This window comes from Sciurus carolinensis, chromosome 17, assembly GCF_902686445.1.
Source record: "Sciurus carolinensis chromosome 17, mSciCar1.2, whole genome shotgun sequence".
NCBI lineage: Eukaryota > Metazoa > Chordata > Mammalia > Rodentia > Sciuridae > Sciurus > Sciurus carolinensis.
The window spans coordinates 665984-734789 of NC_062229.1; the positions used below are offsets into that span (position 1 = coordinate 665984).

A 68806-nucleotide genomic window follows, 5' to 3' on the forward strand; every position below is an offset into this window, starting at 1 on the left:
GCGCGCGCGGTTGGACCCCGGCCCGCCGCCGCCCGCTGCCCCGGGGCGGCCCCGAGCGCCTGCCGGTTACGCGCGGCGCCGGACACGGCCCGACGGGAGGAGGCTCGCCAGGACCGCACTGGGAAGGGCGCCCCTGGAACCCCGTTCGCCGGGACGCGGGCCACGCGCCCTGCCTCCCTGAACTCCAGACGGCCCGGCCTCGGTTGTTGCCTGGAGGCCCCGGCGGGAGTCCTCGCAGGTTTTGGTTTGTGAGCGCTGGCGACCCCTCCTTCCGGCAGAGGGAGGCCTGGCTCCTTGCTTGGAGTCTCGGGGCCTCCCAGCCGAGACCGGCAGGTGCTCCTCGTCAGCTCCTGGCGTTGCGTCCCTGCCTCCAGTGACCTCCCAGACCCCGCCCGGCCAGAGGGCTCGAAAACCCCCAGCTTGCAGCCCCACCTCGGGCACGCACCCCGCCAGAAGAGGAGGAGCACCCCGGACGCTGCCGCTCCCGGAGCCTTCTCTTCCATCCGCACGCCCAGCACCTGGACAGAACGGCTAGAAAGGCCGGCGGAGCACCCGGGCTCCTCGCCTCTGGGGCCCAGCGTCGCAAGCGGGCCTGGTGGTTTGGCACCGACGCCGTGGTTTGCTTGCTCTGCTTTGGCGGCCGGGGTCCTGCGGCTCTCCAGCGGCTGCAGGTTCTCTCCTGCCGCTGTCCCAGGACACCCGAGCGTAGGCGCCGCCTTAATGTGGACAGTGTTGCTAGATCTTACCACTTGCCCTGGGGTGTTGGGTGTTTGGGTTTAGGAAGCACTTGACTAAGACCGTGTCCGCTGGTGGAGATTAAAAGAGTCGGGTGCAGACGCCGACATGAGGCCTGTTAAGGGAGGGGATGCTGGCGGGGGGCAGCAGTTCTTGAAGGCCTCATCGCTCCACCTGCCCCTGCTAAACGATAGTGACCCCAGAGGACCCCGGGCCACGTCTGGTGTCCCGGCATGAAGTGAGTGCTCACGGGGAGAACAATCCAGCAGGGGACACGCCGCCATCCTAGTATTTTTCATCTGCAACCCGGAATGCTCTCCAGCAAACCGGTCCCAGCTCCCAGCGCGGCGGAGGGGCGGGACTCTTTGAGCCACCCTGCCGCTCCTGGCGCCACCTAGTCCCTCTTAGAGGGCAGCGTGGTTCCTAATGACTGGCCCCTGGGGGTCACCCCTTCCAAGGGGTTGAGTCAAGTTCAGCAGTGACTTGCACCGACAGCATGAGCTCCAGGGAGCAGTGGAAGGTCGAGGAGACACCACAGGGCCCACCTCCTTGAGCAGCCTTGCCCATCGTTTGTATGGTCTGGTTCTGAAGAAGTTGTAAACGCCCCTCTCTGGAGCTTAGAGTCGATGTCGTTGGCAATAGGGAGCCATGGGAGGTTTCAGAGAGGAAATGGCAAAGTCCACCTTTGACTCCTGTACTGGTGATTGAACCTAGAGACTCACACGTGCTAGTCAAGCACTCTCTTGAGCCACATCCCCAGCCTGTTATTTTGAGAAGGGGTCTCGTTAAAAGTTGCTGATCTCGAATTTTCAATCCTCCTGCCACAGCCTCCTGGGTAGCTGGGATCGAAGGCATGTGCTACCATGCCTGGAGCATGCCCACCCTCAGCGGCAGGGCAGAGCAGGGCTCCCCTGAGAAGCCGGCTACAGCCACACCAGGCGACAGGAGCTGTGCAGCCCCTTTATCAGCCCAGCCCCTCTGCAGAGCCAGCACCCTGGGAGTCAGCCCCGTCCAGATCTCCTTTGAAGTGCAGGTTCCCTCTCCCCCTGCAGAGCTTTGGATGCAGCTGTTCCTAGGGGGAGGACCAGTGGCATACAAGCTACTGTCCCCTGCAGTGGACATCAGGGGCACCAAGGGTTCAAGGCCACCCCTCCTGACCCTTTCTCCTATCAGCACATCATGCTGGACAGACAGGATGGGCAACATCAGAGGTGTTATGAACAGGACAGGCTCAAAATCTGATTCCAAGAGGATCCTTTAAAAATCCCAAATAATCCAGCTGGCAGAGTCAACATGTTAAAAACAACAACAAAACAAAACTGTTCGTGGTATGGGGCCCGGGCAAATGCTCTGCCACTGAACTGCATCCCCAGCGTGTTTTGATTTATTTTAACTTTTCAAGTTTGAAACAGGGTCTTGCTAAGTTGCCCAGGCTGACCTCAAACATGGGACCTTCCTGCCTCAGTCTCCAGAGTAGCTGGGATGCCAGGGATATGCCATGCCTCGCTATAAATTTTTTCCCAAAAAATTTTTGTTAAGGGGGCTGGAGTGGTAGATAGCTCAGTGGTAGAGCACTTGCCTAGCACTTATGAGGCACTGGGTTCAATCCTTGGCACCTGATAAAAATAAGACAGAATATTGTGTCCATCTGCAACTAAAAAAAATACTTAAAAAAGTTAAGCTGTTTTTCTGACAGGCACGGTGGTGCACACCTACCATCCCAGCAGCTTGGGAGGCTGAAGCAGGAGGAAGCCAGTTCAAAACCAGCCTCAGCAACTTAGCAAGACCCTGTCTAAAAACAAGTGGAAAGGGATGTGACTCAGTGGTTGATGGCACCTGGGTTCAATACCTGGTACAGAAAAACATACAAACCCCCCCCCAAACACAAACTCCAGTTGTCCCGAGGCTCTGATCTGTAGCAGAGGCACTCCCCTCCCATCGAGAGGCTTCCTCTCATGTTGAGCTCATCTCAGCTCATAAATTACATGATACACAGCTCAGTCCTCAGGGCCTTGGGGTGCAGAGACTCCTCAGCCACTGCCCACTGGACCTACGGGTAGGACTAGATGACAAGAATGAAGCAGGCTGGCTTCCCAAGAGGTGGCCCACCAGCCTGGCAAGTCACCTTGGTGGATAGGGCGGATCCCAGTGAAGTCAGGCCACTGGATCTTCCCGGTGCCCTTGCTTTCCTGACCTTCCAGGGGCCCAGTTTGGGGAACTCCAAGCAGCCCTGCTACCCCAGGGGAGAGCACAACCGAGGGGAGGGACCCAGGATGCTGATAGGGAGCAGCAGACAACTTGGGAGGGTAGTAAGGCAGCTCCCCCAGGGCTGGACGAGTGACCATCCCCCACGTCTGGGACTATAGGGGTCCTGTGACATGAGATGCTGTTTCAGACCCAGGATAGTCCTGAGCTAGGCAGGACCGACTGGTTCCCCCTCCTGACATTAGACTAGGAATGGACACCGTGAGCCCGGCTGAGACCAGGATGCAGGTGAGGCCCTCACTGGCCTCTCTTGGGCACAGGGGCCCTCCTGCACCTTGCCACACAGCCTTGGATTGAGGGCAGCTGCTGCAGCCCTGGCACACTCCTGGTTAAGCTCTGGCCATCTGTCCACACCTGGGTGGTCACTTGTCAGGTGGTGAAGTGCCAGAGTGGGAGGGTGTGTCCTGTTGTACACTCCCTGGCAGCCGCTCTCCTAGTCCAGAGAACAAGCTGTGGCCCCCACTCGAGGCGTCACTAGTCCCAAGAGCCCCCGGGGAGAGCAGCCTGGAGGGCCTTGGGCTGAGCTCTGTGGTGGGGGAGGTACCCAGGACACTGTGGAAGCACCTTGGCCTCCTGTCCCTTCCCAAGGGCTGCCTGGGAAGACCCAGGCTGGCAGGTTCTGAGGGGGACATGGAGGGCGCTGCTGGAGCGGGTGAGGGGCTGCAGGGCGACGCTGGTCCTGATGCGACTTCAGTCGTCTGGGTGGTTATGAAAGGCACTGCTCACTTCTAGAAACAGGGACACAAGACTTTTATACAAAAAAAACCTTGTTGCTTACAAAACATATGCAAAAGAGAGCTTAAAAAAAAAGACACGGAAGGCATCCTCCTTGCTAATTTTCTTCTACATTAAAAAAATCTCATAACTAACGCTCTTTTTATTTTCCTTAAAAAAAATATTATGCTTAGGCACGATTTGCTGGTGGCTTTCGAAGAACAAGCCAGTTTTGCACAGCATCACCCTCGACCGAGTGAAGTTTCAGTTCTTCCATGTTTTATATCGTTAAGGCATTATCTTCTTTTCTGACAAAGTGTGTATTTGTTGCTTGCTTTCTGGGTTTGCTCACCCCCCAGCCCAGCCCAGTCAGTGGGGCCACATGGATTCCAGGATCTGCAGGAGAGGTGGCCAGACGGGATGCAGCAGGTCGCTCTTGGTTGAAGGGTGGTGAGGCTGCTCCATCACCCAAACCCAGCGTGGGGAGTAAGCTGGTCCCTCGTCCAGCAGGGCCATCCTCACATGTGCCCGGTGGGGTTGTGGGCCTCGCTCAGGCCCGGGTGGGAGCCTGACAGCACCATCGGGGGGTCTCCAACCACGCCTGACACCTTCTCCTCCTCTCGCCGCTTCAGGCAGGCTGCTTTGGGGTTCAGGTTCCGTTCTGGGGGAAGGGGAGAGTGTTGTGGGAAGAGGGTCCCCAGAGGGCCTGCGAGGGGCCGCAGGGTGGGGCGGGGGCCCCCGCACGCCTGTCTCCTCGCTGGAGAGAGCTGTCAGGGCCAGGGGGCTGTTGAGAGCAGGAATCCAGGGTGCCAGGGGACGTCGGGGGTCCTAAGGCAGCTACAGGAGAGCCCCACAGAGCACCGCGGGGCGGCAGGCTCAGGGCTGCTGAGGACGCCTGCACGGGAATGGGAGGGTCCAGCCTGGGAGCCTACCTCGCACCTGCTGCTCCAGGCCCAGGATGACCTGCACGGCCTGCTGCAGGATGAGCAGCTTGGTCTGCGCCTTGTCCGACTTGAGGTGCATCTGGCACATGCGCCCCAGCTCCCGGAAGGCCTCGTTAATGTCCCGCACACGCACCCGCTCCCGAGCGTTATTGGCCATGCGCCTCTCCCGGTCCCTCAGGTCCTTCTCCTCCAAGGACAGCACCTCTTCTGTACTGCTGGGTCACAGCACCAGGGCCTCTGTTAGTGCCAAGCCCAGGCAGGTGGGGCAGGGCCAGTGTGCAGAGGGTTCAGCTGGCTCTTGTGTTGTGCCTGACAGGCCAGTGCTGGTGTGGTGCAGTTGCCATCTGGTGTTGGCACAGGGGCAGGTGATGGCCAGTGGTGCACAGCCGTGAGGATGTGGGTGTAGGTGTGGGTGAGGACGAGGGTGCTGGTGTGGGTGAGGGTGTAGGTGCAGGTATAGCTAAGGGTGCTGGTGTGGGTGAGGGTTTGGGTGTAGGTGTGGGTGAGGGTGTAGCTGAGGATGAGGGTGCTGGTGAGAGTGTAGGTGAGGGTGAGGGTGTAGGTGAATGTGAAGGTGCTGGTGTGGGTGCAGGTGAGGGTGCTGGTGTGGGTGTAGGTGAGGGTGAGGGTGCTGGTGTGGGTGTAGGTGTGGGTGTAGGTGAGGGTGAGGGTGTAGGTGTGGGTGTAGGTGAGGGTGAGGGTGTAGGTGTGGGTACTGGTGTGGGTGAGGGTGTAGGTGCGGGTAAGGGTGCAGGTGTGGGTACTAATGTGGGTGAGGGTGTAGGTGCGGGTGAGGGTGTAGGTGAGGGTGTGGGTGAGGGTGTAGGTGTGGGTGCGAGTGAGGGTGCTGGTGTGGGTGTAGGTGAGGGTGTGGGTGTAGGTGAGGGTGTAGGTGCGGGTACTGGTGTGGGTGAGGGTGCTGGTGTGGGTACTAATGTGGGTGAGGGTGTAGGTGCGGGTGCTGGTGTGGGTGAGGGTACAGGTGTGGGTACTAATGTGGGTGAGGGTGTAGGTGCGGGTGCTGGTGTGGGTGGGGGTGCTGGTGTGGGTGTGGGTGAGGGTGTAGGTGTGGGTGAGGGTGTGAGGGTGTAGGTGTGGGTGCTGGTGAGGGTGAGGGTGCTGGTGAGGGTGAGGGTGTAGGTGTGGGTGCTGGTGAGGGTGAGGGTGTAGGTTGGGTGAGGGTGTGAGGGTGCTGGTGAGGGTGAGGGTGTAGGTATGGGTGCTGGTGAGGGTGAGGGTGCCGTGTGGGGACAGCTGGTGGGTGAGGTGGTGGACTGTTCACACCCACAGAGGCGTGCTCATCTGTGTGCAGAAACGTGACCACCAAGGCTTGCGGCCGTGCCCCTCAGACCCAGCTAGGGTCCAGGCTGTGTGTGCGGTCACGCGGAGAAGGACCCAGGCCAGACTGTCCCAACCACTGGTGATGGAGGCCCTGGCTTCCCAGCTGAAGACCCTGGAGCTGGTCTTCCAGGTCCCTGGCTCACTCCGCCAGCCCCGGCCAGCCCGTCCCTCTTGCTGCTGCCCCCGACGACGACGACCTTCCCCGTCAGAGCAGCTGCCCGCTGGGTGACCGTGCACTAGCCTGGCCAGCCTGCCCTGGGCAGGAGGCTCTCCACAAACCCAGGAGAGTCAGGCCCATGAGGAGTCCCCCAGCTCACACCCTGAGATCCCCAAGCTCCAAGCGCTTCTGACGGAAGGCACGCGCTCCAGGCTGCTCCAGGCTGCCCCTGGCTGCCCCACGCTGGGCCTGCAGGGGCCTCGGCTCTGAGCCCCACAACGGAGCTCCTCTAGGTGGAGCAGCGGCTCCCAGTCCCCGAGTCAGGGCACGGGCTCAGCACTGAGCCGCTGCACGCCACAGCCTGGAGCAGCGCCGCCCAGGCCCTCCTAGCGGTGGCTCTGGACCTGGGACCGCACTCCCCACACTTTGGTGTCCTTCTTGGTAGAGTGGGTGCCAATCACCCATGAACTCTGCAGCTCTGACTCACAGATGGAGGCCCCGCCTGGTGCGATCACAAGCAAGGTGCCTGAACCTGACCAGGCCTCCTCTGGAGCCCTGTCCTGCTCCTGGGGGAGGGCTGCCCTCCCCCACTTCCTGCCCTCCCTGCCTCCTAGGGCCTGGGTGGACCCCTTGGGAGGCAGCGCCCTGGGGCCCAGGACAAGCGCGCAGACCAAACTGAACCAGAGGCTGGTGAGCCCAGGTCCCTTCCTTCCCTCAAGGCCTGGTGGGCTTTGGGAGAGGAAAGGCCCCAAGGCTACAGCCACGGCCATCCTGGGGTCGGGCAGCAAGTGCGAGGTGAGGAGGGGCCACCATGGGGAGCAGAGGACGCAAGGCTGGGGCGGATGGGGAGAGCGAGAGGCAGAGAACAGAGAGGCGGGCTGGGGCACATGGGGTGGGACGGCACCACTGCTGGGGAGATGCGGAAACCTCAGAGCTGAGGGGACAGCGGCCGGGCTGGGACTAGCTCCGGTCCAAGCGACAGTGCTGCAGGAGAGAAAGGGTTAACAGGGCCAGGCAGGAGCAGGAGGTTAGGGAGGCGGCTGCCAGCAGGAGCGGGGCACTGGGCCACTGGGGCCAGGATGGGGCCTCTGCCTTCCACTTTCACCCGGCCCTGGGAACAGGGGGGAGGGACAATCCCACCTGCAGACGGGGAACCTCGGTCAGAGGGGGATGGGCTCAGGGGCTCTCCTGGGCATCTGCTCAAGCCCAAGGGCCCAGAGTGGTCTAGATGCCCGCCTGGCCTCTGGGCTCCAGGGCATGCCAGCCTGGGAGCTAGGCTCTAGGCTTCCCGAGGTGGGGCCGGGGGGACAGCCCTAGGCATACCCAGGTCTGCAGGACTCCCACCCAGGCCTGGTCACTGGGTTCAGAGGAAGGTCCTGGCAGGGGGCAGGGGCGGGCGGCAGGGGCGGCTCCGGGAAGCGAGGGTGAACCAGGACGTGGCTCCGGGGGGAGCGAGCGGGGCTGCGCCCCACTGACCTCGCACTTGCTGCTCCAGGTGCAGGATGACCGACACGGCCTGGTGCAGGATGAGCAGTTTGGTCTGGGGCTTCTCGCTGCTGAGGTGCAGCTGGCACATGCGCCCCAGCTCCTTAAAGGCCTCATTGATGTCCCGGACCCGCAGCCGCTCGCGGGCATTATTGGCCACCCGACGCTCCTTCTCCCGCTCGGCCTTCTGCTCTGGGGGGAGAAGGTCGTCCTCGTCCTCGTCTGGGCTATGGGGGGAGGGGGCCGGGGGCCAGAGGGAGACAGTGAGGAGGGGCGGGCACGGCCCGGCCCTCAGGGGTGTGTGGTGCGCTGTGGAGTGCCTGCGCTGCGGCCGCGGGGTGGCGAGGGCGGGCGGCGGGCACCTGGTCCGAGCGCGGGAGCCCTTCAGCTCCTTCCTCTCCTCCTCGGAGTTGTCCGCCACCGAGGCGTTCTCCTCGTCCTCCTTCTCCTCCCGCTTGATCTCGCCAGCGGCCACCGCAGCTCCCGCTCGCCCGAGTCCTGCAACAGGCCTGGCATCAGGCGGTGTGGCCTGGACAGCAGTGGCCTCCAAGGTACCTGACCAGCCCCCGTGACTCTCCTGGGACAGGCAGGTCTTGGATTGCAAGGAAAAAAAAACAGGCAAAACGAACCGAAATGCCCAGGACTGGGCCACCATGCCCACCGCACAGGGTCCGATTCTAGGGAAAGGGCCGCTCCGTGCGGAGCGCTGCCCGGCACGCTCACAGCCAAAGCCAACAGAAGGAGCCGTTCCTTCTTCTGGAGGACACCATGCTCCATGAAGAACCGGCACTGCACAGCCCTCACGCCACCCTGGCACACAGGCCACTGGAAGCACCCGCGATGCCAACACGAACGCCAGAGGAGCGACTCCCACAGCAGCCGCCGGGCAGGGCGGCTGGAGGCCAGCCTCAGCACCCCAGGACACGGCCGTGCACCCCGGCTCCACCCAGCGCGGCGGAAACCAGCCACTCCACACTGGAGACCTGGCCTGTGCGCACCTCCCTGCCCCGCAGCGGGGCACGTCAGGACAGCAGGGCGACGGGCACACGGCCCGCGTGACCTGAACGAGCCACCAAGGGTGCAGAGTGCGCAGGTCCACACCAGCACTCGTCAAGAGGAGACGGCACGGCCCAGGTGGGAGCTCCACACACGGAGCCTCCTTCACCATTGAGAAACACCCTTCACCCCCGAGGCTGGAGACGGAGGCTGGCACCACCACTCTGGAAAACCCTGGCACCGACTTGAAGGGGTGGGTGCATGTTTGCCCCAGAAGCCCTGGCAGGCATGCCAGGAGGCGCCTGAGCGCATGGGTGGCAGGAGGGCATGCGTGCAACCAGGTGAAGACCCTGTCCGCGGGAAGCCACAGCTATCATGTCCAAGAACAGGGAGCACAGTGCCTGATCTGGACCTCCACCCTGGACTCTCCCTGAGACGCTGCATTCTAAACGGCAGCTGTGAAAAAGGGCCAGATCCCGAGGGAGGGACAGGATGGGGCCCTGGAGGGGTGGACTAAGGCCAGGCTTGCTCGGCACTGTAGGCACATCCTGGGTCGTTCTTGGGGTGTCGTCCCTAGCCTCCACCTCTCCGGGCCAGGATACCCAAGTCTGATGGGTACACACATACAGACACGGCCACCAGAGGGCCCCCTGAGTCCCAAGCAGGCCCAGCCCTGCGCAGCTGTCCAGGTCCTCCCTCCCTGGGCTCCAGCAGCCCAGCCAGCACTGCCTGAGCACCAGCCTCCTCTCACAACCTGGCCCCCGCCTTGGGGTGCAGGCCCACCGGGTCTGCTCTGCCAGTCTCACCCTCAGGGCCTACGACAGTGCCAGCCCTGCTTCCCCCATGATGCCCCCAGCTGCCCAGGGCTCGCAGGACTCCACCTGAGAGCGGCGAACCCCGCCCTGCCCTGCTAGGGCCCTGGCTCAAGCCCTCTGCCTCAGCTTCCCGAGGAGCACCGGGGCCCAGGCCTGAGCCCACGTGCACCCTGCACACGGTAGGGAGTGCGTGTGGCCCCGTGGGCAGCATGGTCCCTGGGAAACCAGGGCTGTGTAGCGCGTTGCAGAGTGACATGGGATGGACAAGTGGCTTAGTAGCTGGGACTCACCGCTATAGGAGTCAGGTGGCCGCGAAAGGTCAGGCAGAGTGCCAGGTTGGCTGGGCAGGGCAGTGTGGTTGTGCAAGAGGCTGGCGCTGCCCGCAAGGCCGTCCTCAGGGTGGCCACTCCCAACCTGCAGTCGGGGCAGGGGTCACATCAGGGTGGCTGGCCCCGGCCCCACCCCCCACCACCCTGTCCGAGGCTCACCAGGCCGGTGTGCCGACCGCCAAGCGGCAAGGGGCCCACAAAGCTGGAGGCCAGCACTCCGGGGCCAGGCAGCAGCCCGTGCACGTCGCCTGCTGTGCCCACAGCATGGCTGCGAAGCACGTGGATGGCCTCGTCCAGGTGGTCTTCCATCTTGCTCTGTGGGGCACAGGGTGGGGTGAGGGGCCTGGCTGGGGCGCGCCCCTCCCCGTGGGCTCAACCCGGTGCCGGGCTTGGCCAGGCATGTCTGTCACACCGCGAGCCTGCTGCCATGGGCGACGTGACAGACACCAGCCCACCCCACGTGGCAGCAGGAAAACTCACCAGGCCAGGGAGACCCCCATCGTAGCTGGGCGATAAGGCACCGGGAGCCCCTGCTCGGGGCCACTGTGATGTCCCTGGAGAGGCGGAGGTGTGTGAACAGGCAGACCCAGGACAGGTGAGCCGCTGCGGGAGGGTGTTCCCAGGCGGCTGGGCGTCCTCCGAGGCTTGGGGTGGCCACTTCAGGGATGTCCTACACCAGCAAAGCTGCTCTTGGCCCCACCGGGCCCTAGTGTCTGGCCTCACAGCCCGGGGACCCCTGTCAGCAGGTCAGTCACGTCCACCCAGATTCCAAGAGCAATCGGTGCCTTGGAGAGTGGCTTCTCCCCATCCTGCCCCACATGCTCTGGGTTCCAGCAGCAGTCTGGAAAGTGGTTAGCTCCAGTAGAGACTGGACAGGCCCAGGGAAAGCCTGGGTTCCTGAGCTTCCCCACAGGGCAGAGTGGAGGATGGGGTTATTGTCACCACCACTGGCCAGGCCAACCAGAGCCTCTGGCTCCCACTTCCTCCCGTGCTCAGCAGATGCCAGGCACGATGGAGCAAGGACAGGGGCCTGCCCCCTGGCTGGCGCGACGCGGCGCGGGCACACAGCAGGCGCCCCTCAGCCTCCTCAGGAGGGAATGGCAGCAGGCTCCCTGTTCCTGCACTGTGAACTGCCAGGTGTCACCTCTGGGGACCTCACCCACGTGCAGACCTGACCTGGATGCTGACTCTTACTGCCTGGTCACGGACCAAGGCTTGAGGACACCTGTGGGCCACCTCGAGGGAGCCCTCCTGGTTTGCCCAGAGCACGACTCACTACAAGCTGTGCCCCCACCAGTCCCCATGCTGTGAGGCTGCAGGACCCCTCGGGTGAGCTGACCCCCACACCACCCATGTGGCCCCAGGCCCCTCACATACCCGGCAGGCCCTGAGGGGAGCCCACAGGGGTCGAGGGGCTGGGTGAGAAGTTGCTGCTGGAGTGATCTGGAGAGTAGATCTGTGCAGCAGAGGGGCAGGTGGTCAGAGGCTGGCCGTGCGGCGTCCCCAGCCCGCCTCCCCGGGCCCACGCCTCACCGAGGCCAGAGCCTTCCCAAGGGCGTCCCCAGAGCTGCCAGCCGTGGTCCCACGGGAGCCTGTGGGTGGAAAGAGGTGAGGATCAGCCTTGAGGTCAGATGTCCCATGTGACAAGTCCCCACGACACCTGCTGGGTTGAGGGTGAGCCCTGGGGACTACAGCGGGGCTACAGCAGGAAACGCACGACCCCAGGACCTTCCTGACTTCCTGTGGGGGTGACCCCAACAGAAGTGACAATGACTGGGGAACCGGCTCCGATCCCGTGGTGGCCGGCTGGCCCAGCGCTGTCCTGGGAGGGCGTACCGAGGAGGCCCTCAGCCCCACTGACGGGCGGGGTGTGGCTGGAGACGCTGCCGTAAGGAGCTCCAGGGGCTGAGGAGAAGGTGGACACGGCCGGAAGCCCGCCATTGACCTCCGCTCCATGCAGCTGGTAGCCCTGGTGCAGAGCAGAGGGGGTCAGGCGGTGCGGTCCAGGCCGGCTGGCTGGCTGGTCTGCCCACCTGCCCACCCAGGCCTACCACGCGCTCGTGCTGGTGCAGGCCGCTGAAGGTGCTGCTGCTCACAGGACCACCGCTGCCCGGTGTGAGGGGCAAGGGGGAGGAGCCGCCCCCCAGCATGGGCCCGAAGCCCGCCTGGCCAGGGCTGCTCCAGAGCTCCGCCGCGGGGTGCAGGCTGCTGTCTGTGGGGAGCAGGGGGTGAGGCGGGGTGGAGGACCCAGCCCCCCCGGGGCGAGCCCCACACACCTGCCATGTAGAAGGGGCTGGGGTAGGTGCTGCTGGGGGTCTTGGCAGAGGGGTAGGCGGCTGTGTCCCTGCCAAAGTCGTCCCCCGAGCTGGGCGGGTACACCTGCAGGCGTGAGGACAGAGGAGCCAGTCACCCCAGCATCGCTCCCCACAGGCCGGAACCGCCCGCCCGCCCGCCCAGGTATGCCTGGGTCCGCGGGTGAGGGTGCCCTGTGGCTGGCCGCAGACGCCTGCTCCTGTTGACCCTGGCCAAACCCTCGCTCTCCTCCTCACCTGCCAGGCTCCTCCAGCCCACGCCTGACCCGCCAGGTCCCAGAGGAGCGTGTGGCATGGCCACCCAAGGGCAGCTATGGTAAGGGGGCCCCCCCATCAGCACCAACTGTGACGCTGACCACTCGGCGCTACTGGAAGCCAGGCCCAGCAGGGGAGTGGACACCAGGACAGTGTGGTGTGACTGAAGCAGGGCCCCAGGGTCACAGTCTCATCACCTGCATGCCTGCCACCTTCCTCCTTGTGTCCCCAGAGCTGGTCCCCACCCCCATGTCGTAGGAAGTGGGTATGAGGCCTGATGAGGAAGGCGGGCCCTGTGGCAGGGGAGCAGGCGCCCACCCCAATTCACGCTGACCAGGACGGGGACGCGGCCACACAAGGCGCGTGCCTGCCCATGGCCAGGGCTCCCGGCAGCAGCGGCGGTGCCAGCAGGGGAGTCCAGCACAGCACCCCTGCTCCCAGCCGCACACACCGCAGGAGCACGGCAGCGCGGGTGCGGACGGCCCCACCATCTGCTATGTCTGGCCATCAGCCAACCACCGGGCAGCAGGATGGGGACGCAGGGCAGGTGGGGGACAGGCCCTGGAAAGGGCCCCAGGAGGGCCTGCCTGCCTGGCTCCTGGACCCCACGCGTGCCCCAGGGGCCTCCTCCTAGGGCAGGCGAGGCCCAGGCTGCAACGGAGACCTCGAGACTGTCGCCCCGGGAGGGCCTGTCAGAGCTGGGCCTTAGGGTGGCTTTAGGCTCGGAGCCCACCCAGCGCTGGCCACACATGCTCGGGGTGGCAGAGGCACGCACAGCTCAGTACCCTCACAAGCCCTGTGGCCCTGACAGGGAGGGCCACCTAAGCCCTGGGTAGGAGATGTGGCCCTGACAGGGAGGGCCACCTAAGCCCTGGGGGCAGGAGAGGCGCTCCTCAAGTGTGGTTTCTGCCATGGCACCACTCACCGAGGAAGGAAGACCAGGCGGAACCTTCCGGACCTTCTTGGGCTGTGTGTCTGTTGAGAGAGAGAAATGAGGGATGCCCCTCAGTGACTGTCCCCACCCCTTGGACACCCGGTCACTGGTGGGGACTGGTCATGGAGCAGCTCCTGCCCTGCACTCTGGAGAAGAGATCTTCACCGGGTGGGTAACATTAAACATCTTGGCTGGGCATGGTGGTCATGCCTGTCACCCCAGCAACTCAGGAGGCTGTGGCAGAAAGATGGCAAATTCGAGAACAGTCTGGCTGAAGCTCTGTCCCAACATAAAGCAGCGAGGCTGGGGTGCAGCTCAGTGGCATGGTACCCTGGGTTCAAGTCTCAGTACTGCCAAAAAGAAGAACGAAACCTCAAGTCCACCTACGTGAGCTTGAAAATGCAAAAAACCCCAGGGTGGGTGGACAGGAATCTGGGAAGCGGCGTCAACAGACACTGAGTGGAGCTGGCTGAGGGGCCAGGCCTGCTCCTTCCACTGATCCACGGCACGTGCCTGAACTCACCCACCCCACAGACTTTGTAGCCCGCACCTGACATTCCAGACACTTTCTCCACCCTTCAGGTACATGCAGGCAGCGAAGGCCAGAGCCACCTCTGTGCACCCTGCAGCTGTGCCGGCCACCTGTGCTGCTCACAAGGGACCCAGGTCCTCGCTGGCCCCAAGAGCTCCTGGTCTGGCTGGCTGATAGGGCCCCAGGCAGTGCACACCCACCAACTGGGAAAGGCCGAGGCAGAGGTAAGCCACAGTGCCCATGCAGGGCTGGAGGATGGAGGCACTCGGGCTGGGTTTCTCAGATAAATCAACAAGGGGCATCTCAAGAGAAATACACAAAAACAGGTCCCATAATGACCAGCAGTTTGGAGGCTCATGGAAACCCGGCCCTAGGTCTCTCTGGGGAGTGACAGCTCTGTGCCTGTGGATTTTGGGCACTGTGACGAAGGTGGAAGTGCCCGCTCTGGGTCAGCTCATGCCTGCGCATCCCACCCCCATGTGCCTAGCAACCAGCCAGGACCTGGCATCCCCTGGCCACTGCCTGCCAACGCCCTGGCTAAGAGGAAGACAAGCCATCCTACTCACCCAGGCCACTGTCTGCAGCTCTCCGCCGAGGGTTGCTGGGGTACGAGGAGTAATACTGGGAGCTGCCCTTGATGCCAGAGGGGGAGAGCGGCCCGGGGCTGCTGAGGGCCAGTTCGCCAGGCAGGAAGCCAGCCTGCAGGGGACAGCAGGAGGCACAGGGTCACTGTCCAGGCCAACTCCAGTAAACACCCATCAACTGAAAAAGGTCGAACCCAGACACGTCTGGGGTGACCCTGGCCCTCGGGGTGGGGGCCTCTTCTGCTGGATTGGGACCTCACTTTGGTGACGCAGGCGCTACTCTCCAACCTAAGGCGTTAGGGACGGCAAGGCAGCCTGGCCGGCACCTGGCGACCGACCGCTCTGGCTGCTTGGGTGGGTGCCGCTGGGCCTGGGTCCTTCCTACTGTCCTGTCCTTTCTACCCCAAGTGTCCCTGTGCACACGCTGGCTCGAGACGGGCTTCCGCCCCTCGAGTATCAGGGCACCCGAGCAGGCTCCTGTGCTTCCTCTGCAGGGCCTGCTGGGGTGGGCAGCCTCCCCTCACTGGCCCTGGTGCCAGGCTCTGCTTCTCCCAAGTGGCACCGCAGGCTGCCCTGCCACTCAGGGCCCCGTGAGGCCTAGCAGGCCTGCAAGTGTGGCCCCCACCCATGGCTGGTGTCCAGCAGTTTGGGGGAGCCAGCTCAGACAGGCCAGACTGCACCTGGGACTGGGGAGTCTGGTGGGAACAAGGAAGAAATCCTTGGGGGTGTGGGGACGGGGCTCTGAGGGGACCCAGGGACAGGAGGCCAGGCTGGAACCACTGGCCATTAGGCCATGTTGGCCTCACAGATGGGAACTGTGTGGTGAGACTTTCACCTGGGCTGGGGCAACCCCTGGGTGGTGCACCTATGCACAGTATAGGCCTGGCTTGGTGGGGGAGCCAGAGGGCAAGTGGTCGTGGCCACCCTTGTGATGCCCACCCTAACCAGCAGCCCCACAAGGCCCAGCAACAGAGGACTTCTGAGCAATCTGTTTAAAATGGAAAATCAAAACAAGGGGGTGGGAGGCCACAGGCTGGGCACAGGCTCTGAACACTGGCACCCTCTGCCTGCCCCCTGGCCCCGCTGCTGGCCGCTCTGCGGCCCTCACCTGAGTCAAGCTGCCAACGCCAGTATCTCTCCCGAAGGTGGCACAGGCGCCCCGCTCACCGCCCTTGCCTGGAGGGGAAGGAGGGTCACTGGGGCAGACTCCCAGACAGACTCCACGCTCACACTGCCTGCGACACAGTGCGGTGCCTGGGCTGCAGCGGGCTGGGTCCACCTGTTCCTGGAGCTGGGCTCCAGCCCACCCTGCGCCCTGAGCCTGGCTTGGGGCCCTTCGTTTCAAGGCTGTGGTGACAACTTCTGGGGGTGCCAGTGGCAGGTCTACCACGGGGCCTGTGCTACGTGCACATAACACCCACTAGGCCCAGCATCCAGGCCTGGGGCTCCCACAAACAGCTTGTGGTCTGCCCAAAGGGCAGCCCAGCCTGCTGGTCAATGGTCACTTTGTAAACCAGCACATAAGCCACACTTAACTACAGGCACCCATCTGGATGCTGCTTCAAGCCTCTTGGGAAGAAGAGGCATGCAAGGCCCAGGGCTCCCTGGGGACTGTCTGAGAGCAATGCCCAGCAGTCAGACTCCTGCAGTGCACAGATGCCTAGATCCAGCCTTGCCTGAAGCAGTATCCCCAGAGTACTCAGCACCTGAGCCACCTAAGTCCCCCTTGGACTTAAACTGGGCACAGAACCTGCCTGACTGGAGGGGAGGGGCAGGGGCGAGACAGAGAAGATGCTTCTCCTGGGCAAGCAGTCAGAGTGCTTGGTCCACTGATGTGGACTACTCTCAAACTAGGAAAAAGCCCAAACCCCTCAGCTTTAAAAGAAGGTCCACCAGACTTGTGGAAAGAGGCTGCTGGAGTGCAGCGCTGCCCCTCCCACTTCACCCGGTGACCCGCGGCAGTGGGGTTGGAGCGGGTGCTCAGAGGTGCCAGGAACCCTGCGACCCTACCCCACTTGCTGCCGGCTCCTGCGAGTGTACAGCCCCCAGAGGCATGTGGGCAGGGGAGGCAGGCCCAGGTGAGGACCCAGCTGGGCTCTGGGCACTGCAGCCGCTTGGAAGCTACCGCCAGCCCTGCTTACCCCGGGGCCAGCAGGAAGCTGAGGAGGCTGAGAGAAGGCACAGCAAGATGGGAACCCGGCATCCCCGCAGGTGTAGGGCCACCCTGGGTCATGTAGCAGGCCGGGCCTCGCAGCCCTTGGGTAGGACAAGGCGTGGGGTGCCCTGCTGCACCCCCTCGCCACTCGGCTTCCTGCTTGTCCATCAACACTGGCAGGAGAGGACTGCCCCTTAAGGTATCCTCAGTCCATGAGGCCAAGGGGTCACAGAGCTCATGCCAGCAGTCACCACTGGAAGATGGTGACACTCCCGAGGCCTTGACTTGTCACCAGACTGCTCCCCACCATGGGACAGCCTGCCAGCTGCAGCCTAAGGACCCCCAGGTGACGAGGGCTTGGTCAGCACCTGGCTGACCACAGACCTTGGACACTCATATTTGGTTCCCTCTGGCTGCTAGGGCCAGCCCACCTTCCTGAGTTGCCAGTGGACACCTAGCCAGCCACCACAGGCCCCTGCCCCACAGCAGCCTGCATGAGGCAGGTCCAAGCCATGCCTGAGTGCGCGGGCAGTCCACCCAGACGGGCTCCAGTGCCCTGGCCAGGCCTGAGAATGGATGCCCACTCACCTCCAAGTCCAGGTCCCAGGAATGTGGACGAAGAAAGGCTGCCGTGGGCCTCACTGAAGTGGGCACCATCACTGTAGGCCTAGGGAGATGGGCTGGAATGAGGGCCCAGGCCCACAGCACAGTGGACACTGGGCATGCCAGGGCCAGCCCTGGGACTCCAACCTGCACCCTGGAGCCCAGCCCCAGCGTAAGGGAGTTGACGGACGTCCCTCCCACCCAGCCTGTCTCCTCACCCGCCCCTCGCCCCTGGGCAGGGAAACCCATGTCTTGGGTCACAGAGGATCCTCACCCGGCTGGGGTCGAAGGAGGAATTGTTCTGGTCACCAGTGCCCCAGGAACCCGAGCTGGGCCGGTCCTCGAGGCCTGCGGGGCAAGAGGGAGTCGAGCCACCTCAGATCTGCCGGCTCTGGCCTTCAGTGCCCACTGCCTCTGGAGAGGCCCGCACAGACCCAGAGGCCTCCTGGAGCCTCACAGCCGACGTCCTGGAATCCTGGGGGCTCGGCAGACGCCCGCCAGCTGTGTCTCCTGGCAAACTCCTGCCCACCCACCAACACCCCAGCCCCACCCTGGGCCGGGCCTTCACTCCTATGCCGAGCTTCCTACCCAGCCCAGGACTCTCCGTCAATCCTAACTGCCCACAAAGAGGCATCCATGTCACGTGGGATGGGACAAAGGCTCACCAGGGCAGGAACGAACGTGAGCTCTGATCCTGGGAGGTGGGAGCCTTCCACTGGCTGTGGCCCGGGGGGAAGGCTGAGAAGCAATGGCAGCATGGCCTACCCACCAGGCACGGGCCGAGGCCTTGGATGGGAGCCCGGAGGCACTACACGGCTGGGGTGGCCTGCAGCACGGCAGGAGTTAACCCGCTGAGCCCCAAGAACCTTGTCCCAGGGGTGGGGCGAGGCAGGGTGGGGTCCTTATCTCCCCCACACTGCAGACAACAGCCCTGGACTGGCCATAGGCTGCCTGGCTCCTTCCCCCTCGTGGGGGGCACAGAGAGTAGCCCAGGACCCCCGCCTGGCTGCGGCAGGACCGGGATGCTCCTGGCCAACTCCAGCCCTCCAGCTCCCTGCCTCTGCTACCATCCCACCGGAGAGCTCCTGCTTAACTGCTGTCTAATTTACATGATTACGCATCTTAATCAGCCAAACTAATGAATATTCACGTCTCATTAGATCAGATGGAGACGGGGCTGCGGCACTACCAGGGCGGGGGGCCAGGCAGGGCCCGCGCTGACCGTGTTCGTCACCAGGCTTGGGGTGTCTCCCGGGTCCTGGCCTGGGCTTCTGGGAAGGAGCGGTGGGCTGGCTGAGGGAGCTTGGGTCAAGGGGCCTTGGTGGCACTGTACACTCACCTGCCCACTGCCCCTCCCTGCTGGCCACCACCCCATGAAAACAAGCCCCCTCCCTGAGGGCACCTCCCTGAGGGTTCCTGGACCCCTGGAGTAGGAGAAGGGTCAGATTCCTTCCCAAAACTGCAGCTGGGTTGAGCCTGGTGAGGGCTGGACCTGCACCCACAGCTCCCACTCAGAGCCTGGCGACAGTGGGGGCTTTCCTGGGGTCCCCACGCAGGCCAGACCAGCCCCCGGCAGGGGTGACGGGCTCTGCTCCACATTTCCTGGAATGCAGACTGGCCCTCGTCCAATGCCAAAAAAACAGGGAACCCCTCCCCCACCCACATTAATAGTTATTAACACCCCCGATTAATTATGCATTCCAGTGACGCGTCGGGAATATGCACAGCCCAGTCCTCCGTGGTATGCTGAGGGGACCTTGACAGAACAGGGCATTGCTGGTGAGTTCAGATCCTCCTCTAAGGCTGGCAGTGAAGTGCCAAGGGCAAGTGCCAGGGAAGGGGTCTGAGTGGGCAGGGTGGGGCACTGGGGCCGGGCTCGGGTGAAGGCCAGACTATCCTGACATAGTTACCCCCCATTCCAGAATACGAGCTGGCTGCCCACGCCCTGCCCAGCTCTGCTCTTCGTCCCCCATCCACTTCCTTTTCCCCTCCGGAGGCTGACCTGCCTGCCCCTCCCAACCCCAGGCTTCTGCATCCCCACCACTGCCTGGTCCAGAGCTGGGTCCCCAAGTACCCATCTTCCACTTGTCCAATCCACTCTGAGTAGCAGGCGCAGCTGACCCTTCCCTCCTGTGCTGTCCCATGCAGCAGCCACCTGAGCAACTAACAGCTTCAGCTTCACACACAATCAGCGGGGTCAGAAACAAGGTCCAATCACAAGTAATACTTTTTTTCGGTATTCTGGATGGAACCCAAGGCTTCAAGCATGCTGGGCAAATGACCCACAACAGAGCTACATCCCCACTTTGATCTTTCTGAGAGAGGATGTCACTAAGTTGCAGAGAGTGACCTTGAATTGGGGATCCTCCTGACTCAGCCTCCTGGGTGGCCAGGATAACAGGTGTGCTCCAGCGCACCTGGCTGTTCTGTGTAATCTTAATGAATTTAATGAGGGCTGTGTGGCTAGCAACTGCTGCAGCAGAGGCACGGCCCGAGGACTAGCACTCACTCATCCCGCTGAGGCAGGTGCTGTGCCAGAAGACACCAGAAACACTCTGTCTGTACTAGCCTGCAGGTTTCCAGGCCATTGTTCCTAAATAATACAGTGTAGCCACCGAACACAGCATTTACACTCGATGGAGTCTCCCCCTTTCTGTGGTTCCAGAAAGCATAGCCAGGGCCTTGCACAGGTGGGTAAGCACTCTGCCACGGTGCTACACCCTCAGCCCTTTTTATGTTACGGAGACAGGGTCTCACCAAGTGGCTGAGGCTGGCCTTGAACTTGCCACCCTTCTGCCTCACCTTCCCAAGTTGCTGGGATTACAGGTGTGTGCCACTGTGCCTGCCACTTGATCTTAGGACGTGGGCCCATCAGCTGCCAGTCTGGCCTGTCCCCTTCAATGACCCATTTCTGGCCTCCTGGGGACTTCTGGAGGAGTGAGGTCAGGAGGGTCTGAGTGCAGGAAGCTGCCTTCTCTGGGTGAGCTGGGGCGCCCACCCTGAACCAGGGGAAGCCTGCTAATGATTTTCAGGGGGTACATTTTAGATCCTATGCAAGCTTGAAGCTTAGGGCTGGGCTGGGCTGGGGCTCAGTGGTGAGCGCTGGCCTGCACATGCGAGGCACTGGTTCCATCCTCAGCACTGCATGTAAATAATAAAACAAAGGTCCATCAACATCCAAAAGAAAAATTAAAAGGCTTAGGGCAGTGCTACCAGAAGGCCAGGATGGCACTGATGTGGCGGCCTCGCCTGTCATCCCACCAGCTGGAGAGCCGCGGCAGGAGGACGCAAGTTCACAGCCAGCCTCGGCAACGTAGTGAGGCCCTCGTCTTTAAATAATAAATAAAGGCTGGGGATGTGATGTGGCTTAGCCTCTGGTTCAATCCCCACCCCCCCAAAAAAGCAGCTGGGATCTGCCTGCCCCAGACTCACTGGATCTTGCCCCTTCAGCATCAGCATTGCTGGGAGTCTCCCGGGTCTGTGGAACCTGAGGCTTATTAGCCGCCAAGGCCGGCAGGGGCCCAGGCTCTTGCAGACTTGCTCCCAGCTTTCTGAGGGATCAGAAGTGGGAGTGATAACGTGCAGCCTCGGCCACATGCCAGACTGGCAGGTTCCCAGGCCCAGGGCAGGCAGTGGGCTGCTGGGGTGTAGGGCACCCCGGAAAACCCCTAGATACCTGCCCCAATAGTTGAGGGCCAAGAAAGCAGGATCTGGCCTTCCCCCGAGCAAGTCAGACTGCAGCTGAGGAGAGCGTGTGTCAAGGTTTGGATGTGGGGAGTCCCCCAAAAGCTCACGTGAGAGACAACTGACAAGATTCGGAGAAATGACTGGGTAACAAAAGCCTTAATCCAATCACTGAATTGGCCACCTGACGGGATTATTAAGTGGTAGCTGAAGGCTGGAAGAGGTGGGGCACTGGGAGCGAGGTGATGGGTACATGTCTGTATCTGGAAGTGGAGTCTCTGCTTCCTGATCATCATGAGCTGCTTCCCTTCACTACACTCTCCCGCCACGATGTTTGCCTCACCTTGAGCCCTAAGGAATAAAGTCAACTGCCTATAGACTGATCCTCTGAAACTATGAGCCCTCAAAAAAACTTTTCCTTCTCCACAGTTGTCTCGTCAGGTCTTTTAGTCACAGCAGGAAAAAAGCTGACTAAAACAGAAATTAGTACCAAGAGTGGGGTCCTTGCTGTGACTAATCTGACAATGTTACACAGAAGTTTTTTGAGCTTTTTAGAATTGATTGGGAGGATTTTTGAGACGCTTAGCAGTGCAAGCTGGAAATGCTTTAGGGGGTTGTAAGCAGAGCTTAATGGCCCATTCTGGTGGGAGCTCAGAAGACCAGAATGCCAACAGAATCGTAGACAGTGAAGACAGGGCTCAAGAGGGTTCAGAGGAAAAGTGGGACACTATTGGAAGTTGGAGTAGAGGCCATTCATGTCATGTTCCACCTGAGAAGTTGTCTGCATTTTGCCCATGTCCTGATACTTTCTCTGAGACTGATTTTAAAAGCAGTGGACTTTTTTTTTTTTTTCGGTGCTGGGGATTTGAACCCAGGAACTTGTGCTTGCAAGGCAAACACTCAACCAACTGAGCTATATCCCCAGTCCAGCAATGGACTTCTTAATTTAGCAAAAGAAATGTCTGGGCAGCATAGCATTCAGTCAGTGGAGTGGCTACTACTGGCAGCTTTTAGCCAAATTTACTGTGATAATCAGGAACAGAAAGCAGAGCAGAAAGATTTGAAAAACTTGGACTTGAAAAGTGGGAATAAGGTCTGAAGAGAGAGTTCAGCTGGTAGAGTGCTTGCCTTGCAAGCACAAGGCCCTGAATTCGATTCCCAGTACCACAAAAAAAAAAAAAAAAAAAAAAAAAGTGGGAGTAAAACTGGGGCTAAGGAAGTTGCAGCTATTAAAGACATTATCGCAACTAAGGGAACGCTTGAGATTTCACCCAGACGATGAGAAAGATGGCTGAGGGCCTCTCAGGAGCTCGCAAGGCCACGTCATCTCAAGCTCCAGGGAGAAAAGGTGAAAATCCTCTTGAGAAGAGACCTTCCTGCACAAGGGGCCTGGCAGTTTTTTCCACATGGTCACCACCCAGGCACTCAGAGGCTGCAGCAGCCAGGGTCCCTGGAGGCTTGGCTACTGCTGGAGACGGCAGCAGACCTGGCATCAACCACATGGTGCTGGTTCTGCAGGACTGCAGGATGCTGGACTCAGTAGGCCATGGAGGCTTCCACCAAAGACTTCAAAGGAAGGCCTGGGAGGCCAGGCAGAGTGCAGCAGGGTTGGAGTCCCTGCGGGCAGCTCCTGAGAAGGTGAGGTGTGGAGATATGAGGAGGAATCCAAAGCTGCAGTGCAGACCCCCGAGGTTAAGGAAGGTCAGTAACATGGGTCAGTGTTCTAGGAAAGTTGCAGGAACCGAGCAGAGACAAGCCAACAGAAAGGCCACTTGAGCTGCAACCAACAAGGCCACAGAGGTGGAGCTATACAAGTCCCCTGGAGAGGACATCATGCCGTGTGCCCCGGGAGCTGGACATGGAGCTACAGGACCTGTATGCCCAGCTGGATTTCAGTTCTGCTCTGGTCCGACCCCTTATTTCTATGTCTCTATTTTTGTGGATGGAAATGTTTACTCTGTATCATATACTGGATACTAGTAAACTGCATTTACTTTTACAGGAGCACATGGTGTGAGATTGCCTTGAGCCTCAGAGAAGTCTTTGGACTTGAACTCTGAGTAATCTTGCAACTGCTGAGACTATGGGGACTCTTGGAAACAGAGCAAACGTATTTTGCATTGTCAGATCAGTGTGAGCTTTTGGAAGTCAGGGACAGAATGTTATGGTTGAGATGTGAGGTATTCCCCAAAAGCTCACGTGAGACAATGCAAGAAGATTCAGAGAAGAAATGATTGGGTTATGAGAGTCTTAACCCAATCAGTGAATTAATCACCGATGGGATTGTGTGGAAACTGAAGGCAGGTGGGACATGGTTGGAGAAGGTGGGAATTGGGGCATGGCTCTGGGTATATATTTACATCTGGCGAGTGGACACTGTGCTTTTTGATCATCATGTGAGCTGCTTCCCTCTGCCACATTCTTCTGCCACGATATTTGGTCTCATCTGGAGCCCCAAGGAATGGAGCTGAACTTCTATGGACTAAGACCTCTGAAACCGTGAGCCCTCAAATAAACTTTTCCTCCTCTAAAGTTATTCTGGTTGGGTCCTTTTGTTAAGCAGCAAAAAAAAACTGACTTGAACAGTGGGTGGGCAGGAAAGAGCCCTGGGATGGCAGACAGGGTCCTGGAACAGCTGCTGGACAAAACAGGCAGCCAGGTCCACCCAAACCAAGGCTCCCCTCGACCCAACCACTCCTCAACTCCCTGGAGCAACAGCTCCCAATCCAGGGGAATGTGGGGGGATCTAACAAGTTCCCAAGTAATAAGTCAGAGAGAAACAGGGCTCCCCGCTGCAAAGGCCACCCTGTCCCTCACTGCTGCAAAAGGCAGCTTGGAGGCCTCAATGACAACACGAAGTCTCCCTCAGCGTGGGTGTCCAGCAGGGGGACAGGAGGGTCTGCCATCTGAGAGCTCAGAGGCCAACCTGGGGCCTCTCTCAAGAAAGAGACAGGCAGGGACGGATGGACAAAGCTGCACCTGGGGACAACTTAGCCCAGGGTGCACAGCACTTCATGGCGCCAGTCGAGTCCTCCAGGAACCAGACGGCAGGCTCTGCGGAACAGAGGGGAAGAGCAGGCCACGCTGACTGGAGCCAGAGCAGGACGGCTTGTGTCCAGGGACTTCAGGGCAGCACAGCAAGACCCTGCTCCTCAAAACACCCCTCCAAACCAACACACCCGAGGACCTGCAGCAACATTTCAGCAGGGCAATTCAGCGGTCTCAACCAAATGCTGCTCACACACGAAGACCTAAGTCACCACGGTCCCTTGCTAGGAAAAGCTTCGTGCAACAAAACTCCAGACTGGGTGGGACCCAGAGCAGCAGGTGGGCACCAGGGAGCCAGGCCTGGGTGGGGAAAGCCCTGCGCGGGAAGGCGGCACAGGCGGCACAGGCTGGGAGGCTGCGCGGCTCGCCTCCTGGGACCCCTGGGACCCCTGGTGGCCTGTCTCACTGGAGTGGAAGAGCGTGGTGGTGGCCAGATCATTAGTGACAGTCTCCACACCGGCCAGAAGACGCAGGGGGTTCAGCAAGTAGCCACTCACCGACGGCTACCTGCCCTCCTGCAGCAGGGGAGGCGCTTCGGAAGCCCAGAGCAGGAGAACCGAAGGGGACCCCACTGGCAGAGTATTGGCAAAAACTGCCGAGACGAGCTCAAGGAAACGCTGACAGGCCAGCAGGAGGAGGAAGCAGAAAGGTGGACGCGAGGTCAGACACGGGAGGGCTGGCCACAGGCCTGGCCCCGTGCCCCCTCTGCGCCTGCAGTCAGCACCCACAGCCACGCGGGGGAGGGCATCGGGGCACAAAGACAGGCACGGCCACACGCAGGCGGGAGGGGCCGCCATCGAGCAGCACCTTGGAGGCTGGCACGAGGATCACCTGATCTGTACCGGCCCGGGCCGCACAGCAGACCCGAAGGTCCAGCGTCCAAACCCACAGACAGACACACCAGCAGTGGTGGGGGGACTGGCACTGCCCGCTGCCCCTGACGGTCAACAAGTGGAACGCCACGCTCGGGGCCCAGGCGGCCTCAGTGGGGCAGCAGAGGTTCGGTGTGCACAAGGCCCTGGGCTCCACCCACAGCACCAACACCGGAGGAAGGGGTGAAGTCTGCGAGCAGAGGAGCGGGGCTGCCGTGGACCCCATGGTTCCACACCCTGCTGCCCTGAGGGCCGGGGAGACGCGCAGGTGCCAGTGGGCGGGGAGCGCCCACCTCCCGACATCCACAGGGGTTCCTGGCGGAGTGGACACCTAGAGAGCAACTCAATCCCAACCGAGAGCCCAGAGCTCTCCGAGATGACGCGACTCGAGGAGGAACGGTTTTGAATTGTTCACGTCTACCATGACGTGCTGTGTGCTACCAAGACAAACGGGACGTCGCAACGTGGTCCTGGGGAGAGTTCCTGACTTTCAGCTGCCCGCTGCCGAATAGGACAGGACAGAAGCAAACACGGGGAAGACAGCCAGACGGAGCCTCGACTACGAAACCCCGTGCCACACACAGCCATGAGGACAGGAAGCCCGCTGCACAGGGCACACGTCCAGAGGCAGAGACCATCACTGCAGCCAGAGCAAAGGGAAAGCCACACGCTCGGAGGCCGGCGAGTGGGCCAAGCAGCACAGCACAGCAGCTGAGGGCGCAGGCTGGCCTCCCAGGAGCGGAAGCAGCAGGCGGAGCAGGAGGCAGCTGAGCGGAGGCAGGGCGTGCAAGGACAGCGCCCAGCGCCAGCCCCAGGGAGACAGACGGGCGACCGGTGTCACCAGGACCCACACTAGGACTGAGAGGACGCTCCCTCTTCCTCCAAGCTGAGGACGGCACCCAGGGCCTCGTGCAGGCGATGCGGCTCTCCTCTGCTGAGCCCCCCCAGCCTCGTTCCTTCTCACGAGGACAGGGTCTCACCAGGCCGCCAGGCTGGCCTCAAACTTGCCACGCTCCTGCCTCGGCCGCCCGAGCTGCGGGGATGACAGGCAAGGCCACCGCGCCCAGCAGCTGATCTTTTCCCATGCTGCAGTGGCCAAAAGCAGGGGCACCAGCTCCAGAGGCAGCAGACGGAAAGACTGCCCAGGAAAGGGTCAGGTGTCGGTGTTCCCTGCAGGCACCAGGTGGCTCCTATTTGTGGCAGCTTGCTGAAAGGACAGTCCACAGCCAAGGCATGGAAGGAGACCACTGGCCAACATCACCTAGCAAAGGCAGCACAGGCCATGAGGCTGCTGTACCCACCGCTGGTCAAGGGGTGTCCATGTCTCGAGGAGGATCTCGCTGGAGAAACAGTTCCTGGAAGCATCGGGTGCAGAGGACCACCAAGAGTGCACACAGCTGAGCTCCGACCCACGAAGGAGCTTCCAACGGGACCAGCACAGGCCCTCGTATGGTAAACACACAGCCCTAAACACAGTGGCACGCCTGTCACCTCAGCATCTCAGGAAGCTGAGGCAGGAGGATCCAAGTTGGAGGCCAACCTCAGCAACTGAGCAAGATCCTGTCTCAAGATAATAAAGGCTGGGGATGTAGCTCAGTGTGGAGCCACTGGGTTCAATACCCAGTAACACCAAAAAAGGGAAAAAAAAAAGACAAAACAGCCCATCTGCAATTGGTAGCCAGCATCAAGCCTGCTGAGAGCTGATGTCAGCTGGTGTCCCCACAGCTACCCCTGCCACAAGGATCTAGAAATACCAGTCGAGGTCAAAGGACATGTGGCATCAACACTTGAGTCTGAGGTGGAGGACAGTGGGACCACCTACCTGGAAAACCAGACCAAGGGAAAATGTAAATAATCAGAGATGTTAGGTGGCCACCGAGTGGAAAAACGAAGAAAGGACCCCCAAATGAACATGCTGAAATGCCCAGAAGCGAGTCTCTCCAGGAACTCTCGAGACCGAGGTGAGGGCTACAGAGGACCCTGTGCACCGTCCCCAACCTACAAAGCTTCAGAGACAGCCATGGTTGGGCCTGGGGACACAGCTTCACACACACCAGGCCGTGGGCGCCATTCCCAAAACAGCCAAGTAAAAGAACAGGCCACAAAGCCGCCACAGCTGAGGGCGAGCAGTCCTGAAGCGGCAAGAGACGGGGCCCAGGTGGGGCAGCAGGAGCCCAGCGGGCACCCCAGCCACAGCAGCAGGCAGGGGGCCCTGGAGGGAGGACTCAGCCTCAGCTCCCTTACCAGTGGGACAGCACAACAGGCTCTGGCAGTTCTGACGCAATGGCTACAGGCAGGTCAGGCGGCTCGCGAGGAGCCAAGTGCTGATGCCGCCAAAGTCGCGGCCCACACCCCACAGCAGAGGGGCCAGACTGGGGGGCTGCAAGGCAGCATGGCACAACCAGAGTCCTTAGAGTGCAGGTGAACAGGACCACGCAGAATCCACACGCACGGAGCCGGAGCACCAGAGCCCCACGCCAGCCTCCCGTGCGAACGGTGGCGCCGCAGACACTGGCAGGGCCCCTGCAGGGGCCGGGAGAGGGCACACGGGACCCCATCCTTGCACCTTCCTGTAGGTGCACAGCAATCTCAGAGGTTAGCTAGAGGGCTGGGGTTGTGGTTCAGCGGCCCAGCATCACATGTCTAGCACGTGCGAGCACAGGATTTGAATCGCAGCACTGCGTGTTACTGAATGAATAGAGTAAAGGTCTGTCAACGCCTAAAAGACATATTATAAAAAAGTTAACTAGATGTAAAACAATCCAGCCCAAAATAGAGGCTCCAGTGAGTTGGGAAATCCACCAAACCAGGACTGGCACGGCCTGGGGGCCTCTGCAATGAGCTGCCAGCCAGCCACCCTGCTGGGGACCACCACTCTGCCCCTTCCCAGGTCCTAGGCTCCATGCGGAGCAACAGGCAGGGATGTGAGCTCCTGTGGCACTTGGTCCTCCTCCCCTTGAGCCTGAGGCAGGGTCAGGAGGACATGCAGGACCAGGATGACTCAGTGTGATCAGCCCCCAGAACCCTCTGCAAATAGGACAGATGACCCTGCCACGGATGAGGAAACCCAGGCTCACAAAAGGAAAGTCACCAGACTCACTGGCAAGGCTGCAAGCATGGTGGTAGGAAGGGGCACCTCAGGCCTCCCAGTCCCCTGCTCCCTCTGGGGCTCTGGCTGGAGTCCACTGCTGGAACCACATGCCTAGGAGGGGCACTGACCACACCACATCCCTTCAGGACAAGAAACAACCTGCTGGCCTCACCAAGCCCCAAAACCCAGTCCTGCTACAGGAGGGGACAAGGCAAGAAGTCAACAGGGCAGGGCCAGAGGACAGGACACAGGGCTCTTGCTCTAGACAGACCAGATGTCCAAGGAGAGGTGTCCCTGAAGAAAGTTCTGGAGCCCAGGAACCCACAAAGGTCTGGCCACTCCTGGTTGCTGGCCTTGGCCAGAGGGTCTGCAGAAGGACTGGGAGGGTCAGTAGACAGAGAATAAGATGTCTCTCACTTCATCGACATTCCAGGCACGGCTGTGAGCCTGGAGCAGAAAGAGGGTGGGTGAGGGGGGACAGGTGCTGTGCGACAGCCCCTGGGCCTGACCTTCTGCCCCAACCAGGAAACCTCGGGCCCCTCTGGTTCCTGGGGGCTGCTTCCGGGGCAATGGGAGCCCATGAGATTTCCAAGCCTCAGGGAGCACCAGGGAAGCCCTGGACCATTTCCCCAGACAGGAGGAAGCCAGAAAGCTACAGTGCGGGTGGCACCAGCCTCCAAATCCCCGCCCCAGACCGAGCCTGAGGTCGCCCCAACAGGGTGAAAACACCAGGCAGAAATTTCCACCCATCCCAGAGACCAGGAAGGACCCTAAGACCCCAGGAGGACAGGCAAATCCACCAAGCAGCCAGGCGCAGTGGTGCACCCCTGTATTCCAGAAACTCAGAAGGCTGACGCAAGAGGATCACAAGTTCAAGGCCAGCCTGGGCAACTTAGCAAGACCCTATGCAACCATAGGAGAACCTGCCTCAAAATAATAAATTTAAAAAAGGACTGGGGATATGGCTCAGTGGTTGAGTGCCCCCAGTTCAACCTCTGGGCAAAAACCAAACCAAACCAAGAAAACAAACCGACCAAGAGAGGCCACAGTGCTGAAGCTTGAGCACGCTCAGGACACATGTGCAAGCCTCCCACACCTGCCCGTAGCACTCGGCACCCCTGCCCACCACCCTCACAGGTAAGACCTACACAACTGCCCTGGCCCTGCTGGCTCCCCTCTGCCACAGGTCCTGCCTCAGGGCCCACACGTGGCCTCAGGCGGAAGCACCCCTCTGCTCACACCAAGGGGTTCCTGACTGCCCCTTAGCTCCTGCCCATCTCCCTGGACATTGGAGGAGAACAAGGCAGGGGGCCTGTGCTCCCACCCACCCTGGGAGGGCCTGGGTCCGTCAGAGAGCAAACAGGCTCCGAGTGGCAGAGCTGTGACTGATACCAGTACACATCTCCCCAGCCCAACCTGGTCATGCCCCCTCTCCTGTCCACCTCGCCCACTGCATGCAAAGAGCTTGTCAGGGTGATCAGGCGCACAGGCCTGCCTGGGGTTCTTAGAGGTGAATGCTCAAGTGCTCAGGAGGCGCCAGACCCTCGGGCTGGACAGTGTGAGAAGCACCTCCCTGAACGAAGACAGGTGGATTCCCAGGGTGGCTCTGGCTGGCAAGCTCAGGAGGTGGTGGGATTTGAGGATGGAATGCATGACACAGCCTTGACCACCCTGTGTGAACCCAGCCCTGGTCCTAAGAGTAAAACCCATTCCATTCCACCCTGGATGGGACGAGGGGATGCTAGGCTGTCCATCGGGTGGACCACTGGCCTCCGACCAGGCCCTGGTCAGATGGTTAGAGTGAGGGCAGCGATTCTCAGGGTGCTCCTGAGTTCACAGTCCCGTGCCCGCAAGTGTGGGCCCAGCCCAGTGCCCCCTGGGAGACCTGCTGCCCACAGCAGACTCTCCCCGATTCAGTTCTCCAGGTACACGTGCCACAGAGGAAACCTGGGTCCTACCTGAACTTGTGAACTGGGCTCCTGTCAGGGAGGCAGGCCGGCCCTTCCCATTGGCCACAGGCAGTGGGAACATCTGCAAGGACAGAGAGAGAGAAAGAGAGCAGTGAGTCAGGGTGGCCAGCAAATCCCACCCACAGTTCTGGTTTCCTCCCAGGGACTTGCAAAGACAGCTCAGGCACAGTGGGACCAAGTTCTGCTCAGGCATGTCTCACCCTTCTAAGACCCATGGGCTCTGAAGCCCGTAGTCCCCAAGGCTAGGGTCAACCCGGAAACCTACTGCCCAGGGCAAGAACAGGCCAGCTGCTAGGCCCCACCCAACCCCAGCAAGGGCATCCAGGACACTGGGACCCACAGCTGAGCCGCAGTGAGGCTCCGTGGAGCACTTTGCCGGCACCAAGCAGGTCCTGGGTTCAGCGGCCCCTCCTCAGCCCCGAGACCTGCTTAAGCAGTGGATACAACATATCAGTTCTGAGCGATACAAAGTTTTCTTTCTATCCCTGCTTAAAAAAGTGAGACAGGTGTTCACATCCGACAGGTAGAGGAGTAAGAACCCACTTCCAGCTGGAACCCAGAGGTCCTCCAAGCAGCAGCGCCGTGGGCTGAGGCCCCCCGACAGGCCAGACACACATTCAGGGACCATACCAAGGAGGCAAACAGGTGAAGCATCCCCCATGTGGGGTCTGTACTCCCATGTCACCCTCTCAGGGGAAGGGGTGGGCCTGTTAGAGGGGAGACTGAGGCTCACAGTGACAACGCCATGATGGATCCTCCAGACACCGAGAGTGTGGGATGGTCACCCTCTGCAAGTACTCAGGATGCTCAGTCCCTAAGAACTAGATGACTTAGCAGCTTCAACCAGGAAGACTGAACATCAACAATCACCTTTGCCACAGAAAAATTTAACTGCCCTGCCCCAAGGGGACTTCTGGGAAATGCCAACCCCAATCCCCAAACCCTCCCTGGCCAGCCAGGAGGTGCCTGCACAGCACCCCTGCCAGGGTTCAGGGTCCCAGGAAGCTGGGTTCAGTCCTCACTACCTCACTCTACAGGAGAGCTTAGCCCACGCTGCCTTTGTCCAGGCTCCCGGGGAGGGGTGTCCAGGCTGCAGGGGTCCTCAAAGGGGTTCTCCCCTCCTCTGCGGAGGAGTGCTCATACACCAGTGGAAACTGGCCCAGCCTCCCCAGGGCCCTGCTCTCCCATCGGGGTGCCTGAGGCCTGCTTCAGGCAGGTCCCGCCCAGGCCCCTGGGGAAGCAGGCTTGATTCCGCCTGTTTCATCTCCCAGGATGCAGGGGCCTACAGATGCAGAACTGGGGGTCACCGGGCCAGGTCTCCTGGGTTCCACAGGCCTCATGATGAACCCAGAGCCACCCCGCACCCTGCAGCCAGCTGCCTGCTGTGAGGAGGGCTCAGGGCTTGGCCCAAGGGGATGTGTGCACCACAGGCAGGCTCCGTGCCCTGCAGAGGGCACTGCCTATACCACTGGGGATGCTGCTTACTGGCAGTGGGGACAGTCCCCCACTGTTCACCCTGGAAGCACCCCCGGTTTCCGGACCATCCTGGACCCACACGGGGGGCGGCACTGAGCATGAGTCCAAGGCTCCCAGGTCCTTAATGCCTCTCGCTCGCCCTTCTGACCACGGAAGTTTAAGTCCAGGTTCAGATCCAGGGGACCCTGAGGGTGCCGCTTTCCTCTTCCTATTTATTCTGCCACTGCCTTTCCCATCTCATGGGAACCTAGCTCAAGGAGGACTCCCCTCAAGGTCTGTTCCTCTCATGAGAACCCAGCTCAAGGAGGACTCCCCTCAAGGTCTGTTCCTCTCATGGGAACCCAGCTCAAGGAGGACTCCCCTCAAGGTCTGTTCCTCTCATGAGAACCCAGCTCAAGGAGGACTCCCCTCAAGGTCTGTTCCTCTCATGGGAACCCAGCTCAAGGAGGACTCCCCTCAAGGTCTGTTCCTCTCATGGGAACCCAGCTCAAGGAGGACTCCCCTCAAGGTCTGTTCCTCTCATGAGAACCCAGCTCAAGGAGGACTCCCCTCAAGGTCTGTTCCTCTCATGGGAACCCAGCTCAAGGAGGACTCCCCTCAAGGTCTGTTCCTCTCATGGGAACCCAGCTCAAGGAGGACTCCCCTCAAGGTCTGTTCCTCTCATGGGAACCCAGCTCAAGGAGGACTCCCCTCAAGGTCTGTTCCTCTCATGGGAACCCAGCTCAAGGAGGACTCCCCTCAAGGTCTGTTCCTCTCATGGGAACCCAGCTCAAGGAGGACTCCCCTCAAGGTCTGTTCCTCTCATGGGAACCCAGCTCAAGGAGGACTCCCCTCAAGGTCTGTTCCTCTCATGGGAACCCAGCTCAAGGAGGACTCCCCTCAAGGTCTGTTCCTCTCATGGGAACCCAGCTCAAGGAGGACTCCCCTCAAGGTCTGTTCCTCTCATGGGATCCTAGCTCAAGGAGGACTCCCCTCAAGGTCTGTTCCTCTCATGGGAACCCAGCTCAAGGAGGACTCCCCTCAAGGTCTGCTCGTCTCAGCCTGAAAGTCCTTGTTGAAAGAAACAAGCTCACCTCACATCCCTGGGACACGTGGCACAAGGACAGCTATGAAGGGACCTGGGCAGTAACAGGGCACTGCCTCTGCCCCCGACCTGCCATACAGGCCCTCCCGGTAACACCAAGAGTGTCAAAAGCCACCTCTGGTGAAGGTCCAGGTGGGGTACTCGGAGGGGTCAGTCCCCGACCCCTTAGGCTGTTTCCTCATCTGTGCGAAGGGCTGCTCGTTTTGACCTGGGCTGGGGAGACCCGCGGTCCTGTGGTTCAGGGGAGAGGAACAGCCCGTCCTGCAGGGCTGCAGTCTGGCACCCCACTACACTGTCTGTTCCAGCCCAATAGTCTGTGACCTGTCAGTTTAACACAAAAACAAGCAAACTGAACCTCTGGTTACTCGGCCGGGGAGGTAAAAATAAGATGGTGCTTAAAAATACTGGCATGGCCCTTCCGGAGCCAGTCGCCCAGGCTGGCGGTTGTCTCCAAGGTGGCTGGTGCCACATCAGTTTGGAGACCTGGTCCTGACCAACCTCAATGGCCTGGCCTCGTGTAGGGGAGGGATTGGTTCAGACTGAAGTCACCCTGCCCACACTGTTTCAGACCAAAACAGTGCTCATGGGGGATGAAGGCTGGAATCTAAGGAACTGTCCACATGCAAGTTAGGAGAACAAAGCATGGTTCTCAGATTTTTTGGGGGGAAATGCTGACCGCCCCCTTGACACCCAAAATGAGGGCCCTGGGCCTTTCCATCACCACCCAAGGGGACTCTGGGCTCTAGCCTCACTGGACCTGAGCTAAGAAACCTCTGGGCGCCAGCACACTGAGTCTCCACCTGCACAGCTGGAGAATGGGCACTCAAGAATCAAGCAGACCTCTCGGGAAGCTCGTGGACTGCCCTGCCCTCCCTATGGGCTGGACTTCTCCCCTTCTCCCCTGCAGCTGAACCAACTCAGGCTGGCAGTGCCCTCTGCTTACATGGAGCTCCTAGGCCATGGAGTATGTACCAGCTGTGTCCTCAGCACATGCAGGATAGGGACCCCTGTGCAAGCTTGAAGTGCCACCCCTTCCCTGAGGGTCCTCAGCACCAGGGACCACCTCTCATTTCCTGCTCCACAAGGAAGTGCACAACCCTGCTCCCTGGCCTTACGGATCAAGGTCTCTGAATGCTCACCCAGCCAGACTGGGGCCTCAGCCTCCATGGAGGAGCTGGGGACTCGGCAGTCCCTCCCTGTCTCTGGACCTGTTTCTCCATCTGTAAGGTGGCAGGCGATATCTGTTCCCTGGCTGGACAGAACCCTGGTGTTGCACACATTGCCACGGGGTGCAGGCCTGCCCCAAGGGTACCTGAGCCCAGTCCCACTGGGGTAAACTCCCAGACAAGCCAGAGGTCCATTACTTCTAGAGTGCATTGGGCAGACAAGTCTTCCCCTTAAAAGTCAGCCACTCCCAGGGGAAGAGGTGGGTGGGAGAGGGGCCTGGCTCACCATGCTGAAGTCCAGAAGGTCACTGAGCTCCTTGTCGGTGCCCACAGGGGCCATCCTCTGCGACTGGCTCATTCTCCAGCAGCAGTGGCAGGCACAAGAACCAGGGAAAGCCCTCCAGCCTAGAGACGGCCCTGCACAGTGGCTGTGGGGACAGACTGACACACAAGGACAAACAGGGAAGGGAGAGAAGGGTTTTCAGTGACCACAGCCCAAGTGGACAGGTGGGAGGCAGAAAGCTGAGTCCCTTCCTGACCCTGGGGGATGGGGGCAGGGAAGCTGGGATCCTGGGGTTTGGGTCCTCTGCAGACCCCTCCCCAGAGCCCCATAGGGAGACTGAAAGATTAGGGAGGTTATAAATGTAAATTTCATCAATCCCTGAGAGACCACCAGGGAATCGGGTTGCATGCTTTAAATGCAGGAGCCCAGGGTCTCTCATTTCCAACCACCTCCAAGCTGCCCCGCCAGCTCCGCCCCTGGGGGGAGGGGCGGCCCAGGACCCGCCCCAAAAGAAATTTGGTGGACCCCTCCCCAGCACCTGTCATAGCATGCTGAAGGCTTGGTCACCCCTAAACACAAAGCGAAACAAATCCACAAGTCACAAAGCCACGAAGCCCGCCTCCGCTTCTCGGTTTAATTGGGAGAAGAGAGACCAGGAGGCCTGACACAGGGACCCAAAACTTCCCGCCACCCTTAACCTCCGCTCTGCCCGCCCCTCCCCCCCAAACTCAACCGAATTCAGATAAAAAGAAAAAAAAAAAAAAAAAAATCCGACGAAGCTTTATTGTCACCATGTATCCGGGAATTATTTTTAAGCAACTCTGAAAACATCCCTTACCTCCCACCCCTGGGGGGAGGGGTCCTCAAGACCTGGGATTCCCCGCAAGGTCCCCGGGGACTCCATCCTGGGATGGGGGATGGGGGATCCACCTGCCAGGTCCCCTCCCACCCCCGGAAAGAGGGCAGTGCAGGACCTCCCTCCCAAAGAACTTTTTCCAGGGTTCCCCGGGCGGGGGCGGCCAAGGAGAAACCGCGGAGACGGGGGAGGGGAAGGGGTTCCGAGGTCGAAGAAGACCCGACTTGAGAAGCGGAGGAACCCCCCTCTTTGTTTGCCAACTCAGACACGGTGTGAAACGGGCGCCCCAGCGCACCCCCTCCCCTGCGGCTTTTTTTTTCCTTTTTGGAGGGCGTGTGAAACTGACTTTGAGTTGTACGAAACCGCACTTTTTTGTGGGGTAGCTGAAACCCATTTTCAGGCCACCTTGGGGAGGGCTGAAACGAGCTTTAAAATAGAAAGATTTCTGGGGTGTCAGGACTTTGGGGGCCTGGCAACAGACCTGGATGTCCGAAACCAGTCGGGGGGAAGGAAGCAACCTGATACGTATTTTCGAGCGGAGGGGAGGAGGCCGGGGAGCCCCCCTTTCCCGGGCAGCCGGTGCGGCCCGGGAGCCCTTTGAAGCTCGCCGCGCCACCGCCGTGCTCCCGACCCCGACCGCTGCCTCGCCCCGCGTTAACGCGGAGCAGATGTTCGCGCCCGGCCCCGGCCCTTCGCCCTGAGCTGCGTGCGCGCGGCGGCACCTTCCCCGCGCAGACAAAAGGACTCTCCTCCCTCCCTCGCTCCCCTCCAAACTCCAGTCCCGGCCGGGGCCCCTCCCCGAGGAGGGGGCGCCCTGGGACCACCGCGCGGGGCCCGGGGCCCCGCCGCAAAGTTGGGCGACCCCACTGGCGCCCCCCGCGCGCCGGACGGGGCTGCGCAAAGTTTCCCAAGTGCGGGCGGCGGAGGACGGCGCGGGCCCCTCCACGTCCGTCGCCCCCTCCGGCGCGCAAAGTTGGAGAACAATGCCGCCCGGCCGCCCGGCCACTCCCGGCCGCCCGGAGGGGCGCGCACCCCACGGCGCCCGCGCCCAGCACCTCGCGCCCCCCGCGAAGCCGGCGGTCAACTTCGCACAAAGCGCCGGGGGTCCCAGCGCGGCCCCGTGGCCCTGCGCCCCTCCCCGGGTCCCCCAGCGTTTACCTGCTCCGCGCGGCCGGACACGCGGCGCGCGGGGGGCGACGGCATGAACGGCCCCCCCGGACAAAGGGGCGTCGCGGCCGGGCCCCCGAGGGTCGCGCGTGGGCGGCGGCGGCGCGCGTGGGCGGCCCCTCCCCCGCCGGGTTGCCCGCCCCGCGAGGCGGGCCGGGGCGCTGGGGCAGCGGCGTGCGGTGCCCGCGGTGCGCGCCGCCCGCGTCGGGTCGGGCTCCGCTCCGGCCCGCTACGCCCGCGGCGGCGGCCGCTGCCTCATCTTCCTGCGGCGGGAGACATGTTCCGCCCCCCGCCCCGCGCCGCCCGCGTCGGCCCCTCCCCGTGCCAGCCCCGCCTCCGCAGGGTCCCGCCCCCCGCGCCCCGCCCGATGGCATGCCGCGGATCCCTCCGCCACGGCCGCGCGGCCTCGACCCCGCGCCTCGGCCTCCCAAGCTTCCTCAGGAAAACCCTGAAGTTCCGCTGATCCTGGTATGTGGAAGTGAGTGCTCCCGGGGGAGATCTGTCGGCCAAGGCATAGGGGACAACCTGGAACTATTTTCCTATGCGGAGGTGCACACGAGGTGAGCGTAATCGTGACGCAAGCGGAAGTCCCGTGAGATTGAAAGATAAATTAGAGCTCCAGTAACCAATAAGAGGCCGTAAAATCCTGCTTGGCGGGACTTCCAGCCATTCGTGAAGTAGACCCGCTTCAGTCCGTTCCCGCCCCACGGTAGAGGCGGGACCTTCCGAGCGAGAGGGCAGCGAGAAGCGGTGGGGGTGGATATTGAGGTTTTATTTTAAGGTTGATGTGGCCGCCCGCATGCACGCGTCAGCTTGGTTGTATCTGAGTTTCTAGGAGTGGACCCGTGTGCTGTATGATGCGAGCGGGCATGCAAGGCTAGGAGGTAACGTGTCCATTTTACTGGCAGAGAAATCAAGCCTTGCTTTGTTTCCGGATCAGAGAGCTCCAAGTGAAACCCGTGCTGTGCTTTCGCCTACCTGTGTCCCCATTTCTTCATTTGTAAAATGGATTTTGTACTTGAGTTTGGACAGAACCAAGTCTGCATGGGGCTTTGTTATCCTCAGCTCAGTTCGTTTGGTCAAATGTTCCACTCATGCCAACCGGCTCTTCAGCCTTTGAGGACCATGGGTCCTGCAGAATCACAACAACGATAATGAATGGGAACTCAATCTTCTAAGACTCCTGGGACCCCAGAGAGAAATCACACTCCCTTCACTTGGCTTTATAAAGCACCCGGAACCCTCTTCCTACATGGTCTGTAGCCCCCAGTTCACAGTTGAGTGCTGCAGGGAGCAGCTGAAAGAAAAAACGAAAAGTGGGTGGTGGCGGAGGCTGAGGCACAGGGGTGTCTAATAAAGCTGTGCCAGCTGGGCTCACCCTCAATCTGACCCCTTCCAGTCCAGAGCCGCACATACATGATCTGCGGAGAGGAGGATGGGTCTGGGGGTGCAGTCCTAGGCATTCCCCTGCACTGAGACCTCAGTCAAGTTCTTGATACCTTCTGGGACTCAGTTTCCGTATCTGGAAGGGAGGCTGCAGACATGCACACGGAAGATGCCGACAGCTCTTGCCTGCAGCCCTGGAGGACTGACTCTGGAGGGAAGCTGCACCCAGCAGATCCAACCCGCCCTGCCCCTCAGCCCCCGGCCTGTCCTGTGGCCGACCCGTACACCATGGGTCTGATGGCATCTGGCCAGTCCTGGCACTCTCTAGCCCCAGCTTGGGGGTTTCTTGAAGGCTGGAACTGAGACCTCTGGGGACCCCCAGCCTCTCATTGGGGGTTAACCCATCACCCCACCCATGCTTAGGGAAGAACCACAGAGTTGGGGCCAGTGTTCCTAGAGCAGCCCTTCGTTTTCATCCAGGGCCAGGGAGAAACCATCCCATCCCTGAGTGCAGTGTGCCAGACCCACCCGTGCTGGGTATTGGGACACCAGTGACTGTCCAGTCCCTGTCTAAGGCAAGGAGAGTGATCAGCGACCCCTCCCCCGGTCATCCCAAGTGCAACTCTCCCTTGTGTTGGCTACCACGTCCTCCTGTCCAGGTGACCATTTCACTACACAGACGAGGAGACAGGCTCAGAGAGCGCCCACTGGGCCGGCTGGGCCCTAGCAGCCTGGGGCTCACACCTGCTAGGAGGCTGTCCCAGAACCCACAAGCCACCATTGTCTCTCCCAGGAGGCCGTCTTGGGGCTGAGTCACAGGGCGGAACAGCCGGTGGGGGGCCTCACTTGGTTGCCACCTCTGCCCAGCCCTAGGCCAGGGTGCATCCTGCAGGGTCCTGGCACTGGGACAGGGCCCCTGGGGGCAGCCCACAGCCCACTTGCCCCACCCGCCTGACTGCGGCCTTTGTCCTCGGCTCCCTCAGGAAAGCCTCTCCACCTGCCCCTGGCCCCACCATGCCAGCCACACCTACTGTGCACAAGGCCCGAGGCCCGGCACCTCGGCTGGTTCTGGGGGAAAGTCAGGGATGAACTCCCCGGGAAGAGCAGGGAGACAACAGCTGCAGGGTGGTGGAAGCTTCTGGAGGGCAGGTATACAGGCCGGTGCTGGCAGGGGTGGGGTCGGGGTGTGACTTGCGTTTCCCTTTATCTCCAAAGCAGGTCCCTCTGAGCTCCCCGCGGCTGAAAGCCCAGCCCCCCTGGAGCCTCACCACCCGGGAGGAGGGCCACCAGCACCGGCTCACAGCAACCCCACTTGGTCACTCAGGAGCCAGGGCTCGCAGGGCTGGGCCCACCCCAAGGTGGGGGGCTTCTTGCTCCACTCAGAGTCCTGTGGAGGGGCCAATCCCAAGACCAAGTCCAGGCCCACCGAGATTGCCCCGCCCGGCCTGGGCTTTGGTCACCAGGCTGGGACTCATTCTCCCCGCTGGCTTATGGGAGCAGACCCTTTGGTTGGGTCTGGATGGGAGCCTCCTGGGACACAGGGTGGTGGGCCAGCGGAGGGAGGAGACGGGTCACCTTTGGCATAAGGTGGACAGGTGTAGGTCAGTGGTGGAGCACCTGTCTAGGGTGTGTGAGGCCCCTGGCTCCCTTCCCAGCATCCCCTCAAAAACACAAAAACAGATGGGAGCTGAAGGCGGGGGGCACGAGATACCCAGGCCTGGTCCCCACTTCAGCAACCGCTCCTGTTCCCTGGCACTCCCAGCCACGGTGCAGCGAGGAGGGAGGGTGCCATGGGAATCTGACCGCTGCCCTCGGCCCTGCGCCCTCCATACAGACCTGTCCCGGGTGCAGTGGGCCAGGCAGGCCAGGCAGGTGGCTGAAGGTGACAGCCCGGGCTGCAGGGACCCGGCAGTCTGCGCACATCTCGTGGCACTGCAGCCCCACTGGGGTGGGCCGGGCCCAGACTCCTGGGCTGTGGCACAGCATGTGGGTCAGGAGAGAGCAGAGGGCGCCCCCAGGCAGCAGGCGCGGGGCAGAGGCGGGGGCCTAGGTAGGGCTTGACGGGGGGCTGGGGCGCGAGGGCAGGACCTGGGCACTGCAGGAAGCAGAGGCGTCTTCACAGGACACCTCTGGAGCCTCGGTGGGGCAGAGGACGGGGTTGCCTGCTTGGTCCTGTGCCAAGACCCCGTGGCTGCCCCATGGGGAGGGAAAGGGAGAGAAAGCAGAGGCTCAGGGGGACTGAGGAGCAGCGGCTGGGGCTGGTGCGGGGAGAGGGGCCGGCAAGTGTCCTTGTCCAGGCTGCATGGGTGGAGCCCAGTGCAGCCGGAGGGGCGTGAGCCAGTGAGGCGGAGGGTCCTGCTGAGCCCCAGCCCTGACTGGGCCTGGCCCCAAGCTGAGCCCAGCTCTTGTCTGATCCTGGACTTGGCCCTGACTTCCGACTAAACCCCAACCCCCTGAGTCCCTCAAGGTGAAGAGCCCCACCCAGGTTCAGCGTGGTCTTGGATGTAGCCCAGCCCGCTGTCCCCAGAGGTCCCCACACCCTGCCACCGCGGCTATCACACCTAGCACAGTGCCCCACCCTCTCCTGGCCAGGTGCCCTTGGCTCTTGACTCAGGGCCCCTGGGTCCTGTCACACCACATTCCGGGCGGCCTATGCAAACAGGGGGCACCCTGCCTCAGCTCCCACTGGGCACCGTCTGGCCCATTACCCCTAGGGGGCAGGAACAGGGAAGCCCACAGGTCCCTCCCACGAGCCCACCCCAGGCGGCCCTGCTGACGGCACATGGTGGGGAGAGGTGGACTGCCCCACCCACTCTGGGCTGGAAGGGGAGCCTCCTTCTCCCCCGGAGTCCAGAGCTCTGCCCGGGCACAGAGGCAGCTACCCCACTGCCTAGAGGCTGAGCCTCAAGAGGCCCCTGGCCAGGGGATGGGCCAGGCTCCCGCCTCAGCTCCTCTGACCGCCCAGCTCCTTAGCAGGGTGGGCCCTCCAGGCTATGGCCAGGTTTCAGAAGTCCTCAGGCCTCCCCATGCTGAGGGTGTGGGTTTCATTAGGGAGCCAGTAGGGAACAGGTCTCCCTGGGGTGCAGGAGCGTCCAGGGTCCTGGCGGTGGGGCGAGAAGACAAGGAGAAGCCCGTTGTACAGATTGGAGCCTCCCTGGAGGCAGCGGGACTCAGGAACCACAGGCCTTGGGGGGTTGGGCTGGATCAAGGCAGGGCTGCAAGAGTCCAGGGCTGTGAGGCGGAAGCGCGGCCCTCCCGGCCTCGCGGGGTCTGTGGAGGCGGGCGGTGCAGGGGGTCCTGTGACACTGGCGCCCACCAGCTCGCCCTTCCCTGCCCCGAGTTCCGCCAGAGGCCGGCCTTGGCCTCCTGCAACCAGCCTTCCCCTCCTTGCTCCTGGGTACCCCTTCCTAGTCCTCTGGGCCTCAGCTCAAGTGCCACCACCTCCCAGAAGCCTCCCTGGTCCCGGTCCCTGCTTCAGCGCCTCTCAATTGTGCCCTGTGGGGTTTGGGGTCTCTGGTACCAGAGCAGAGGCCCCGAGGGAAGGGGCTCCGAGACTTGTCCTTGCACATGGTAGATAGACGCTCGGATTTCCTGGCTCACACTGAGAGTGTGGGTGCCGCTTCCGATCCGGCTCCACCGTATGCTGGCTGTGTGAGCCGGGCTGGGACTGCTGTGTCGGGACTGTCCTAGGCCTCAGGCAGGGTAAACTGAGGCACGGGCATGAGGCCGTGTGGCCAAAGCTTTGTGCCTGGGACCACTCCCCGCCAGGCCCCAGGTGGGTGTTGATGACTGGCTTATAGAAAAGGGGTGCCTGGGGTGAGCCTGCTCCACTAGGAAATCTCCGTGCTCCACGCTGCCCCAGACCCTCCCGCAGCCCACTGAGTAGGGGCCGTGGTTGGGCCCACTTCACAGAGGAGGAAACTGAGGTCCCAAGAGGCTGCATGGGCCACACATGATTCCTCTTGCCTGGGGCTACGCCAGGGGGTGTGGAGAAAAAGAAAGAAGTTGCAAAAGTAGGTGTTCAAGAGTCTTAGGGAGGAGGTGGGCCTGCTTCCCCCTCTGGGGGTACTGGCCAGCTCTGAGGATCTCAGGCCTGACCTCTACTTGTCCTTGTGTGGCTGGGAGTTTCCAAAGCAACAGCTCCCCTGGTGTCCCAGAGAGGCCCCACCTGGTCTGTCCTCCCAGCACCAGGTGGGTGGGGAGTACCTGGACTCAGCCCAGTTCCCCAGACTCCTGGGATCAAGAGTCTCTGCAGAGGCAGGGAGTGGGGAGCACCACCACTTCCTGTACTCTTTGGTGCTGGAAAAGGCACAAAGCTCAAAAGGATGAAAGAAAAACCTTTGAATATGACCACATAAACATTAGACAATACTGGATTGTAACAAGCTTGCATATGAAGCTAGGTGACATGTGATAGCTAGAGGAAAATATTTGCAACATCGTAACAAATGAAGAATTTGTGTCCTTCATATACAAAGAGTTCCTGCAATTCAATAAGAAAAAAAAACAGAGCACTGGGCAAAGAAATGAACAATTAATTCATACAAGAAGTAATAGAAGGGGCTGGGGAGATAACTCAGTCGGTAGAGTGCTTGCCTTGCAAGCACAAGGCCCTGGGTTCGATCCCCAGCACCGCAAAAGAAAAAAAAAAAAAAAAGAAGAAGAAGTAGTAATAGAAGCTGGGTGTGGCGGCACATACCTGTCATCCCAGCTACATGGGAGGTTGAGGCAGGAGAATCACAAGTTCCAGATCAGCCCAGACAACTTAGTGAGATCCTGTCTCAAAATAAAAGGTAAAGAAGGTCTGGAGATAGCTCAGTGGCAGAGTACCCCTGGACTGAGTCTCTGCTGCTACAAAAAATAATAGAAATGGCTGCTAGATAAGCAGAAAAAGAAACAGAAAAAGAAATCTAAAGTCACTCATAGTGAAAGGAATGTGCAACAGAAAGGCACTTTTTGTCTTTATAGTTGTCAAAATTATCCAAGGCTGGCAAAGGTAGTGTGGGGGAGGCAGCGGGGAGTGCCCATTACAACAAAACAGATGACACCTTGCTGATGCAGTGGCCACACCTGCCACCACAGCGACTCAGGGAGGCTGAGGCCAAAGGGTCGAAATTTCTAGGCCAGCCTGAGCCACTTAGCTGGACTCTGTCTCAGAGTAAAATAAAAAGGGCTGGGGGCTCAGCTCGGTGGTAGAGTGCTTGTGGAGCATGAGCGAGACCCCAAGTTCTATCCCCGGTCCTGCAAAAAAAAAAGTAAAGACAAAAAAATAAAATGAAATAAAAGGTGTGTGCGAGCTCCTGGAGCAGCGTCCGGCGGGCAGGCGGGCGGCCGAGCCCTGGGAGCCGCGGGTGCAGCTGCAGGACAACGGGGCTAGGTGGCGGCCGACACCATTCTGGGGGAAGGATTTGTAAAGGAGAAAAGCAGACACTGACAGTGCCGACGGAAGTGGCCCAGGGCTCGGCGGCCACGGGCGACTTTCGATTCCTACGTGATATTTTTACCTGAGAAGCGGGATTCGCTGAGACCCTCCGTCAGACTTTACCGCCTCCCGTGTTTCAGTGTGCTCTGAATTCACGTTTGGGGCTGGGGGCGCAGCTGGCCGGGAGAGCAGTGGCCCAGCACGCACGGGCGAGGCGGGGCGATCCGTCCCCAGTGAGTGAACAGATAAAGAAACGTAAAAGTAAAGTCGGATTCTCTGGTTGGCACGCTTCCCTGGCTTCGGGGAGGCCCCACCAGGCCCATCCTGAGTAAGCACTGAGGACCAGGAGGAGCCCCTGGGGTCACTTCCTGGTTCCCACCTGCAGGGGACGAGCAGGGGCTTAGGAGGGTGGTTTTAACTTCCTTTAAATCCAGGAGGGTTGGGCCGCCCAGTGGTTAGTGCCCACCCAGCATGTGTGAAGCCCGTCGCTTCCAGACGTCACGCCAACGTGATCGCAGTCACGAACTGTTGTTTCTTGTCCTCTTTTTATGGCACTGGGGGTTGAACGCGGGGGCACTTAACCAGAGTCCCACACCCAGCCCTCGTTATGTTTTATTATGCGACAGGATCTCCCCGAGTTGCTCAGGCCAGCCTGGGCCCTGTGCTCCACCTGCCTCCGCCTGTGGAGTCGCTGGGATGACTGGCGTGGCCACTGCGTGTGGCCGTCATTTCTTCTCCTTTCCTCTTTCTTTTTCGCCTTGCTTTGTATTTTTTTTAATCAGCATGTAATCGCACACGTTTATGGGGTACCGTGTGGTCATCTGAGACCCATACCAGTGCACAGTGGTCAGATCAGGGCCGCCAGCATTTCCATTTCTACTCTACCCTTTCTGATTCTTTTCTTACATATAGAGGAAGAAGCCAGAACAGCAAAAGTGACGTGGCCCAGGGAGGAGGGTGACCCAGGGGGGAGGGGGACCCAGGGAGTGGAGAGACCCAGGGGGGAGGGGGACCCAGGGAGGAGGGTGACCCAGGGGGGAGGGGGACCCAGGGAGGAGGGGACCCAGGGGGGAGGGGGACCCAGGGAGTGGAGAGACCCAGGGAGGAGGGGGCCCAGGGAGGAGGGGACCCAGGGGGGAGGGGGACCCAGGGAGGAGGGGACCCAGGAGGGAGGGGGACCCAGGGAGGAGGGGACCCAGGGGGGAGGGGGACCCAGGGAGTGGAGAGACCCAGGGAGGAGGGGGACCCAGGGGGGAGGGGAACCCAGGGAGGAGGGGGGACCCAGGGAGGAGGGGACCCAGGGGGGAGGGGGACCCAGGGAGGAGGGGACCCAGGGGGGAGGGGGACCCAGGGAGTGGAGAGACCCAGGGAGGAGGGGGGACCCAGGGAGGAGGGGAACCCAGGGAGGAGGGGCCTCCTGGCCACTGAGGCATGGAGCCCTGAAGCTTGGCCTCTGGCCCCTGGCAGGTGCTGGGGGAGCGAGGAGGGGCTGCCCCTTCTTAAAGGCAGGGACGGCCCCTAGTGCTGTCCAAAGGAGCTGGTCATGGGGCCCAGGGAGTCTCCCTCTGCCTCTTGGTCCCTTCCTGCAAGCAGGAAGCTGGTGAAGAGGCTGGCCTCAGAGCCCCGGGTCCCTGGCTCCGGCTGCCCAGGCCTGCCTTCTTGGAGTCCGCCGTCTGGGCGGGCGGGGCCTTCCCAGCCCCAGCCAGACCCAAGGTGGGGCAGGGCACCTGTCCAGGCTGCCCCGTGCCTGTACCTGCAGAACGTGCACAGAGAACAGCAAGCGGCTTGCACCCCAGTCCCCAGACCAGGGCGGAGGCAGGCGGGCCACCAGCCAGGGCCGGCTTGGGCGACTTGGCGAGACCCTGTCTCAACATTAAGTAAAAAGGGCTGGCATGTGGCTCTGTGTGGGTGCCTGCCTGGCACAGGCAGCCCTGGGGTGAGTGTGGGGAGCGGGGAGCAAGCCAGTCACACCCAGGCAGCAAAATCTGGTATGTGTGTGTGGTCTGCCAGTGACCTGGGCCCTGTGGGTGACCCACTCAGGGAGACAGTCGGAGGCAGAAACGCCCGGCCAGAGCGGGGTCAGGGCCGGCCGTGGGGAGAGGAAGGATCCCGGGAGAGGCAGGTGGGCATTGTCCAGGCCCTGCAAGGCTGTTCTCGTGGCCTGCTCTCCTGCAGCCCTGTCCCTCTGTCCTTGGGGCTCCTCGCCCCTCGGCACCGGCAAGCCCTGTCCCTCACGTGCCGGTTTGTGGCACCCTGTGCCTAGCCACGCCCAGAGCCACCTTTCTGCCTGCTGGCTCCACGGGTTCATGTCCAGCCTGGCCCTCAGTGGGCAGAGGGTGAGGGTCCTCACTTCACAGGCCAGGAAACTGAGGTCCAGAGGAGAGGCTGAGGTCGCACGGAAGGACCCACGGAAGGACTAGCAAAGGTATTTCCTGGACCCAGAGCACCACAGGGTCCCCGGGCAGCTGGTGGGCGGCCAAAGGGCCAGCCTGTGTGGCAGTGGCAGCTGGGGCTCCCCACCCCCACCCCACCATCCCCAGGAGGGAAGGAGCCAGGGGAGGTGGCAGCTGGCGGCTGGCAGGGGGCCAGATGGGAGCCTCCGAGGGGAGGGGCTGGGCGCTGCCCTCCCCCTGTCTCTCACCTCTCTCCTGTCTCCTCAGTCTCTTTCCATCTCTTGGCCTCTCTCTACGTCTGTCCGTCTCCCTCCCTCTCCCCCTCCCACGCGGTCTGCTCTGCCCACCAGCAGTGCAGTCCCTGCCTCAGGACCCCACTGTGCCTCTGCCTCCCAGGGAGTGGGTGGGAGGTACTTCCAGGAGCCTCCTTGTGAGCCTCAGTTTCCCACCTACTCAGGGTTTGGGGGCCGGACTGTCCCAGAACATGGTGGGGGTGCTCCAGGGGAAGAGGTTTTTGTCTCCTGGAACTCCTGGCCATTGGAGAAGGAGCAGTCGTGAAAAGGTCACCTCGTGACATCCAAAGCTGCCTGCCACCCATCAGGACAGTGGCCAGAGAGGGACAGGGAGGCCAGGAACGATCCTGGTTGGAGGTGTGGACAGTGAAAGGCCCTGGCAAGTTTGCGGGTTCCTGGTTCCACCCACCCCGCCCAGGTCTCGGTGAGGCTGCCAGGGCCCATGTCCCCTGAGGGCCCGCTGCCCAGCCCTGGAGACGGAGGGTGACAGTGGGACCTCGGAGAGCACTGGATCTTCATCCCGCCCCAACTCTGACAGTGGAGTCCTTCCTAGCAACATCCTGGGAGCTGCAGATTAATCACCTCCTGATTTGCATTTTTGCATATTAATGGTAGCAGAGCTGCTAATTTTGCTGCCTTGTTTTAAAGGCGCAGAAGCTCAGAAACTACAGAGGGTGGGGGAGAGGAGGAGGGGGAGCAGGCCTTCTTCACCTGGCCTGGGGAATCAGCCGGGGGTACAGGGTCTTGTCCCTGGAGCCACCCTGCCCTGGCAGTCACAGTGACCCTAGGGGTCCCGGGGGTCATGGTGTCCCTGACACCCTGGAATTTGGGGCCTCCACCTTGGCATCAGCCAGGGGAAGTGGAATTCTGGGATCTTCTCCCAGGGGGCTCTGTCCTGAGAGTTCCACATTGTTCTGTGTTAAAACTCTTGGATTTTATCCCACACATAGACCCCCAACTCAGTCATCCTCCCCGCCTCCTGCCATGGGGATAAAAACTGGGCCCTCAGCAGCCCGGCCTCCAAACTATTTGGGCCTCATAGGGGGCCTTTCAATGCCTGCCTCCAAGGGGTTGCCCCTGGACCTTTGCACATGCTTGCAGACCTGGCCTTACTCCTGGTTGCTCCAGGCTCCAGGAGGCCCTCCCAGACCTTGCGGGGCTGCTGTGTTTGTTCACTCTATCTTGCTCCAGTGGGACTTGAATCAGTTCATGGGCCACTCATGGTGCCTGAAAAAATGAGGCAGAGCACAGAGGTCGGCTTCTTAGGGTCACACTGGCTCCCTAGATCTCTGCCCTCCTAATGCACCAGGATAGGGGTGGGGCATGCTGGGGCTCCGCTGGAGGGGTGCACTGGAGCCCAGGCCACCACCCGCTGGCTCCTGGCGGTGTCCGCTGCTTTCCTGGGGCGTAGGGAAGCGGGGCTCAGGAAAGCCTGGGCCTCACCCCTGGTGCGGGGGATGCAAACTGGCTGCCAGTGGGAGACGGGATGGAGTTTGAGAAAGAAAACCGAGGTCCTACCCGGGATGCCCTCCCGTGACCTCTCGGGTCCTGGTCTTGACCCAGACCTGTCCACTCTCACCCACTGGGTGATGCCACACTAATCTTCGGTTGCAAGAGGACCCTGCGCCGCGGCGCCACGGTTGCAGGGATGCGTCTGCAGTGGAGCCAGTGTCCAACAGGGGGCGCGCGGCGCCCAAAAACCTGAAGCGCCAGCGGCGGGCCTGCGGTGTACACGCGCCTGTGGGACACGCTTGCATGTCCGGCCGCTCGCACCTGTCACCTGGCAGGCGCTTAGGTGCGCGCACACGTGCTGTGGCTCTTTGCACACGATGCTCACGCCCATTCGGCACGCACATGTGCTGTCCACCAGCAAGTCCACCATGCTCCTGAGCATTCCAGCAGGCGTGAGCACTCAGGCGTCTGTGCCCACGTGCATGTGCGGGTGCGCTCAAGCGTGCAGCCCCTTGTACTGTGCTGCTCCTTTTCGTGCTCCGGGTGTCCATGCAAATCAGCCACATTTGCACACATTCACACACATTTGCATGTCCAGGCTCATTGAGGAGTGTGTGCGTGTTTGCGAGTGCACAGGGTGTTGGCACGTTGCCCGCACGTGTTTCCGTGTGTGACCTGGGGTCTGGTGTGTGCCTGTGTCCTGGACATCCTGGTGCCACGTGCTGGCATGCTGACTTAGGCTCCAGGGGCAAGGCGTGCCTGCATGTGCCCACCCTGCCAGGCCCCAGTGCACGCCCGGGAACACTCCACAGATGTGTGTGTCCACATGGGCTCACTCAGCCGCAGCATGGCCCTCGGAGACATGCTCCTGCCTCACCCCCGGCCCCAAGCCCGCCCCCGTCCTGCCCACGAGCGCAGCTCCCAGCTCGGTCTCAGATGCTTGGTGCTCTTCAAAGGCAGGGCTGTGTTGGGGTTCACTGCTTCCCAAGGTCTGCTCCCTCAGGAACAGCGGGGATGCCTGACTGGTGTGTGCCCAGCAGCTCCTGTAAGTTGAGGACACCCTCGCCAGACCCTGACGACCCAGCCAGAGGGCCAGTCCCTGCCATGGCAGAGCCTGTCAGGGGGACGCTCTAACACCCACCCCTCCTCTCCACTCAGAGCCAGATGAGGGGCTGCCTCCCTCCTCCAGACCCCTTCTCTCCGCCTGGGAACTTCCCCCCACCCTGCAGGACCCTGAGCCGTTGGCTCCCCTTCCAGGACCTTCCCGGTCCGCTGGGGCCAATGGGCCACAAGCTGCTATGCAGAGAGTGCCAGCTCCCAGCCCAGCTCCAGTCCCAGCCTCCTGGACGGCTGCCGGTGGCTGCTGCCCCTGGACTTGCAGCCAAGTCTACAGGCAGACACCTGTCATGGCGGCTCCAGGTGGGACCTCGGGGGTGCGTGGATGCTGGTTCCCAGGCCCCAGCCTGGTGGAGTCAGCATGGCTTCCGAAGTGAGGACTGGGACTTGCTGTCAGATCTTCCTCCCTCTCCCCCTCCTCCTTTGGTCCTGGCCTTCCCCAGCCCCCGTGGACCATCTCCTTGGCAACAGTGGCCATGGGGTCAGCCTCTCCATCGATCTCCTCTCACCCCTGCAGCCCTGACCCTGGACCCGGAAGGTGAGGAGGAAGTGGGGTCAGGCCTGGGTTTCTGGGAGGAACTTCCACCAGAGGGCGAGCATCCCTGAGTGGTTCAGAGGGTCAGAGGCCAGGTGAGCCCAGGGTGGCAGGACTGGGGCTTGCGTGACAGAGTGACCATTCACTGGGCCATAATCTTTCTGACCTTGAGACTTTAAGACCAGGCAGGGCCACTCCATGTGTGGACAAGGACCCAGCTGGCTGGGGAGGAGGGTCTGCCCTCGTCCCCACATAGAGGGGAGAGCAAGGGCGGCAGACCATTCGCCTGACCCAGGGAGGAGCTGGCACTGGACGTCAGCTGCAAAGGTCCTCCATCCCTGCTTCTAGATGACTCCATTGTGTCCCCAGAAGTCCTCCATCCCTGCTTCTACTGCTTCTAGATGACTCCAGAGAGTCCTCCAGCAGTCCTCCATCCCTGCTTCTAGATGACTCCAGAGAGTCCTCCAGCAGTCCTCCACCCCTGCTTCTAGATGACTCCAGAGGGTCCTCCAGCAGTCCTCCATCCCTGCTTCTAGATGACTCCAGAGAGTCCTCCAGCAGTCCTCCATCCCTGCTTCTACTGCTTCTAGATGACTCCAGAGAGTCCTACAGCAGTCCTCCATCCCTGCTTCTAGATGACTCCAGAGAGTCCTCCAGCAGTCCTCCATCCCTGCTTCTAGATGACTCCAGAGAATCCTCTAGGAGTCCTCCATTCCTGCTTCTACTGCTTCTAGATGACTCCAGAGGGTCCTCCAGCAGTCCTCCATCCCTGCTTCTAGATGACTCTAGAGGGTCCTCCAGGAATCCTCCATCCCTGCTTCTAGATGACTCCAGAGGGTCCTCCAGCAGTCCTCCATCCCTGCTTCTAGATGACTCTAGAGGGTCCTCTAGGAGTCCTCCATCCCTGCTTCTAGATGACTCTAGAGGGTCCTCTAGGAGTCCTCCATCCCTGCTTCTAGAATACTCCAGAGGGTCCTCCAGCAGTCCTCCATCCCTGCTTCTAGATGACTCCAGAGAATCCTCTAGGAGTCCTCCATCCCTGCTTCTAGATGACTCTAGAGGGTCCTCCAGCAGTCCTCCATCCCTGCTTCTAGATGACTCCAGAGGGTCCTCCAGCAGTCCTCCATCCCTGCTTCTAGAATACTCCAGAGGGTCCTCCAGCAGTCCTCCATCCCTGCTTCTAGATGACTCCAGAGAATCCTCTAGGAGTCCTCCATCCCTGCTTCTAGATGACTCTAGAGGGTCCTCCAGCAGTCCTCCATCCCTGCTTCTAGATGACTCCAGAGGGTCCTCCAGCAGTCCTCCATCCCTGCTTCTAGATGACTCTAGAGGATCCTCTAGGAGTCCTCCATCCCTGCTTCTAGATGACTCTAGAGGGTCCTCTAGGAGTCCTCCATCCTGCTTCTAGATGACTCCAGAGGGTCCTCCAGCAGTCCTCCATCCCTGCTTCTAGATGACTCTAGAGAATCCTCTAGGAGTCCTCCATCCCTGCTTCTAGATGACTCTAGAGGGTCCTCCAGCAGTCCTCCATCCCTGCTTCTAGATGACTCCAGAGGGTCCTCCAGCAGTCCTCCATCCCTGCTTCTAGATGACTCTAGAGGGTCCTCTAGGAGTCCTCCATCCCTGCTTCTAGATGACTCCAGAGGGTCCTCCAGCAGTCCTCCATCCCTGCTTCTGGCTGACTCCTTCAGTGCATCCCCCTTGTAGTCCTCTGCCTCTACCTTTGCAGATTGCACCGTAATGGCTATAGCCAGGAGAGGAGCATCCTCGGTCTCTGCTTTGGGTTGGTCCCTCTGAGGCAAGGCAGCAGGAGAGCACCTAGCATGCAGACAGGGCCTCAAAGAGGTTGCTGGCCTCCTCCTTTTCCAAGTACAGGCCAAGTGCCCATGAAGGGCAGCCTGGCCATGCTGGGGCCACCAGAGGCCCTGCCAGTCAATGACCAACCTGGGGAGGATATTGATTACTAAATGCATTTGTATAGATCCTGGGACAGGTAGCCCGGGTGGCGTAGGGAGGCAGTCTACAAGGGGACGATGCGGGTGCTGGGAGCAGCACAGGAAGGCCGTCTGCAGAGCAGACTGATAGAGAGACAGGCTGTATTTCTTCTCAGAGCCTCAGTTTCTCCGTCTGGGCAATGGGGGAGGCACACCCTGCATTTTCCATGAGGGGCACCCACAACGCAGAGAGGTCAGCCTGTGGCCCAGAGGTACCCAGCTAGCAGGTGGAAGACCAGCAGCTGGATGTCTGTCCTGGGCCCTGGGAGCCTGCAGGAGACTGGGCAGGCTACTGCCCCTTTAAGAACCTCATTTTGGCGATGCTGCGGGGTTATTGATCGTAACCTTGGAAACGCGATTAGATTATGGGGCTGGGAACAGTGGCTGGGGAAACCAGCACCAGTTTCTTGTAAATGCAGGGCAGGCCGCCCTGGGGCACCTCCTGGGGGCAGCCCTGGCCCAGGGCTCCCTGAGCAAATCCGGGCCATTTTGTGGGTTTGGACACTGAGGCTCTGCGTGGCGTGTCTGCCGAGCGGGTGGTCTGTGTGGAGCCTGCCGGGCACGGACTCCTGCTCTGCACCTCCTGGACAGCGAAGCCTTTTCCCACAGGTCTCGTGACCTTCCCAGAATCCTTGGTGCGGGGGTGGGACTTCATCCACTCTACAGATGGGGAAACCGAGGCCCGAGCTCACAGAAGCAGCAGGGCTGAGCCAGGCCAGGCAGGCTGCAGCCAGTTCTTGGCAGTCTCCTAGTGGGGTCACCCTGAGGGAAGCGAGGGGACGGAGGTGGCCACAGGGCCATGCGGTGGGAGGCACCTCCACCACAGGTTTCCAAGGTCACCGCCACTGGCGAGGGTGCCCTGGCAGCCACAGGACTGGTCCCCCCTCCAGCGCCCCCAGGCCTGGCGCTGCATATGGGCCCGTGCAGCTGCTGACATTCATGAGGCACCATGGTATGCCCAGTCCTGGCCCCCAGGCATCCTCACCTGTCCACACAGGGTGCAGTAGAGCTGATCCCCACCTGCCACACCCACCCCAGGGCCCACCCCGGGGCCCAGAAACCAATGCTCCCCAACTGTCCACTGAATGACAGTGTTTGACCGTCACATCTCCAGGAGCGAATCGAACGGCTCAGACAGGGCTCGCTCTGGCTCCTGATACCCTGCCAGCCCCTCTTCCCACAGATCTCTAGCCCACAATCATTCATAACGTCTATTAAGTGCCGGCTGTACGCTCCAGCCTCCCTGCCTCCGCTCAGCAGCCCCGCAGGACAGCAACACACTAACCCAGGCCACTGGGGGCTGAGGCTCAGGCTGGGAGAGGCTGGTCTGGGGCTTCCCAGAGCCATCAGGGTCAGACCCGGGCACCTCCTAGGGGAGGCACGGGCACTGTTTCCAGGGCTCTGGATGTGGGAAGGCAGGCGCGGACTCGGGAGGGACCTGAGGCCTCGGAGGGCTGCAGAGCTTCTGCGGGAGCTGGAGGTGGAGACTCAGCCTCCAGGGCCCAGGTGGAAGCCGGGTGCACAACCACCTAGGGCCACCTTTGGCCACTTCACGGGGGCACCCTCACCCCACAGCATCCCCAGGCTGATCAGTCCTTCTTTGGGGGTTGCTTGTCCATGTCTAGGCCCATCCCCAGGAGGTTGGAAAGACCCTGCCTAATAAATGGGGAGTTGAGGAGGGCAGCTACAAATGGGATAGACGGCCTGGGACCATCTGTGGTTGAGGCCCAGGCTTGTGAGGCCAGCAGAGGGGGCACTGTCCTCCCACAGTCCTGGGGCCCCGGGTTGGTGGTGCAGGTCGCCCGCCCTCCCTCTCCCCTGCCCTGCGTCTCAGTCTCTCCCAGCCCCCGCCTCTCTCCCTCTCTGACTCCCCCGGGGTCTCTCCCCAGCCCCCTCCATCTCTTCTGTGTCCCCTGCCTGGGCCATCTTGGCAGCCCAGCCCTGTGGGAGTGCCACACCCAGAGCCACAGAGATGTGGGACACTCACAGACCCCTCCCTGCGGCCCCAGGACGGACGGACTCTGCAGCTGCTGCACTGTGTGGCCCTGTCCCATCTGCTGCCCTCTCTGGACAGTGTCACCCACTGTAGGGCCTTGGGCTGGAGGGGCCGGGAAGGAGCGGGAGCCCTGACACCCCACCCTTCTGGCAAACAGGAGGTGGAGGGCCAGAGGCCCCTTAGCGTCCCTCCTGCTGCCCGGTGTGCAGATGCCACAGGGCTGCCGCGGTCCCCACAGGGGACCAGGAGGGTGGGAAGCAGAAGCGGGAGGCGTCTCTGCAGGGCGCGAGGCCGGGGGCATCTGGGGCTCGGCCTCGCCCAGTCCATCACGGGGGTCGCCAAGGACAAGCAGGGCAGGTGCCTGCCCAGGTGGCCTCCTCCCGGCAGCCAGGCAGGCCCGCAGGCGGCAGGGTCCCGGGCCCGAGGCACCGAGGGCCACCTCGGTGCAGGACCAGGGTGACCACGCCAGGCCCTGCAACCAGGCTCCTGAAGACCCCAGCAGGCCTGGGGTCAGGATGGGCTTCCTGGAGGAGATGGCCCTTGAATCGTGACCAGAGAGGAGAGGTGTTCCTGGCCGGGGAAGCAGGGAGGGCCTGCAGGAAGCAGCACCTGGGAAGGAGGGAGGAGGTACCCAGCTGGCCGGACTGTGCCACCCGGGGCCTGCTGGGCCCTGGGAGCCAGAGAAGGCTCAGAGTCAGGGAGGGATGGGAACCAAGTCCTTCCTCGTGGGGAAGGCGCTGAGATGAACCCAGGCCTCTCGCAGGCTGGGCCATGTGCCAGCCATCGTGGTGGGCGCTCCAAGAGGAGGGTCGAGGGGGCAGGGGGAGGCCAGGAGGACCCCAGGATGGCGGAGTGGGGCTAAGCTGGCAGGGCAGAGAGAGGGGAGGCCAGGTCCAGGGTGCCGGTGGCCAGGAAGGGGTGCAGACCGAGGGGTGCAGGGCAGTGGCCGTGGCCCACTGGCCCCTCTGCAGCAGTAATTAAGGGCTCCGGGCCTCCCCACGGCGTGATGTATGTGCGCCTTAACTAATCATTTATTAGGTCGCTGATGGTTCGTCAATATTAATTCATTTATTTAAACAACTCGGTTCTGTAATGAAGATGTCGGCTGAGAGGGAGGCCCGTGTGGTGGGGCTGGGCGCAGCGATGGGCTGGACTCGGGCCTGGGGCCTCAGGGATGTCCCCGGGGTCGGGCTCACCCTTGCTCTGCGGGCAGGGCGCAGAGGAGGCTGGAGGGGACCTGCCCCTTCCCTCCGGCCGGCTCCTGGAGGCCCAGCAGCCAGGCCACGTGCACGGAGGCTGGAGCGCGGCCCTGTCCGCCTGCTCTGTGCCTCCCTGGACGCCTTCCCTGCCTCGCTGCCCGGTGGGTTTGTCCACAGGCACCTTTGAGGACACGACCCAGACCACGCAGCGCCAGAGCTGCTGTGGCTCCCCAGTGCCCTGCAGGGGAAGTCCAGACTCCTCTGGCTGCCGCTGCCCGCTGCCCTCACCCTCTGGACCCTCTCGCTCCCGACCCTGCCTGCGGCACACACCCTGAGGCCTTTGCCCCAGGTGCCCTCCTGCTGGACGCCTGCCCTCCGCTGTCCCTCGGCTCAGGTCCCTGAAGTCTGGCCTGTCTCCTGCTGATTCCTGAGCCCGGGCTGTCACCCCTCTGTCCCTGGACCCTGCTTGGTTTCCCTCTGAGCCGTGGCTCCTGAGGTCGTCCTGGTGGCTCCTTGATTAGCTGTGTGTCTGCTGCTTCTCCAGCTGCACCTCAGCATGTCCCAGAGGGAGGACGAGGCGGCCCCTGCCCCTCTGCAGCGGGCACTGTGCCGGCCCCTCAAGTTCCAGGGCCACTCCACGGTGCCACCTCTGTGCCCGTCTTTGTGATGGCCCTGAAGAGGGAAGGAGGCTCCGCAGCTTTCCCAGGGGGCCCTGGGAGGTCCCTAAGGCGCCGATGCTGGGACCCACAGCTCAGTGACCAGCTCATGGGCAGCTTTTCTTCTGGCACTGCCCCTCCCTCGCCCACCCTCACCAAGCCTCCTGGCCTCTGCTTTTGGGGACCCCAGACTGAGACATGGGGCAGGAAAGTCTGAGCTACAGAAAAAGTGAAGCCCTCGCAAGTCTCCACGTCCTCCTGTGGATTCTGCGGCTTAGACGCATCTCAAGCCAAGAGCTCGCTGGCCTCCGACCCAGCTGGAAGGAGGACGGGGCCTCCCGGCATGGGCCACTGCCCCCACCTCGCCCCCCCGAGTGGGGCTGGGCTTGTTCCCACCCCTTCCCCCCAGAGCCTCGACAAGCTCCTCATTCTTGAGGGCAGTGTCCATGCAGCCGTGAGCGTCACAATAGTGACCACCAATGTCTTCAGAGGGGCCCTGGGGGTCGGCATCCCTGCCGTCATTGTCCCCAGAATACAGAAGAGAAAACTGTGGTTCAGAGCGGTCTGACCAGCTGCCGGAGGCCAACAGTAGGCGTGTGTGGAGTCAGGGTCAGACCTCTGGTCAGCAGAGGGGCCCAGCTGGGACTGACCTGGGTGGCGCTTCAGCTAGGCCACTGGACAGGTGCTTCCCGAGGCCTGGGGAGGTCGGCCAGCAGTCCCAGTCCTGGCTCCGGCCCAGCCTCTGCCTGACTATTTGAAAGGTGGGGAAACTGAGTCTCAGCAGCGTGAGTTTGCCCAGCAGCCCTTGTCACAGTGGTGAGGGAACGGAGAGACCTACTGCTGCTGGACCGTCCTCTCGGCCAGATGCCCCTCTGTGCCGGCTCCTCCCTGGGGGCCCGAAGCCCCAGGGAACTGAGCTGGACTTGGACGGGGGCCAGAGTGCTGGGGGCTGGTGCCAGGCGTGGTTCCAGGCCAGCCGGGCAGTGCAGGGAGGCCCTGCCCCAGGACCAGAAGCACCCTTGGGAGGCCCACTGGTACCCTGCCCTGCGTTCAGCGCCCAGCAGGGCACAGAGGGAGAGAGCCAGGCTGTGCAACCGGTGGGGCCGGGGAAGGCCCGGGAGCCACCGAGAGCGTCCAGCAGCGGGTGGAGCTGCCCCACCTGTCCTCAGGAAGGGCCACAGCGAGGACCCAGCGAGCATTGATTGAGTGCCTGCTGTGTGCCTGTTTGTGCTCACGCCTCAGGTGTCCCCTTCACGGAGTGGAGCCTGGTTTGCAGAGACACCTGTGATGCCAGCAGTGTGTCCCCTGTGCAGCGTGTCCCCTGTGCAGCGTGCATGTGGCACGCAACCGGCTGACCGGGATCTTGGTGTGTGCCACGCACAGCCACCTCTGATCTGGCCCTGGCCCTTCCTGCACTGGGGGACCGTCGGAGCTGTCAGGGCCGGGGACGCTGGCTGGGTGGTGGGTGACCAACACTGACCATGCACTGGGGACGTCACCCCAGATCTGGGGCCTCCCGGCCTGGAGCGGCCAGGGACTGCGGTGTGCTCACAGCGGTGCAGGACCCCAAACTCCCCTGGCTCCCGGCTGGGCGTAAGGAGTGTGCTGCCCACACGGCTTGGCCTGGGCGTCCGCGGCCGCTCCGCTGACGCTGACGGTGAGCTGCCCGCCACGCCATGGCCCTGTGAGGAACTCTTGGGCTCGTTCGTCAGAATGCTGGCTGATGACTGCTCCCGGCTTCTCCTCCTACAGCCTGACAGAGGAAGGCGGCCCAACGGAGGGGTCTTTGCACAGCCAGCCCCTCACAGGGCCTCAGGTTCCTCATCTGTAAAGTGGACTCTGCTCAGGTGTCACACGGAGGCTGGAGGAGGCAGAGACAAGAAGGCCGTGGGGCTGCTGTGCCAAGGCCCTGAGGCAGCAGCACAGAGGCAGGCTTGGCAGGCACCAGGAGGGCAGGGCTGGGAGAGGGGGCAAAGGCCAGGGGGTGCTGGCCAGGGCAGGGATTTCACTGAGGAGATGGACCCTCAGGGCTTCCTGCAGCCAGGGTGGCAATGGGGCAGGTGCCTTTGGACCAGACCCTTCTGATGCCCCCAGGACCCCAGGTTGGAGGCTGGAGGGAACCAGGAATGGGCACAGGGGTGCACATGGCCACATTAGTGCCCAGAGGTGATTTCGTCTCATTTTTTATTTAACTTTTTTACGGTGCTGGGGATCCAACCCAGGGCCTCGCACACAACAGGCAAGGGCTCTGCCACTGAGCTGCACCCCAGACCGAGGGGCAGGTGGGGAAATGGAAGGTCAGAAAGGACCCCCTCCTCTGCTCCTGGGGCAGCTTGGACGGCAGTTTGTGTGGCAGGCTGGCCAGACGCCAGGCAGGCTCTGATTGCGGGGGGCTAGCCAGGCCCCACCCCGCTGGCCTAGCGCACCCTCCCGTCTGCGGGCACTTCCAGTGGGCCCACCAGAGGGCTTCTGAGGGGCGCTAAGGCAGGGGCTGCCGGTGCAAACTCCCCTGCGAGGGCCACTCTGGGTGCCAGCCTGAGCTGGGACAGAACTGGACAGAGACATTGGCTGGGGCTCAGGGCAGGGCAGGTGTGGAGGGGCAGGGAGCCGCCAGGCCCTCGCTGGACCCAGATTCCTCTAGCTCTGGGTCTCTGGCTCCCTACTGGGCCGTGGTGCAGAGCACAGGCGCCTGCTGGTTGTGACCAGGGCCAGGCACAGGGAGGAGGCCAAGGCCTGACCAGGAGGAGTGGATCTGGACCCCCGTGTCCTGGCCCCTTGGCTTTGCTCTCGGGAGCTTGAGAAAGATTCCTCAGAGGTGTTTGGAAACGGACGGTGCGGGAGGCCAAGCCTGGGCCCTCTGGACTCCCCAGAGGCCGCTGGACCTGCATTGGAGTCCCTGCCTGCCAGACCACTGAACTTCTCGGAGCCTCAGTTTCCCCTGGGGCCACTGGCCCGGGCGACCCCGTGTGATGCTGTCCTCCTGGTGGGACCCTTGGCTCCGGCGGGAGGGCTGGCGAGCCTCCTTCTGAGTCCCTGCCAGGGCCGGAGGGAAGGCAGGCACAGACCTGTGCCCCACGTGGCTGCGGGGCAGTGGCTCTCCGCACGGCTCTGCACCGGCCACAGGACCTGCATGCCCGTGCTGGGACCTCCGTGCTGGGTTTGGACCCTCCTGACTGGGGAGACCCTCCTCCCGGCCAGGCCCACTCCATCCTCGCGCACCCCCAGGGTGGCGGCTCTCCGGTCCCCAGAGCCCGGGTGGGGAGGCGCGACGTGTGGCTGGCCCGAAGGTCGGGAGGCTTTCTGAGAAGAGGTGGAGCTGCTCTCAGAAGCCCCGGCCCCTGAGGGTTCCTCTGCCTTCCCAGAAGTGCCCCGCTCAGGAGGACGCCCAGCAGGAGTCCGGGGGTAGCTGCCCCAGCCCAGAATTTCCCCAACCCCAGGCCCAGGCCCCCAGGGCCCCCAGGAGCCTCTGTGCTCCGACCCCAGCTGGCCCTTTCCTGGGTAAGTCGGGACATACTCTGTGCCCTCCCGTCAGGCTGCCTGCTGTCCTGCACGGATCCCTTCCCGCACTGGAGGGGGCAGCACTGTGACCTGACACCTGTCCTCTCTGTGGCTCAGGCCCGAGAGTCATGCCAGACCCAGGGGGGCCTCTCCAAAGTGGACATCTCCCAGGGCCCCCAGGAAGTGTCCTCAGTGACCAGAAGACCCAGGGAATCTTGGCTGGCAGCCCTGGGGGAGGTGCCCTGAGGTTTGGTCTCAATGATCCAGGCAGGGGCGTCCACACCACGCAGCAGACGGGTCAACTGCCCTGTCCCTCGGGAAGACTTGTCCTCGGCAGGTGTCCACTCTCCTGTGCCCCTTACCTGTGCCCACGAGGAGGAAGCAGGGTTCGGGACCCCTGCAGGCAGCAGTGGGGGCTGAGAGTCTGCAGAGCCTCCGGCCGGCCAGTCTTGCGAGGAGCAGACTGTGGACCTTGCGCTTGGAGCAAAGTCCACTGCTGCTGTGCCCTATTGCCAGGCAGGTCCTGAGAGGACTTCAGCCTGGGATGGGGACCCCTCGACACCCGTGGTGCCCTCCCAGCCCAGCAGAACCCCCAGGATCCACATGTGCCCAACCTCCAGGCACGACCCCGCCCCTGGGCATCCCCAGCAGGTCACCCCTCGAGGTCTGCATGTGACCCAGCTCCGACTGCTACCACCAGCCTCCTAGGCTCACACCCATGCAGAGGGTGTTCAATGAGGAGACTTGAAGAAAGGGAAGTGGCAGGACCTGCAGACCCAGGGAACAGCCCCAGGACCCCGAAGAGCAAGGCGCGGAAGGGCCAGGGGACTGGCGGGTCCACCGCGAGGGCGGCTGTCCCTGGGCCTGTGGCCACAGGGGGCAGTTGGGGGCTTGGGCCTTGTGGCACTGGGGACGGAGCCCAGGCCCCACGACTGAGCCACCCTGTTGGAGGTCATCTCGCTGCGTCGCGGGCCTGCCCGGACCCAGCTGCTGAGGACAGGCCTGCAGCACGCCCTGGGGCAGCCGCCGGCTCCTCTGCAGCCTGCCTCCACCTGCGTCCACGGGGGGTGAATGTCCACCCTGGAGAAGGGGTCGGGCAGACCGCAGGGCTGTGGTGAGGGGCCTGGCCTGGCTCCAGCCTCGGTTTCGCCACATGACAAATGGACAGGTAGGGTCAGACCAGGGTCCCTCTTCTTTGTAGGAAGTGGCAGAACCTTCCATTCAAAAGGTCAGTTTTCAGAAGGCCAGAGGGTCCCTCCTCCAGTTTGGGGATGGGTTTGCATGTTCCTGCAGCTGCTGTGACAAATGACCATAGCCTGTGGTTTATCTGCCCATGGGTCTGGAGTTCGAATCTGACCCAGGCCCCCTGGGCCAAACCCAGGGGCAGCAGACTGACCTCCAAGGCCCAGGGAGAGTCTGCGTCCCCTCCGCCAGCTCCAGAGCCAGCAGCGCAGCCTCTTCCAGACTCTTTGACTCTGGACTTCCTGCCTCCTCTCATGAGAACCCTGTGGTGACCAGGGTGACCCCAGCTCAGGGCCTCCTCTGATCCCACCTGCAGAGTCTCCTTGGCCGTATAAAGTGATGTTCACAGGTCCAGGACCAGGATTGTGGTGGACGGCTTTTAGGGGGTCACTGTTCTGAGGCCCTGAGGCCCCGTTCTTCAGCCTCCCTCATCCCTGACTCTGCTGGGAGCTGGAGACTGTTCCTGCTGAGCCTCCAACTTCTAAGCAGCCGACTAAGCAAGCATTTACTGAGCACCTGCTGTGTACCAGCCTTCTGGGGGGCCAGCTTCGGGTGTGCAGCCCAGGCCGTGGCCCGGGTGCCCCCGCCAGCCTCCTTCTTGGTGTCGGTGAAGTCCGATGGGACAAGGGAGCAGCCTGTGCGTAGGGTGGTGCAGAGAGCGCCTCTGCCCGTGTCCCCGTGCCGTCTGCCTGGGCTCTCACTGTGCCCGTGAGCGAAGCTCTGGAGTACCACCCGCGGGTCCAGCCGGACCCAGGCCAAGGGCTAGGTGCCAAGCCTGAGGGCACCTGTGTGCATGGGGCGGGAAGGCAGCTGGCACGCCCAGCCGGTCCAGCACGCAGAGGCCCTGACTCCATCAAAGGAAGGAGGAACGGGCAGGAGCTGTGCTGTGCGCAGGGTTCCGACGCAGCCCCGGCAGCCTAGGAAGCACCCCGGCGGGACTGCGCCTCGCTCTGCCGGCAGGACGGGCAGGGAGGCTCAGATCCAGCTGCTGTGAGTCTGACTCTTCCCTTACTTGGAATGACATGAAATTGCAGGCTGGGCCAGCGGAGGCAGGGCCTCCGGCGAGGCCAGAAGCTTGCTTCACGGTGAGCCCGCTTCGGCTTTGCCTGTGGCACCGGGGCTGCAGCCTGGGCTCCACCACTGAGCCTTCTCCTGTTGTCTTTTGAGACAGGGGCTCGCCAAGCGGCGTGGCTGGCCTGGAGCGTGCCCTCCTGCTCCTGGGCAGCGCTGGGAGGCGGGCACACAGGCCGGCACCACCACCCCTGGTGCACACGCGGGCCCCTGGAACCGTGCTTGTTCCACACCTGGGAGCCAGGGGTCCCGTGCCCTCCTCCTGCGGCCAGCTCTGAGGGTCGCCCTGCTGGGTCTACGTACTGGACGCTGGAGATGGTTGTGAATAAGCAGATGGAAGCTCAGCTTTCAGAGGCTGACGGACCAAACGGAACAAACGGCCGTTCCAACGATTATCTGTTTCAAGAAGTTAGCGTGAAGAGAATCTGTGCAGGAAGCTAGTCCTGGGCACAGAGAAAAGACGCGGGCAGCTGCTGTCTGCTGCGCTTATTGGATGCCAACTGTGTACCGGTGCTGGGCTCACTCAAGCTGAAGTTGTCCGAGCCTAGGAGGGCACGTCAGGTCCTCCCCATGGACCATCCGGCGAGGCGGAGACGGTCCCTGGGAGACGCCATGGACTGACTTGGGTGGGGCACAGAACAAGACATGGTTTGGAGACTTCCCCACAGGATGAGGGTGCTGACCAACCGAAGGTCACTCTAAAAGTCGACTTGGATTTGACTCTCAGGGAACCCCCAGGTTTGGGGGACAGAGTGCTGGACACAGATATTCCCTGGGGTGCTGTGGGGGGACATATTCCAGGGTCCCTGGGGCAAGCACTCGAGATGCTGGAGGGACTGATCATGGGGCCGGGGGGTCTCTCTGGCTGGGGAGGGACACGGGGCTGGTGTTGAGGGGGTAGAGGCGGCGCACCCTGGGCCACCCGGCTGGCAGGCAGGGCTCTGGGACCCTGCTGGCTGTCTCCACGGAGACCCGGCTTGCTCACACTCACTCAGTGACTTGCCCTGGAGTGTCCCCAGGGTCCCCAAGTGCATGGGAGGCTGACACCAGGCTTGGGAGCCCTCCTGGGTGGCCGTGGAGCTGGGCCTGGGGTCAGCTAAGGTGCATGTGGGCAGACGTTGCTCCAGACCAAGTCACCCACAGCCAGGCCATTGCCGATGGCTCGCTGGAGCGTTTGGGGTGGCTGTAAGTGACCGGCAGGGGGGCCTGGACGGTGGGAGTGGTGCTGGCATGGGCTGGACCACAGAGCAGGAGCCGGGGACACCCCGTGCTGCTCTGGACGCCAGGGCCCATTCTGCTCCGTGCTGGCAGCCCCCAGCCTTGCCCTCCAAATGCTTCCTGGGGTGCGGCTGCCAACCTGCCCGAAAGGCACTGGCGGGGCCACTGCCGGCGCCCGGCGACTGGGCCTCCGTCCTCCCCGCCCTCAGTTCCCTCGGCCCACCCTGCGCCCTCCCTGGCACGGGCTGGCCTGCCGAGGATGCCCCAGAAGATGGGCCGCGGCGTGGGCGGGTCGATCAATAGCTCCATCCGCTGCCCCGGTGGCGGAAGCGGGGCCCATCCGGCTGCCTGCTGTCCCCCACCCCACCCTCCAGGAAGGTGGATAAGGCCCAGGACCCTCTTGAACGAAGCCAGGCACCCGCCCGCCGCCTGGCGATCCTATCTCCCGTGGAAGGGCCCAGTTCCTGAATTGCCCGGTCGGGCCGCGCCGCAGGCCCGCACCGCAGCCTTAATAGCCTGGGCCTAATGTTTTATTGTTGGTTTTAAACGTGTAATTAGTTCAAGTGTAAACAGAAAAAACCTGCTTAATTAAGAATTTTTAAACAGGGGCATATAAAGCAGTGGCGGAAGCATTGACGAACCCCGAGCTGCCTTCATAAAATCGATCGGGGAAGAGGCTGGTGTGGAGGCCCGGGGGTGGGGGAGGGGCGCTGGGACGGCCTCCCCGTGGATGCCATTTGCCTGCCAGCCAGCTAGCGTCCAGGGGACCTGCGGGTTTACGATCGGGGTCTCGGGACAGAGCCTGAGGACTTTTACCCACTTGTGGAGGTGACGGCGGGCCTCAGGCTCCATGGGGGCTGGGTGCGGTGCCCAGGACCCGGGCTGGCTGGATGATGAGAACCCCTGCCCCGAGGGAGGCCCCGGCCTCCTCAGGCCAGGTTGCCGGCACTCTCCTGGGTGGGCCACGCACTGTCCCCTCCGGTGGGTCCTGCCTGCCTCTGCATCAGGACGTGGCTGCCGGTCCGTGCGGGGCTGCTTCCCTCTGCTGGGTGATGAGCGGGGCCAGAGCCCTAGCTGAGCTCCAGGTGGCCCCGACCCGGGCAACAGGGCCCAGCCAGCTCCCGAGTCTGAGCTTGTCTGCGCCCCTGTGACAGCTGGAGCCGTCCCCAAGGGTCCAGTGGTCCTGCTGCCTGTGGAGACCTTCCACCGGGGGCGGCCGAGGCAGGCCTGGGCACCTGGTCAGCCTGGGTCTGGTGGTTCCTGTCCTGAGCACCTTTCTGAGGCCGGGAACAGCATCTCCGGCACCTTGGCAGGTGGGGCTGGTGCTGGACCAGCTCCCAGCCCCAGGGCTTCGTGGGCTCAGAGTGGCCGGTGGTCTTCATCTCCAGCGTCTGGGAACCTCCTTGGGTCCAGTGTGGGGCAGGGACAGGGTGGCCTGACCCCGGTCCTCATGGCCACAGCAGTGCCTGGGCTCCAGGCTCACTGCCACCACATGGCAGGGACGCGGCTGTTTGACAGGCACAGACGCCATGGCTTGCCCAGGCCCATGGCAGCCCGGGCGGCAGATCAGGGAGCCCGGCGGCAGCCTCGGCTCTGGGGCAGGAGGGTGCTCCAGGACACCTTTTGGGTGATCAGAGAGGTGGAGATGCACCCAGGGCAGCCCAGCAAGGCAGCACAGGCCCCCCCAGAAGCAGAGGCGGGACAGTGTCAGTCCGACTGAAGAGCAGGGGCCTGACAGGTCATGGTGACGGTGACTCCTGGTCCTGGCCACAGAGCGGAGGGGGTTGCACCTGGGGTTCCCCCTCTGCCTCCGCCTCTGCACTCTCCCCCCGTGCGATGTCCTTCCCTCTACCAACTCTTCCTCGCTGGCCTCAGGTGCCCTGCGCAGGTCTTCCTGGGCCTCCCCTTAAGTTTCCTCTCTCTCTGACTCTGTCTCTCCCTGTCCTTTACAGACCTCAAAGTAGCACCTGGGATGTCCCCAAGGAAGCGTCCCGGGAGCCCCTTCCCAGCATGGACAGGACTGAGTGGGTCGCCCACCCTGGCCCCAACAGGAAGCAGCATGCTGGGAGCAGGCCGGTGGGGACAGCCGACTGGGCAGAGCTTTGGCCTGTGGAGACAAGGACATTCTGGAGAGGGCAGTGGGGATGGCCACTCAGCCCTGTGACTGCCCAGGCCCCTGAGCGGCACACGTGGACACGGTGGACTTCACCACTGCCCTGGTCTGGGTCTGGAAGGTCCCCAAGGCCCACATGTTCAGAGCCTGGTCCCCTGGGCTGCAGGGGAGGTGCAGCCCTCAGAAGGTGGGCCTGGCTGGAGGGCTCAGGCCCAGGGGTGTCACATGAAGGGCACGTGGGATCCCTCTTCATTCCTGGCCACGAGCTGAACAGCACGGTAGCCACCACAGGCCCAAAGCAACATGAGCTTGGTCACAGACTGAGACCTCTGAAACCATGAGTCAAAATCAACCTTTCCTGTTTATAAACTGCTCATCTCAGGTATTTGTTATAGTAACAGAAAGCTACAGTACAAGCATTTTTAAAAGCCAAAGTAGGATTTACGCACTGTGAAACCTGCCAATCTCATGCCCGAAGCTTCATGAGGGGTAGCAAGTGCATCACTCTTGTTGGGTGTTATCACATGAGAAGAATTCTACCACATGGTTCCCGTGTGGTTCTATTCCATGAGGTCAAATTCATCATACTATCAGTTATTCCTCTTGTGGGAATTCCCTCATTGTGGGTTCTGTGGTTGTGAGGAACCAGAGCTAGCTAAATATCTATCCAGAGAGGATCATAAATTACTCAAGAGCCTATCCTGATGGGGAGCACTCTGCAGCCATTAACGAGGCAAGTATAATGGACTTGCCCCATCTGAACACCAAGGTGTAACGTTTTAGGAAAATCATAAGGTCAGAGAGCATCCATCCATCCATCTATCCATCCCTTCATCTACTTGTGTGTCCATCCACATATCCACCATCCATCCATCCATCCACCTGTCTGTCCACCCACATATCCACCATCCATCCATCCATCCATCCATCCATCCACCTGTCTGTCCACCCACATATCCACCATCCATCCATCCATCCATCCATCCGCCTGTCTGTCCACCCACATATCCACCATCCATCCATCCTTCTACACATCCACACGTCCCTCCCTTCCTCCGTCCACCCCTCTGTTCATCAATCAGTAGATGAACACTAATTTTGCTCCGTCTTGGTTTTGCACGGCAGACTGAACCCAGGGACACTTTACCAGGTACACCCATCCCTCTTTTACTTTGTTTTGAGATGGTCTCACTAAGCTGTCCAGGCTGGCCTAGACCTTACACCTTCCTGCCTCGGCCTCTTGAGTCCCTGGCATGACAGGCAGGCCACTGTGCCCAGCCTGGACGCACACTCTTGCACGGGCCCAACCCACCGAAGGCCCTGGTGCCCTGGGTTCCTGGGGAGAGGGACAAGTCAGGGTCTCGTTGCTGCGTTCCACGTGGCACGGCTGAACTGTGTTTTACGACCGCACACAATGAGATAAGCATGCTTGCAATTTTAAAGTCCCTGTTGGTGCCATCATCCTGGGGACGATGAACGCCCTTTTGCTGGCTGGCGTTCCACCTCACCACCCTCACCCACCCACTCTTGCAGGTGGCATTGCTTGCCATCTCGGGGTCTTCCTCCTGGCCTTGGAGAAGAGCTCCTTCCCCTGGCAGAGCACTGAGGTCTTGCCAACCGTCACTCTTGGGGGCAGAACATGAGTGAAAGAGGCGCAGCACGTGCTATGTCCACAAATGAAAAGAAGACAGACCCAGGGACAGGGACACGAGGGGGCATGGAGGGCTCAGACAGAGCCTGGACCATGATAAGCAATTAATCAAACGTCCGCTCGGGGAGCCGGCGGTAGATGGTGGGATGGGTGCCCAGTGAGTGAGCGAGCGTGCAGACCACCAGAGCCACGCCGGGCAGGTGCTCACAAGGGCGACTAGAGGCTCCAACGGCGCCACGCCCGCCTGTGAATGCATGCTGGGTGGACGGGCAGTGGGTGCTTGGTGGAAGAGATGAACCAAATCAGTGGCTGGACAATGGACGAGGAGTCAGATGCACAGGTGGATGGACCCTCGGGTGGAGGAGGGTGGATGAGTGAATGGTGATGGATCCACGGATGAACGGATGCGTCTCTGGGTGAGTCACGGATGTTTGACAGAAGCATGGCTGGACAGACTGATGGACAGATGGATGATGGGTGGATGGATGAGTAGATGGGTGGATGGACAGATGGAATGGATGAACAGCAGGATGATGCATGGCCAGATAATGGATGGACACAGGGACGGCCATACATGTGGATGGACAAAGAGAAGACCTAGAGGGTGGCAGCTGTCCCTGTGAGTCCCACTGCCAGCAGGTGGCACGCCATCACCTGCAAGGCCCTCGGCTTACAGACGTGCCCGTCCAGGGTTTGAGGCAGCTGTCTGTCTGCCACCTGGTTCTCAGAGTCCCCTAGGGGACCACTCGGTGGGGAGCAGCTCCCCACTCAGGAGCTGCCCTCCACCCCTCCTCCCTGGTACAGGGCAGACCAGAGGGTGGCAAGTGGGGCGGAAGCCGCAAAACGGTAATCGATCAGACTTCCCGGTGGGGGAGACGCACAGACTCAGGCCATCTGAAGGTGGCCCTCCGACTGTGGCCCAGCCCCCTGAGGGTTCCCTCCGCCGTGTGGCGAGTTGATCCCTCTAATTAATTTGCATGGACCCGTGGGGTTCTGCTGGGAGCGCGGCCAGCATCTAGACCAATGCCACCAACTGCCCACAGCCCTGCAGCCAGTCGTACGCCCAAGCCTCAAGGTCAAATCTCCACAAGCGCCTTCCAGGCTCGGGCAGGTGGGGCTACGCCTGCCTCTCCTGATGTCCAGGACACACCAAGGCCTGCCACACCCCCAGGTGTGCAGAGCAGGAAGAGGCTGGGCTGGACTCCACCCTCTCTCTAGCCTCCGTCTCCTTGCCCAGCATGGCAGGCAGGGGCTGGAGACACAGGGCCTCCTCACCTCTGCTGGTCCTGCTGTCATTCACAGCTGAGGCTTTGAGGCGGGAGAGAACAGGGCAGGAGCACCATGAACCAGACTCTGCTAATGACACCGCCCCTTCATGGCTTCCAGGACAGCTGGACTCACCTTCCCCCATGCATGGGAGCCCCCCTAAACTGGAAGGCATGTTTGCCCCCTGTTCCTGTTATAACAAAACACCACAAATATTAAGGCACACAGATTCAATTCAAGTGTGGTGGCCATACCTCTCATCCCAGTACCCAGGAGGCTGAGGCAGGAGGATTGCAAGTTCAAGGCTGGCCTTAGCAACTTAGTGAGAGCCTGTCTCAAAACAAACAAACAAACAAACAAACAAACAAACAAAAAACTATCTACAGTTGTCACCCAGTAACACAATCAAATACTAATTCCTCAAATGGATTACTCATTTTGAGAGGTTACAGATCTCAAAATGTGATAATTTTCCTATGAACATTCCTGTATTGTCTAACATGGGCTTTTCACACATATCATATTCAAAACATACCATTCATATCATTCCACCTGGCTTGCAAAAGCTCATGTCCATCACACAACGCAAAATGCATTTAGTCTACCTCCACGAATCCCATAGTCTTTATAGTTCCAGCATTGCCCCCAAATCCACATCCAAAGTCTTCTCTGAGACTCAAGGCAAACCTTTGGCTGCAAACCCCACTAAAGATCAAAAGCGAGTTACATACATTCAATATATAATGGCACAGAGTAAACGTTTCCATTCCAAAGGGGAGAAATGGGGGCAGAGAAATAAGGGTTGAGACCAAAGCAAGACTGAAACTCAGCTGGGCACACTAGTCCTGTAGTTCCACATCCAGCATGTAGGGCACATGGTGGCAAAGTGTGCTCTCCAAAGGGCCTGCACAGACTCACTGCTATGGCCATGGCCTCTTTTAGGCTGGCTCTGTCCATAGCCAATGACTCTCATTAGCAAACGTTCCAAGTTGTTGGCATCTCTCAATTCTGGGGTCTCCACTGCAGCTTTGACTTCCTCCTCACAGTTTCATGTCCTCTCAGGGGCTGCCTGCTACACTTTTTATGGCTTCCCAGGTCTTTGAAATCTCACTGGACACCTCCATGAATCCTTAACTCCAGCATCTGCATTCCTGAGAACAAGTACCACGTGAACAATGCTGAGGTCTGCCACCATGAGAAGCAATAGTCAGGCCCCCTTGGACCAAGGTTGCAATGGCCTCTGGTGACTGAGCATGGTGAAACAAATCCTGGGAAACAGCTTTTTAGGCACTCCTATGCAAATACATGCCGTGTAGTCTCTTAAATGAGTTTTCATGTTAACACCCTTTGATCCTGCCGTGAATGTGATCTTTCTGAATTCCAACATACCCTGAAGTCATCTTTCCTACTGCCTCTGTGCAAAGTACTTAACTTCTCTTTAGTGGTGCTAATCTCCTCAGAAACCACAACTTCCTTGGCCCCAATTTTATATGTTTCTTCAACCAAACTGAAAACTTTTTAAAAAAAATCTTTGTTCTCTGATCCCAATTCTCACAGTAAACCTAGCTAAAAGTTTCCAGAAATACCCATGCGACTGCCTGAATGCTGTTATGCCTTGCAATTTCCTGCACCAGATTAATTAGTCCATCACTTTTAAATTCACCTTCACACAGAACCGCAGGTCATGGGAACATTTTAGACAAGTTTTTTTTCTTTCTTTCTTTCTTTTTTCTTTTTTCTTTTTTTTTTTTTTTTGCCAGAATGTAACACAAATGGCCTCCAGTTCAATTCCCAGTTGAGTCCTCACTCCCCTCTGAAACTTCATGAGCACAGTCTTTACTGTCTGCAGTCCTATCAGCATCCTGGTCCTCTGAGCTCCCACCAGAATCACCCATTGAGCTGTACTCACTATATTCTAAAGCTTCTCCAGCCTGAGTCTCCAAACTTTTCCAAACTCCTTCCATGATTCAGTTCCAAGGGTTTCTGAACCACATGACCAAGTTAGTCACAAAAATGATCTCACTCCTGGTGTCAATTTCTGAGTTAGTCAGCTTTTTGTCATTGTGACCAAAAGACCTGACAAGAACAACTTAGAGAAGGAAAAGTGTGGCTCATGGTTTCAGAGGTTCAGTCCAAGGTCGGCCGACTCCACTGCTCTGGACCCAAGTTGAGGCAGAACATCAGGGCAGAAGGGCAGTGGCAGAAGAAAGCTCTCAGCTCGTGGCATCCAGGAAGCAGGAGGCAGGCAGCCAGGGGGAAGGGAGGTAGTCCCCACAGGCACACAGTGGCCTACTTTCTCCTGCCCACAGTTACCACCCAGTAGTCCACTCAAATTATTAATCCATCCGACGGGTTGATCCACTGCTGATGTCGGCTCTCACAAGCTGGTCATTTCCCCGCTGAGCATTGCTGCATTGCCTAACATGAGCATCTCATGTCCACACCATTAACA

General features: G+C 61.2%; 1 protein-coding gene across 6 annotated transcripts; it reads right to left on the reverse strand.

Moving 5' to 3' along the window:
- Positions 1-4087: 4087 nt before the first annotated feature.
- On the reverse strand, positions 4088-36157 carry Tcf3 (transcription factor 3). Of its 6 annotated transcripts, none has more exons than XM_047531822.1 (19): positions 35845-36157; positions 33834-33988; positions 29810-29882; positions 17431-17504; positions 17142-17220; positions 15507-15574; positions 14381-14513; positions 13274-13323; positions 12058-12160; positions 11833-11993; positions 11618-11750; positions 11315-11373; positions 11159-11237; positions 10262-10335; positions 9941-10096; positions 9743-9866; positions 8004-8139; positions 4647-4870; positions 4088-4375 (listed from the first exon to the last, which is right to left on the reverse strand). In XM_047531822.1, the coding sequence occupies exons 2-19, from the start codon at positions 33903-33905 to the stop codon at positions 4233-4235; spliced, it is 1941 nt and encodes a 646-aa protein (XP_047387778.1). In that variant the 5' UTR covers positions 33906-33988; positions 35845-36157; the 3' UTR covers positions 4088-4232. The 6 variants fall into 6 exon arrangements, with proteins under 6 accessions (XP_047387778.1, XP_047387777.1, XP_047387776.1 ...); XM_047531821.1 differs by having other exon boundaries at positions 4647-4873; XM_047531820.1 differs by lacking the exon at positions 4647-4870 and adding an exon at positions 7633-7868.
- Between the last annotated feature and the right edge of the window lie 32649 nt (positions 36158-68806).

Bases quoted from the DNA above. Each gene is read 5' to 3' on its own strand.
- Tcf3 (XM_047531820.1), bottom strand. From the start codon at position 33,905: ATGAGCCAGTCGCAGAGGATGGCCCCTGTGGGCACCGACAAGGAGCTC. The intron at 11,994-12,057 runs GTGTGTGGGGCT...TGCTCCCCACAG, and splicing joins CAGCCCCTTCTACATGGCAG to ACAGCAGCCTGCACCCCGCG. The intron at 4,376-7,632 runs GTCAGTGGGGCG...CCCTTCCCCCAG, and splicing joins CCTGGAGCAGCAAGTGCGAG to AACGGAACCTGAACCCCAAA.